Consider the following 72,089-nt stretch of genomic DNA (forward strand, 5'->3'; position numbering starts at 1 on the left):
TTTTCTGTCGAGTCTGCATTTATTTTATTTAAACTTAAAAACCAAAAATATTGTCTTTTATTTTCAAAGCTTTCTTGATTTGGCTAATCGTTAAATAGCCGCAAAACAAACTATCTCGTACTTTCGATTTTCATAGCTTAACTTAGTTTACTTTTCTTAGTTGCAAACTTAATTCTCACGTTGATACTGTCCTTGGAACGATACTTGGAATTACCATTTATATACTATTGCACGATCGGGTACACTGCCCGTTAGTGTGTAGTAATCTTTAAACCAGGCATATTTCCAGTGATAAATTATATACTAGATTTTACACATCAATGATATTATTGTGAATCGTAAATCTAGGAAATACCATCAAATTAGCTTAATGTATGAAAAAATCAATGCTAAGATAGGTAAATCGAACCCTGATTTCTTGAAAAATCTTGTTGAAACTGAAAAGAACATGCAACGTGAAGATTATGTGCTTAAGCATAGACTGGTTTATATCCAAACACTCATGCTAGAGAAATACATTTTAATGCTTGAGAATGAAGTGTTTAACAAACCTAGTTCTAGCATTACTGCAATAGATGAGGTGTTTGATAAACCAATTTTTGATGTGAAACCAATTCTACCAACTTTACCTGCATGTCTAGATGATGTTTTCCGTGAAGACCTAGCACATGAACTAACTGTCTTCTTTGAGACAGATTCTCTAGGTCAAAATTCTTTAGATGAAAAAGTAGAACCTCAGAATGAACCGAACATTGAACCTTTGATAGATTTTGAAAGTCAACTTGATCCTTTGCATGATTATTACTTGCAATTGCCTGCTGTACGTGATTTGAATGTATAGTAGCTCAACTTAAACAGGAGAATATTGACTTGCAACTTAAGTGCCAATCATTAGAACAAATGCTTGATTTGTGTGATAAATTGCCTTCACTGCCTAAGAAAGAATGTACTTATGCTTTTAAGGAGGGTGAAGTGATAGTTTCTGCTGAAGAATTATGTCTTGAGATTAAAAGCTTAAAACAAAAGATAATTTAACTGAAACAGGCTAACACACTTAAGCAAATGTCTAATGTTGCAACCAATGTGCTTGAATGTACTGGTGGGATTCCTAAGAAGGGGAAGGGAACAACAACATCTAAGGATGTAAAACCCATTACTATTCTTAAAAATCCTCTACGTTCTCAATTTGGCAATCATGGTTCGAAAGTTGTTTCTACAACTCAGTATATTGTTAAAAAGGTTCATTCTCCAAATGGTTCTGTGTTAACTGAAAAGATTCCTATGATTCCTATGACAAAAACTTCAAAAGCGAGTCTTTTAAAGAAATCAGTTAAGTCCACAACACACACAAGTTCTAAACCTGATTTAAGTGAGTATGATGCAAAAGAACGTATAATCAAATTGGAAATTCTGCAAAATCAGTCATCTCATGTGTCAACTGAAAAGTTTGGACGTCTAACTAACAAAGGTGTTTTTCGTGTCATAGGTCATAATCCAAACTTGAATTACAAATCTGTATGGGTTCCTAAGTCCACGACTAAGAAAGTAGCAACCAAACCAAAGCAATCTGCTAGTCGGCCTAGGAAATCATCTCATGTTTTTCAATTTTCATCTGTGAACAAAACATCTACTTGGAATAAATTGTGTGTTAAGACTTCTGATAACGATGTAAAGATTGATATTGCGTATGATGCTTCATGTAATGTGGTTTTAAATGATGCTTTATTGTTTAAACTGCATGATGCTTTACGTGATTATTTCATCATTGATCCAAAGTTGTTAATCCAAAGTTTATTGCTGGTACTAACCGAAAAGGACCCAAAAAACTTTGGGTACCTAAACTCTAGGAAATTCACATTTACAGGGTTTCGACGTCTGTGTTTGGTATATCGATTCTGGTTGTTCTCGACACATGACGGGCGATAAATCCTTGCTTGTCAACTTCATTGACAAATTCCTAGGAACGGTTACATTCGGAAACGATGAGATTGCAGCAATAACGGGTTACGGAGATTTTGTGCAAAATGGCATAACAATCAAATGGGCTTCATATGTTGAGGGTTTGGGTGCAGTTTATTTAGTGTGAGTCAATTCTGTGATGGAGATCTCAAAGTTTTGTTTGAACGTCGACAATGCTCGGTGCAATCCACCGAAGGTAATGATCTTCTTGTTGGTAAACGTTGTGCTTCACTATATACAATTGACCTCAATAATGCACCATCACATGAAACCATTGAAATGCCCCGTCCTAATCCATCCAGACGAAGTCCATATCGATTATAAACGATTCACAACAGTTGATTACATCGCGAGGTATTTGACCTCTATATGATACATTTTACAAACATTGCATTCAATTTTAAAAGACAATCTTTCTTTACAATGAAAATTGACGGCCTGCATACCATTTTAGAATATATTCAACTATAATTGACTTAATAATAATCTTGATGAACTCGACGACTCGAATGCAACGTCTTTTGAAATATACCATGAATGACTCCAAGTAATGTTTCTAAAATGAGCAAATGCACAGCGGAAGATTTCTTTCGTACCTGAGAATAAACATGCTTTCAAGTGTCAACCAAAAGGTTGGTGAGTTCTTTAGTTTAACATAAATAATCATTTCATAATTTTAATAGACCACAAGATTTCATATTTCCATTTCTCATAAACATACGTCCCATGCATAGAGACAAAATAATCATTCATATGGATTGAACACCTGGTAACCGACATTCACAATATGCATATAAGAATATCCCCATCATTCCGGGATCCTCCTTCGGACATGATATAAATTTCGAAGTACTAAAGCATCCGGTACTTTGGATGGGGCTTGTTGGGCCCGATAGATCTATCTTTAGAGTTCGCGTCAATTAGGGTGTCTGTTCCCTAATTCTTAGATTACCAGACTTAATAAAAAGGGGCATATTCAATTTCGATCATTCAACCATATAATGTAGTTTCGATTACTTGTGTCTATCTCGTAAAACATTTATAAAACAGCGCATGTATTCTCAGTCCCAAAAATATATATATTGCAAAAGCATTTAAAAAGGGAATAATGAAACTCACCTAATGTATTTTGTAGTAAAAATACATAGAACGACATTGAACAAGTATAGGGTTGGCCTCGGATTCACGAACCTATATCATTTGTATGTATATTAAAACATATAATTAAAATCTTAAAATTTCATTCATAAATATATAATATTTGTATATATTTTGTAGTTATATTTATACTAGATTCCATTTTAAAATATATACTAAATTTTATATCTTAAATTATATGTTGCATAGATTTATTTTGTATATGTATTTAAAGTGACTAATATATTTATTTTGATATCTATATATATTTAGTACTATATTAAAAATACTTAATTTATTGTATGTAAGTTTTTATTTATATGTAATGTTAATATGATTTATATATAGAATATTAATATATGTAAATAAGATATTTTATGTACAAGATATTTAATTGTTTTAAAAAAAATGATAGTTTTGTTAATAACATTTGTAAATACAATGATAATACTAATTTTTAATGATAATAATAAATTTAATATGATAGCTATAGTAATACTTAACTTACAATAATAATAATAATATTAATAATAATCCTAATCATAATAATACTTATATCATTAATAACGATAATGATATTACTCTTAGTTTGATTAATGATATCGATACTTCTAAATATGTTGATTTTAATAATAATGATAATATTAATAATGTTAATAATATCAATTATGATAAAAATAATGATAATCCTTTATAATACTAGTAGTAGTAATGATAACTAATAATAACAATACTAATATCAATAATAATAATATTTAATATTAATAATCATACTAATAATATGTTTTAATTAATAATACTACTAATAATAATAACAATTAAATTAATGACAATACAATTTATAATAATTAAAACAACAATAATAATAACAATGATACTAATAATAATAATAATAATAAAAGTAATAAAAATAAAATGATTAGAAAACTACCTTTAAAAGCCATTTAAAATAATAAAACTGCACCGAGTCGGGCTTGAACCCGCGACCTCCCGCACACACCCTAACACCTTGAACCATGGGGCTGCTGCCCGATTTTCTGTTTTTAAACCCTTTCATTTATTTATAACCCGTATTACTTGTTATATTAATCCTTCTCCTTCCTCAGTTCACAATCGACCCAAGCCATATACTAATCATAAATTCAAATTATATGTTGTCTGTAGATTACAAAACTGAAACCTAAATCAATTATCTGTGTTTCGAATTGATTACAACAGAACAAAAAAAAATGTTAACAGCGTTTTATGAACACGAAGGAACTCGTGGATTGATTTTGAAATCCAGAATGTTTTAGACCACTATTGCAACATAAAAAAGGTGTTAAATCCTCATTAAAAACTTTTCAAATCCCTAATTGATCTTGAAACACTAACAGATATTCGAATTTCACTAAAGAACCCAACGTTTGACTTTTTCATATTAACCTTTGACCTCAAAATTTGTACTCAATACGAAAAATTGGCATTTAAAACTTTCCAATTAGTTTGAATGAAGTGTTTCTAACAAAACAGCTTTATTAGATTTTAAGATAAAATTCGAATTCGACGTTTTGACAGAAATATAGAGGAACAGAGGGTCGTGCAGTTTTCTTTTAATTTGTTTTGTTTTAATTTATGATTTGCAGTACGTAGTATATATAATGTGATAGTATATATGATTTAACAGTTACCTTGGATCCTAATTGGTATTGAAATCGACTGGTAACCAACATCAGACAATTTGGATCCATTTTCTCTAATCAGACAAAATAAAAAAATAAAAAAATATATAAAGGACGATCAGGTTTGATTTGTATAGAGATTCTGATATGGACTGGTAGAAAGTAAATTACAAAAGGAAATTGATAGAGATATCTATCAGAATGATTCTACATCAGTTTTTATAATTAATAAATAATAATAATAATAATAATAATAATAATAATAATAATAATAATAATAATAATAATAATAATAATAATAATAATAATAATAATAATAATAATAATTAATAATAATGGTTTTAATAATAATAATAATAATAATAATAATAATATATCTTTGATAATAATAATAATAAACTGATAATAATGATATTATTACAGAAATTTGTATATGTATATGTATTTATATAATTCTTTATTTGTATAATTATATATATATATATATATATATATATATATATATATATATATATATATATATATTTGTATAATAAATATATAAAGAAACCTAAAAATAATAAAATTAATAATCATGATAATGCTAACATAATATCTAATAGTAGTACTAGTAATAATAAAAATAATGAGTTACAAGTTTCAATTTTTATATTTATTTGATGATATTAGTAATACTGCTATTAATTTTAATATTTATTTTAAATATAATAATCAAAGTAATAATAATAATAATATTACTAACTATACATTAACTTGTAAATTTTAATATTACATCTTGCTGGTTATGTAATATTATATAATTTATATCATCTAATAACTTATATTGAATATTAAATTACTATACATTTAAATATACTACAATACACTTACAATAATAATTATGTACATCAATCATACATATTTATATATAAATTTATTTTTAATGATTATCTAATGATTCTGCTTTATTATTATTATTATTATTATTTTACCTTTTTAACTCCAATAAATAAATTTTATTTTATTAATTCACAATATTATATATACTTTTAAATATATATATATATATTCATATTTTTATTTACACATAACTGTTCGTGAATCGTCGGGCATGGTCAAAGGGTAACTGATTACATGAATATAGATTTCAAAACTTTCGAGACTCAATATTATAGATTTTGCTTATCGTATCGAAATCAAATAAGATTCAGGTTTAAATTTGGTCGGAAATTCCCGGGTCATCACAGTACCTACCCGTTAAAGAAATTTCGTCCCGAAATTTGAGTGAGGTGGTCATGGCTAACACTAAAAATGTTTTCATGATGAATATGAGTTGATAAATTGAGTTTTATCATCATCGAGTAATACAGATAAAAATAATTCAATTATTCGAAGAGTACGAATGAAACTATTATGAGAGAGGTCCCAACGGCATCGTCCACCTTCGCCCAAAAACTTGCCCAAATTTTTAGCCGTTAGTAAAATAAAAAAAAATTCCAACGGCTATCCCAACGGTCACTTGTACATTATAAAAACACCAACCATATACTTCATTTTATACACTCAAACATATATTTCTTTTATATTTCCACCTTTCTCAAGATCAAAATCAAACACTCCCAAACTGCAAAATGTTAACACTTCCCCCAATGATTGTTTCATTCGATGTTCATTACGGAGGTGATTTTCGTAATCATATGAAGGAATATAAGTGGGGCGACAATATTTCGTTTGATGATATCGACATTCGTGATGTTGGTTTACAAGACTTGCTATCCTTTCTGAAGGAAAAAGTTCCGTGTGAATTCACGTCTGTGTTCTTTTATAAAGACGATTATGATGCGGATTGTAGGGCAAGTTTTCTGTGTACCGATGATCAATGGTACTTTATAAAAGATACCATTGAAGATCGCGGTAAACGCATTTCTTTGTATGCGGTTCTTGAAGATGGAGAGATGTTGGGTTATCGTTACCTCAATGAATCAGCTGAAGCAGCAGTTGAGGCATCAAGAGAAATACCGATGTCTCCAGAGTACCTCACAGATGGTGAAATGATTGGTGAATGCTACTTTGCAGATGACAATTGACGACGATGAGTAGTTTGATTGTAATCTTTTAATTTTTAATTGTCGTGATGTTTTAATTTTTAATTATTGTAATATCAGTGTTGTTGTCGAGTTTTATATCTTCCTTTATGTTTCGGAGCTATTCGTCTTTTTAATCTCCTCTCGATCTCTAGTAAAACGAGTAATGGTCTAAAATTTGTAAGTATGAAGTTTCGAATGAATTTAATGTTATAATCAAGAAAGAACGTAATAGCACAATTTGATTCGTCAAATTACCAGAATCATTGAGAATAGAGCTATCAAAAATATATTTTCTTGATATGTTCAGAAGTTAATTAGAATGAAAGAGTTATGTAACATGACACATAATGGTGGTATGATCTACTGTGAACCATCATGTCCCATTAGAACTCAGCATGACTTACTGTAATATAATCACGTTGATCAAGTGTCATTATATTATACTAACTCATGCATCAGTTCCCAACATTACTTCAATAACATTCATATTTTAAGTTCAAAAGTTTACAGAATATAGAAACTAACAGTTTCTATATGATGTAACACTGATAGCACGAAGAGATAAATGATTTCAGATAGTATTAGTTATAAAAATATATTCAGAAATATCGAGGATGTTTATAATGAAAGATACGATAATATCTTTGAATATCTAAGATCAGAGGATGATGGAGACTATTGTCCGCAAGGGTTTAGAGTAATGAGCAAAATATTCGCTAAAGACTTCAGCAGACATTGAATCATTTAGATTCTTTGAAGTCAAACTTATTCTTTGTGATTTGTCCACGGCTTCTTTCATAGTTTCGCATAATCCGCCTTTACGTACTAAATTTTCTATTGAATGTTTCCAATATAATGATACACAGGGAGCACGAGAAGGTATATAATTTCGAACGAGAATATTTATGAAAATATCCTCAGAAATATTGAAGATATTGATGATGATATTTTTGAATTTCTAAGTTCGATGGTTGATGGAGAAAGATTTTTCGCAAGATTTTAACATGACTTCGGAGCAAGATATTCTCTAAAGATTTCAACGAATCCAGAATTACCTGAATCCTTTGAATATAGGGTTTGGTCCTTGTATTTGTCCTTGGTCTCCTTCATGGGTAGCTCAATCTGTTTTTCAATACCCAATTTTCTATCGAGCGTTCCTAACACTCCTTTCTTTATCATCAAACTTTTGGCCGTTTAGACCATCTACCATTTTTCTGTTTCCTCTGCATTTAATGCTATGATATCTGAATCATCGGTTATTAATCCGAGGTGGTTTCAGAAGAATTGTGTTTTTAGATGATTAAACGCTGATGGTAATATGGTGGAATATGAAAGGTTCCCTGGTAACAATAAAAGAGCACGAGTATATATCAACGTTATAATAAGGTTATTTCGTACTAAAAGTCGAAATTGACTTGCTGGAGCTGTGACAAAATTGACTAATTTTGGAAAGGAATTGCAAAGTTATTTTTGGTAATAACAATGCCAAAAAAAAAAAAATTAACATAGATATGTGTTTAACGTTTATTCAGGTTCCGAGTGTTTTCAGGTGCATAACTATATGCATTAACCTTTTCTTCCGTAGATGAAGTGCGGTTGGTTCATCCTCTCGATTGAGGTGTTTTCAAGAATCATGAAAGGTTTGAACACAGACTAGAATTGTCAAGATACAAATGAGGTTTAAGATTAAATCAAGTGGCAACTTGAAGAATTGTTTAGTTTCATATGTTATAATCAATATTTTAATTCATTTTAATTGTCCAATGTTGATAGTCTTCAGTTGATAGTCCACAGTTAGCAATTCAATAATTCATATATAATTATATATATAATATTCAAATTAATACGTATCGTGACCCGTATACGTCTCAGACTCGATCACAACTCAAAGTATATATATTATTGTAGAATTAACCTCAACCCTGTATAGAGAACTCGATCATTACTGCATATAGAGTGTCTATGGTGATTCCAAATAATATATATAGATGCGTCGATATGATATGTCAAAACCTTGTATACGTGTCCCGATATTTAAAGTGCGAAAAATAAATACAGAAATTAAATGACAATAAATAAAATGCGTAAAGTAAATAACAGAAATTAAATGACGATAAATAAAATTACGAGAATGTAAATTGCGATAAATAAAGTGTAATCAGTTAGCTGGGAACAATTAGCTAGGAACAGTTAGCGTGGATTCTTAACAAATTTCCTCATAGTTAATTTGTTTGTTTCTAACAAATTTTATTTTGTCAAATGTTTTCTCCATTATGCCACTTGTTGGATTCTGATAGGTCAAAGTTCAAATATGAAATGGAAATGGTTATTCTGTGGTGAACGGATTTATTTATCTGTGGATGTAAGTAGGATAGTAAATGACTGTTGAATCAGCTTCGTCGAATGTACAGTGTAACTTATTAAAGTGAAATTTAAATATTCTTCAGGTATTACCTACCCGTTAAAATATTTTCACCATTAACAGTTTGTACGAAAGAATTTTTAATTACAATCTTTATGAAAATATACTTGTATATATATTTTCTTCAGATCAATCATGGATTTAATGAGTTAATATGATATTAATATCATTTGATTTACCGTTAGAACTAGAATATATAATCTCTAAAACATTGAAGATTACATAATCGTCATGTCGAACGAAGATAAATGATGTAGAACAATTTGCAGATTGATGATTATGCTCGAGGTACATAATTAGATGTTGAGGTGTATGATGTGAACTAGAGTTGTTGGTGGTACTGGTATTGATGTTGGTGCTGGTGATGTTGCTGAAGCTGGTACGTTTTGCACCATATTCTCCAAATTGATTACTAGAGCGCGAAATTCATTGACTTCTTGTATTACTCCGGGATGATTGTCGGTTGGAACGAGCAGATGAATAAAGTTTAGAATCTGGGTTATGATATAGTCGTGGCAAGATATTTGGGAAATGAGGGTGAAATGGTGTTACGAACAGGTTTGCCGGTAAGTGTTTCAGGTTCTTTACCAAAAGGTGAATTCGGTTAGTGGATGAGATCGCCTTTTGCGCGTCTCCATTGATTAAGTCTACTACGAATCCATCAGATGAATTGAGGATGACTGATTGGTTTATTCATTCTGCTGACGTTGCTTCCGGAGCTTAGATGACTATCCATTCGGAATAACTATCGGAATACCTGTCGGAATCCAAGGGACTCGAACTAGTTGAAGGATTCATCTCGTACGATCAGATGAAGAATTTTCGATAAGAAATATATTATAGGATGTAGATTAGTATCCTGCAATACATAATTTACATATGCATATGTAATACTAAAATCTCACGAGTTACGGAGGAATCTACAAAAACTGTCAGGTAAAGATAACAATAACATATACGCTAAGATTTGAATTAGCAGATACGCTAAGATATGAATTTTGTCTATACACTATTCATGCAGTCAATGCAATAAGATGTGTCTAGACTAAGAATAATAAGTAGGTAATTTACTAAGGATGATAAACAAATGATTTCTGACAAAAATGATAAGCAAAACTTTTGACAAGCAGACACGGTCGAAGTCCAGACTCACTAATGCATCCTAACGACTTATCAGTTAGACACACTAATGCAGACCCGGTTCACTAAGACAACCGTTCTGATACCAACTGAAATGCCCCGTCCTAATCCATCCAGACGAAGTCCATATCGATTATAAACGATTCACAACAGTTGATTACATCGCGAGGTATTTGACCTCTATATGATACATTTTACAAACATTGCATTCAATTTTAAAAGACAATCTTTCTTTACAATGAAAATTGACGGCCTGCATACCATTTCAGAATATATTCAACTATAATTGACTTAATAATAATCTTGATGAACTCGACGACTCGAATGCAACGTCTTTTGAAATATACCATGAATGACTCCAAGTAATGTTTCTAAAATGAGCAAATGCACAGCGGAAGATTTCTTTCGTACCTGAGAATAAACATGCTTTCAAGTGTCAACCAAAAGGTTGGTGAGTTCTTTAGTTTAACATAAATAATCATTTCATAATTTTAATAGACCACAAGATTTCATATTTCCATTTCTCATAAACATACGTCCCATGCATAGAGACAAAATAATCATTCATATCGATTGAACACCTGGTAACCGACATTCACAATATGCATATAAGAATATCCCCATCATTCCGGGATCCTCCTTCGGACATGATATAAATTTCGAAGTACTAAAGCATCCGGTACTTTGGATGGGGCTTGTTGGGCCCGATAGATCTATCTTTAGAGTTCGCGTCAATTAGGGTGTCTGTTCCCTAATTCTTAGATTACCAGACTTAATAAAAAGGGGCATATTCAATTTCGATCATTCAACCATATAATGTAGTTTCGATTACTTGTGTCTATCTCGTAAAACATTTATAAAACAGCGCATGTATTCTCAGTCCCAAAAATATATATATTGCAAAAGCATTTAAAAAGGGAATAATGAAACTCACCTAATGTATTTTGTCGTAAAAATTCATAGAACGACATTGAACAAGTATAGGGTTGGCCTCGGATTCACGAACCTATATCATTTGTATGTATATTAAAACATATAATTGAAATCTTAAAATTTCATTCATAAATATATAATATTTGTATATATTTTATAGTTATATTTATACTAGATTCCATTTTAAAATATATACTAAATTTTATATCTTAAATTATATGTTGCATAGATTTATTTTGTATATGTATTTAAAGTGACTAATATAGTTATTTTGATATCTATATATATTTAGTACTATATTAAAAATACTTAATTTATTGTATGTAAGTTTTTATTTATATGTAATGTTAATATGATTTATATATAGAATATTAATATATGTAAATAAGATATTTTATGTACAAGATATTTACTTGTTTTAAAAAAATGATAGTTTTGTTAATAACATTTGTAAATACAATGATAATACTAATTTTTAATGATAATAATAAATTTAATATGATAGCTATAGTAATACTTAACTTACAATAATAATGATAATATTAATAATAATCCTAATCATAATAATACTTATATCATTAATAACAATAATGATATTACTCTTAGTTTGATTAATGATATCGATACTTCTAAATATGTTGATTTTAATAATAATGATAATATTAATAATGTTAATAATATCAATTATGATAAAAAATAATGATAATCCTTTATAATACTAGTAGTAGTAATGATAACTAATAATAACAATACTAATATCAATAATAATAATATTTAGTATTAATAATCATACTAATAATATGTTTTAATTAATAATACTACTAATAATAATAACAATTAAATTAATGACAATACAATTTATAATAATTAAAACAACAATAATAATAACAATGATACTAATAATAATAATAATAAAAGTAATAAAAATAAAATGATTAGAAAACTACCTTTAAAAGCCATTTAAAATAATAAAACTGCACCGAGCCGAGCTTGAACCCGCGATCTCCCGCACACACCCTAACACCTTGAACCATGGGGCTGCTGCCCGATTTTCTGTTTTTAAACCCTTTCATTTATTTATAACCCGTATTACTTGTTATATTAATCCTTCTCCTTCCTCAGTTCACAATCGACCCAAGCCATATACTAATCATAAATTCAAATTATATGTTGTCTGTAGATTACAAAACTGAAACCTAAATCAATTATCTGTGTTTCGAATTGATTACAACAGAACAAAAAAAAAATGTTAACAGCGTTTTATGAACACGAAGGAACTCGTGGATTGATTTTGAAATCCAGAATGTTTTAGACCACTATTGCAACATGAAAAAGGTGTTAAATCCTCATTAAAAACTTTTCAAATCCCTAATTGATCTTGAAACACTAACAGATATTCGAATTTCACTAAAGAACCCAACGTTTGACTTTTTCATATTAACCTTTGACCTCAAAATTTGTACTCAATACAAAAAATTGGCATTTAAAACTTTCCAATTAGTTTGAATGAAGTGTTTCTAACAAAACAGCTTTATTAGATTTTAAGATAAAATTCAAATTCGACGTTTTGACAGAAATATAGAGGAACAGAGGGTCGTGCAGTTTTCTTTTAATTTGTTTTGTTTTAATTTATGATTTGCAGTACGTAGTATATATAATGTGATAGTATATATGATTTAACAGTTACCTTGGATCCTAATTGATATTGAAATCGACTGGTAACCAACATCAGACAATTTGGATCCATTTTCTCTAATCAGACAAAATAAAAAAATAAAAAAATATATAAAGGACGATCAGGTTTGATGTGTATAGAGATTCTGATATGGACTGGTAGAAAGTAAATTACAAAAGGAAATTGATAGAGATATCTATCAGAATGATTCTACATCAGTTTTTATAATTAATAAATAATAATAATAATAATTAATAATAATGGTTTTAATAATAATAATAATAATAATAATATATATCTTTGATAATAATAATAATAAACTGATAATAATGATATTATTACAGAAATTTGTATATGTATATGTATTTATATAATTCTTTATTTGTATAATTATATATATATATATATATATATATATATATATATATATATATATATATATATATATATATATTGTATAATAAATATATAAAGAAAACTAAAAATAATAAAATTAATAATCATGATAATGCTAACATAATATCTAATAGTAGTACTAGTAATAATAAAAATAATGAGTTACAAGTTTCAATTTTTATATTTATTTGATGATATTAGTAATACTGATATTAATTTTAATATTTATTTTAAATATAATAATCAAAGTAATAATAATAATAATATTACTAACTATACATTAACTTGTAAATTTTAATATTACATCTTGCTGGTTATGTAATATTATATAATTTATATCATCTAATAACTTATATTGAATATTAAATTACTATACATTTAAATATACTACAATACACTTACAATAATAATTATGTACATCAATCATACATATTTATATATAAATTTATTTTTAATGATTATCTAATGATTCTGCTTTATTATTATTATTATTTTTTTTTTTACCTTTTTAACTCCAATAAATAAATTTTATTTTATTAATTCACAATATTATATATACTTTTAAATATATATATATATATATATATATATATATATATATATATATATATATATATATTCATATTTTTATTTACACATAACTGTTCGTGAATCGTCGGGCATGGTCAAAGGGTAACTGATTACATGAATATAGATTTCAAAACTTTCGAGACTCAATATTATAGATTTTGCTTATCGTATCGAAATCAAATAAGATTCAGGTTTAAATTTGGTCGGAAATTCCCGGGTCATCACAACCATGTGTTTAGCCACTCGCTCTACCAAAGAAAATTCATGGTTATGGCATCATCGGATGTCACACCTGAATTACAAGGGTATCAATCGACTAGTCTCTAAAGATTTAGTTGATGGTATTCCAACCTTTCAATATGATAAGCATCATGTGTGTCCATCATGTACGATGGGTAAGCTGAAACGGACCAATCATCCACTTAAGCAAAACCCCAGTACTTCATCGTCTTTGCAATTATTGCATATGGACTTATGTGGACCCATGCGTATTTCTAGCCTCGGTGGCAAGAAACATGTGCTTGTCATTGTTGATGACTATACCCGGTTTACATGGATTTTTCTTTTGCGAACTAAGTCAGAAACCCCCGCCATTATCATTGAGTTCATTAAAAAGATTCAACGCTCTTTTAACAAACATGTTAAGAGCATCAGAACTGATAATGGGATGGAATTTAAGAATGACCCGCTTGATAGTTATTTGAAAGACCAAGGCATTGAACATCAGTTCTCTACTGCTCGGACCCCCCAACAAAATGGAGTAGTCGAATGACGTAATCGTACGTTGTGCGAAGCAGCACGAACGATGCTTGCCTACTCCAAATTACCTCCAAAAATGTGGGGGGAGGCCATTTCAACTGCATGCTATACCCAAAATCGTTGTATTGTAAATAAAAATTTTGATAAAACTCCATATGAGTTATTATATGGTAGACGCCCGAATGTCAAATATTTCCGTGTTTTTGGTTGTATATGCTACGTGCTTAACGATTTTGATAGCCTCGGAAAGTTTGATCCTCATGGCGATCAGGCCATATTTCTTGGTTATTCCTCGAACAAAGTTGCTTATCGTGTTTATCATAAGCGGACAAAGATGATTAAAGAGAGCATTAACGTCAAGTTTGATGAATTTTTGGGAATGGCTTTTGAACAACTCAGTTCAAAACCCGATCCTAACCTGGCTACTACTTCTTCCGCGCAAAACTCAATTTTCTCGAAGAAGGGTGTTCCTACGGTTACATCAGAGGAACTGGATATCTTGTTTGATAGTCTTTATACTCCTCAACGGGATTCAAATGTTCAAGCCGTGCCGGTTACACCATCACAGTCAACTACTGTGGAGACTCTTCAAAGTCTTTTTGATGAAGATTCAACACCAACTGATTCACCTGTTGCTTCTTCATCCTCCCTCCAACCTCTTGTTACTGATAATCTTGAACAAGATCAAGATTCATCATTTGATACAACTCCAGCTGTTTCTCCAGATACTCTATTGAATCCATCATATAATGTTACATCAGATCAAGCAGATCAAGGCTCAACGTCAACAACGGTTGATGTTCCGATGGATACAATTGATGTTCAACCTCTTCCCCACACCCGATGGACTAAAAGTCATCCAATAGATCTTATTATTGGTGAAGCATCTGCTCCAGTTTCAACTCGAAGGGCTACTCAAAATATGTGTCTATTCACAGCCTTTCTTAGTAAGATTGAACCAACAATGGTTGCTCAAGCTTTACTAGATCCATACTGGGTAGTTGCAATGCAAGACGAGATCAATCAATTTGAACGATTGAAAGTATGGCGATTAGTTCCAAGACCAACGGGTCAACGACCAATAGGGGTTAAGTGGATTTTCAAGAACAAGAAGGATTCTGATGGAATTGTGGTTCGAAATAAGGCACGTCTTATGGCCAAAGGATATCGACAACAAGAGGGCATTGATTATGACGAAACGTTTGCTCCGGTTACTAGGATTGAGGCAATTCGTCTTTTCCTTGCATTTGCTTCTCATATGAAGTTCACGGTGTTTCAAATGGATGTCAAAACTGCTTTTCTGAATGGTTATCTTCAAGAGGAAGTCTATGTTGATCAACCAGAAGGCTTTGTCGATCCCATTCATCCAAACCACGTTTACTACTTGGAGAAAGCTTTATATGTCTGAAGCAAGCACCGCGTGCATGGTACGAGACCTTAACAAAGTATTTGCTGGACAATGCCTTCTCTCGTGGAATGATTGATACAACGCTATTCATCCGTAAAAACCACGGTCACATTCTCTTGGTTCAAATTTACGTTGATGATATTATTTTTGGTTCCACGTCCCCGGCCTTATGCAAAAAATTTGGTGACCTTATGGCCAGCAAATTTGAAATGAGCATGCTTGACCAGTTAACTTTCTTCTTGGGGTTACAAGTAAAACAATTACCAAATGGGATTTTTATCAGTCAAACAAAGTATATCAATGATATGCTAAAACGTTTTAAAATGACTGCTTTAAAACCAATGACAACCCCAATGAGGACTTTACTGGATGCTGATAATAATGGGGAACCCTTTGATATTACGCTTTATCGAAGCATGGTTGGTTCTTTAATGTATCTGACTGCAAGTCGACCAGACATTACACTTGCTGTAACTGTCTGTGCCCGCTTTCAGTCCAACCCTAAGAAATCTCACTCCAAAGCGGTTGTTAGGATTTTTCAATACCTTAAAGGTACACCTAACCTTGGGATCTGGTATCCTCATGGATCCGATTTCAATCTCACTGCTTATACTGATGCGGATCATGGTGGTTGACATGTTGATAGAAAGAGCACATCTGGATCAATTCAAATGTTGGGAATAGGCTAGTTGGTTGGTCATCCAAAAAGCAGAACTGTGTGTCTTTATCAGCAGCTGAGTCTGAGTACATTGCTGCAGCTCACTGTTGTTTACAAGTTTTGTGGATGCAAACTCAACTCTTGGACTATGGCTTTAAGATTTCTAAGACCCCGATCTATTGTGATTCACAAAGTGCTATTGTAATAACAAGCAACCCGGTTCAGCATTCTAAAACTAAACACATAGATATTCGTTATCATTTCATTAAGGACCATGTAGAGAAAGGGGATGTAGAGTTATACTTTGTGCCTACTAAAGTGCAATTAGCTGACATGTTCACTAAACCTTTATATGAACTTAGGCTAAAATTCTTGATCAAAGAGATTGGCATGGTAGAGTATAATGCTTGATATTCCTTAGATCTGTTGAGACTTATTTTTGGGATCTTGTGTTTAGGGGGAGTAGATACTTTCTAGGGGGAGCAACTAAGTTTCAGTACTTTAGATAATTTTTCTTTAAGGGACTGCCTTTAGATTAATGATAACTTCCTAGATATATTTATTCAATGGTTACGCAAGGGGGAGGTAACTCATTGATATCCTATTTCAAGGGGGAGTTAATTCATTTTCTTGGGAACATAATCAAAATGCTGATTTACTTTCTTGTATATCACATTTTGAGGGGGAGAAAAATGGAGAAAATGAGAAAATTATTCAAAAATATTGTTTTTCAAAAGTGAATTCAAAATTTCTTTGTTTTTATCTGAAATAATTCACTATGGCTTGTATACATCTCAGTATGCAACCCGTGTCAACAATTGGTATCACTGAAGAATTGTACTTTGTATAAAATTCAAAGTTCTTTTAAGTACAAATCTTATTTTGAAAAATTCATAAAAATTGGAAAAGATAAAATCCAAAAAAAAAAAATATTTAAATTTTACTGAATAAATGCTATTTTTAGCATTTTACCGAGTCTGACAACCAACAGTACCGATTCGGTAAGTTCAAAGTTTTCAAAAATTGTCTCAGAATTGTTTTTCATGAAAAGATTGAAATGGATTTCAAGAGAAAAAATCAATTTGTCAAGATTTGGAGTTAAATTATTAAAGTTTTGAAAAATTGGACTGTATTCGGTATATTAGGCCCATTCTGTAAAGCCCATTCGGCATTTTACCTTCGGTATCTATAAAAGGAGAGTCAAAGTCAAACATTACTCTCTTACTGTTATTAATTACTTACCGAATCTGTTGATTATACCGAATCTGCCTAATTCTACCGAGTCCGTCATTCTGTTTCTTCAAATTCTTGGTAATTGTTCATTTTAATCAATGTTTAAGATATATAATTGTAGATCTGAGATAATTAAGTTTTTATCAACCAGAAAAGATCAAAAATAACTGGATTATGACCTTTAATTTTTGAAATCTTGTTGATTATACCGAGTCTGAGTCGATTTCAATTAATCTTTGATTAAACTCAATTGATTTGGAAAATCAACATGAAATCTTGTCTAATCTGAGTTAAATTGACTGATCTATCATTTGACCGAGCCTGATTACATGTTTAATTGCTTATTTGATGAATTCTGTATCTACCGAATGTGTTCTTATCCTGATACCGAGTTTGTTCATACAATTAACATGTTAATATACTTGTAATTGAATGGTTAATTGATCATGGTTGTGAAATTACATGATATGTGATAGAATATGCATGTTTGAGTGACTTTCGGTTAATTGTTGAAGATACCGAATCTGGTTTTCTTTCTTGATACCGAGTCTGAAATTTGGTACCTTGAAATTTTCTGATTTTTATCTTCAAACACTTAACATGTTTATTCTATATTTTTCTGATATGAAAACTCAAGCTTATTTGGTTACAGAATCTAAAGTTTTCATAAATACCGAATCTGCTTGAATTATGCTGAAAATTGACTAAGTGTTATTCTGATTCCTTGTGTTATATAATTGACTTTGCATGATGATTTTGTACTAAGATGAATATCATATGAATGTCATGGTTGTCAATTATTTGTTCATATTTGGAATAAATGATTTTTATATCTTAGAAAAGTCATAAAAATTATAAAATTTGAAAAATATAAAAAGGATTTCAAAGGAAATAAGAATAGAGAAATGTGCTTTATGATAACATTTTGTGGTCTTCTATTTCTTATGTATACAGCTAAATGGCGAATAATCACTTTATCAATTCTGAAACCAATATTCCCTGCAATTATTGGACTGCAATTCTAGAGAGGCATACTTTATGGCCTGCTCTGAGCTCCACAGTTAGTGTGCCAGAAACAGACTTGGATATTCTTAACAGATCAATCAGATTTGTGGAGGCCACACAACCAAATGCTACTAATCCACAGGGTGAACCAGCCAGATTTGAATTTAGGCTGAGGGGAGTACAAGGATTCAGGAGTATCACAAAAGCAGACTTCAGGAGGATATTCAGACTTCCTCTTGTACAGAATGCTCCTGCTTTTCCTGCCACACAGCAGATAATGTCTTCAATCTTTTCTCTTGGATATGTTGGAGTAACTAATGTTCCACCTGCTAAGTTTTAAAAGAAGTATCTGCACTCCAGGTGGTATGTGATATTCTCAATCATCAACAGATGCTTGTTGATGACAAGAAGTGGATCTGATAGCTTAACTGTGCCGATGCTCAAACTTTTCTACTCATTCACAAGAGTAGAGAATCCTGATTATGCAGAACTTATATGGGATTTGGTTCAGGCACAGGTTGAAAAGCCAAGGGGTTCATACATCCCTTGCGAAAGGTTTTTCTGTATCTTTATCCATGATGCTATAAATGCTTGCAGAAATGCAAATATATTTGTACCAGGTACACATGGATTACAGATGAAAAGGTTTGGAGAGCTGAAGATGAAAACCCCTATGGTGTCTGATAATCAATTCACTGCGCCAATTCCAAATTTGCTAGTGAGGCTAGCTGAACCCCAAGACGCTCGTATGCGTTCTTATTTTCAGGTTGTAGGAATACCTCTTCCGAACCCGGTACAACAAGAACAAGTTGAACCTGCCGTGGTTTCAGCCCCAGAGGTTGTAGAGGAACCTGTAGTTCAACTACCCGGCCCAGCTAATCCTCCACTTAGGGTGAACCTCAAACGATCTAGGGTAGCACACCAAGCTCAACCCGTGAGGATCAGGGAACCTAGTTCAACTAGGATTGAACCAACCATTTCCACAACACCCGAAGTAAGCAGTGACACTTTAGCAACAGCATCTGAATCATCTCCTGAACATTCTCCTAAGAGAACTCGATACATGCCTGATGAGATGATTCAGACTCCGCCAACCCAACGAGTAACTAGATCTAGGACTTCGGCACCCATCGTCCGCGAAACAGTTACTCCAACCATTGGTGATACGGACCAAGACCTAGAGCCAATTAGGTCACCTTCACCCATCTCCGTATCACATCCAAGAATAACAGTAAGCCCTACACTAAATGAAGCGCAAGCTTCGGTAGGCAAGAGATCTAAACGCACGGATGGTAAAAAGACCACTAAGCCCATCCAATCTAAACAGGACTTAAGAATAAATCCTACAAAGCAAGATGCTTCGGCATCTAAGGAAGTAAAGTCTTCCTCTGCAGTAAAGTCTGCGTTGACTCAATCGATTGAGGACACTCAATCATTGAAGTCCAGAACGGCCGAAGGGGAGCCGAAAAATCTTGAAAAGGCACCCTGCGTATCGGCTGGAAATCCTCCTGTGCCTCAACGTACAACAGGGTCTCGAGGTCCGGCTTATCTTGATGAGGAATATCTGTCGCGTCCCATGGAAACGAGTCAACATGACAATCCTTCGGGATATTTATCAGACTTCCAGCAGACTGTTCCCTTGGTTCATGAAAGTGATCCATTGGTTCAAACCACTTCTCTTCCAGATTCTGAATCTCAGGGTCTGGAGGAAGTGTCTTTAACTGAAATAGATGTGCCACCTCATGGTATATAAATGATTTCAGGAGTCGGGGATAGCAATATCTCTGCGAGAACTAAACAGACGGGTAGTTCTACTACTCTGTCAGAGTCCCATGAGACCAAAGTCATGGAGGCGGATGCTTCTAAAGAAACTTCGCCGGTGACAACTCCAGTTGTTACCCAACCTCCATCAGAAGGGGATATCACGAATCTGACTAGTAGTATGTATAGCCCTACATATAAGAATAATACCGCACAATCATCCTTACCTGCCCTCACGGCAACTCAAACACTTCCACCGACATCGCCTTCAACAGTTGCTGTTGATGCTGCTTTTGTTCATGGTTACACTGTTGTTTGACCAACTGGGTCACCTTCTCGAAGTTCAAATAGATATGGATTACAGTATCTCTCTGACAATGAGGTGGAGGAGCTCTATCTTGCTGAGTTTGCTAAACGAACTGATCTTGATGAAGTTCGCGAAACTATGATGATTTATCTTGAGTAAGTAAGGATAGTGTATCCTTTATCTCCATGCAAGTCACCTGGACCAATTCACATGCCTGATCATGATGATTTCGATTCCGACAATCTTCATGAGGGGGAGAATAGACAAGGTGGTTATCGGTCCAGTGTTTTTCAAAGATCAACGTATGAAGCTGGTACATCTAGTCAAAAGAAGGATAAAGATGTTGTTGATATATCTGATTCCAGTGATGAAATTGAAGAAATTCAGTGTGAAAGTTTTCTAGATGAATCGGAAAGTCAGAGAGAGGGTGACTCAGGGATGTTTATGATTATGGATTCAGCTGATCAATCAGAGAAAAAGTTAACTCAAGAGGACAATCAAAACTTTGACAACATTGAAGATATTTTGAAGGGGTCATCGAGTGTCGCCAATGAATTCAATGATCATCAATTTGTTAATTTGACATCTCCAACTGACGAATTTGGAATACACTTCGAAAAGGAGATTTTCTCTAATGGCAAAGAAGATACCACGACTCCTCCCGATTTGAATGTTCCTTTTCAAATTGCAGAGATTGTTCTTGAACGTGATGCTAATTACCAACTGAGTGAGGATGAAGAGAAAGATATTCTTCATTCACCATTCATTGAACAACAAGCATATAGAATTTATGGTGATTCTGATCTCGTCCTTTCTGCATCAATGAGTGTTCTGGGTGCATGGAAATATCATAAGAAACCAGAATATCTCAAAACTTATCTGAGTGTTCGTGACAAATTCAAATTGAAGAATGAAGAGAAACTTCAAATTCAGCAGAGTTCGGAGATTAAAAGCATAAATAAGGTTTTGATGATTAATAAGGATGGAGTGAAGATGCCATTGTTTCAAGTTACAAGAAAGGATGATGAGGATTATCAATTCTCAGAAGCGGGTTTTGATAAACTGAAGATGGATGACATTATTTTCATTTACAACTATCTGATTAACTTGAATGAATCTGCAACAATTTATCATGCTACTGAAATGAAGGCAGTCTACAGATTTATTCTTGATTCGATGAGATGGATGTCAGTTCATGATTTTCAGTTGGGGTTGGAATCTGGACACAAAAAGCTCGAAATCAAACCACCAAATCAAGTGATTGAAGAGCTAATATACATGTCCTTACTTGAAGTGAGCGACGGTCCATATGGGTTTGCATTTTTCAATTCTCACTATACAAAAATCTTCATCAGAGTCTCAGATTTCAGAAGATACTCAGACAGAACGTTGATGTATGCTTTCAAGTACATGAGATGGAGATTGATCAATAACTGCTATTCAACTGAAGATATTGAGATTGTCAAATACATTCTCACAAGATTAAAAAGTCATCTCAAAACAAGAGTGAACATATGAAGATATGAGAATCTCAAGGGTTTCAAATCCAAAGTTCACTTCAGAGGAACAAAGTTCCTTTAGATGTTTTAAATAGGATTATGTTGTAAAGTTCACATTTAACACTAAGGGGGAGATTGTTAGGACCCCGGAGTTGTATAGTGTTAATGTGAAATAAGCTTAAATGAATGTTCCTTAGAAGAGGGCTATATAAGGAACCTAAGTAGTCCTAATTAGATAGCCATTGCATTGTAACCGAGTTCTAGAAGCTGTGGAATGTAATTTTACCGATTCTCTCTAATACCGAGTCTCATTCTTACATACCGAATCTCTCTTTATCTTATCATTTCTCTCAATCTCAACATGATCTGACCTATCACAAAGTACAATCAAAGTGGTTCCAATTATTGATGAGAAACGTCTCAAAATTACAAGAGTACAAGCCGCAAAACGCAAAGTACAAGATATTAAATTATACGAAAGGACGTTCGAAAATCCAGAACCGGGACCAAAGTCAACTCTCAACGCTCGACGCAACGGACCGAAAGTTACAAATTAATTATGTATATAAATATAATATAATATATAATTAATTATATAAATTATATATTTATATTATATTTATATAATAAAATCCGTCGGCAGACTAAGATCCAAACTTGTGTGAGCTGGATTCCACTGCTCCGCACTCGCGGAGCTTATAAAGGCAACAACCACCGCACTCGCGGAGGTCAAACAGTAAACGTGGGCCTATAAAAGGCCGAGCATTCGGCCGATTTTTACACATCTTTTTCTCTTCATTCATCAACGTAAGATATATATATATATATATATATATATATATATATATATATATATATATATATATATATATATATATATATATATATATATATATTTAATTTTAATTTTAATTTTAATTTCTAATAATAAGGGTATGTTAGCGAATGTTGTAAGGGTGTAAGTCGAAATTCTGTCCGTGTAATGCTACGCTATTTTTAAGCATTGTAAGTTATGTTCAACCTTTTTACATTAATGTCTCGTAGCTAAATTATTATTATGCTTATTTAATACCGAAGTAATCATGATGTTGGGCTAAAAATATTAAAATTGGGTAATTGGGCTTTGCACCATAATTGGGGTTTGGACAAAAAAACGACACTTGTAGAAATTAGACTATGGGCTATTAATGGGCTTTATACTTATTTAACTAAATGATAGTTTGTTGATTTTAATATAAAGATTTACAATTGGACGTCCCTATAAATAACCATATACACTCGATCGGACACGATGGGCGGGATATTTATATGTACGAATAATCGTTCATTTAACCGGACACGGGAATGGATTAATAGTTAATAGATTTATTAAAACAATGGTGAAATTATGTACAAGGACACTTGGCGTAATTGTTAACAAAGTATTAAAACCTTGTTACAGTTTAAGTCACCAATTAGTTGGAATATTTGACTTCGGGTATAAGGATAATTTGACGAGGACACTCGCACTTTATATTTATGACTGATGGACTGTTATGGACAAAAACCAGACGGACATATTAAATAATCCAGGACAAAGAACAATTAACCCATGAGAATAAACTAAAATCAACACGCCAAACATCATGATTACGAAAGTTTAAATAAGCATAATTCCTTTATTTTCATATTTAATTGCACTTCTAATTATCGCACTTTTATTTATTGTCATTGTATTTAATTGCACTTTTAATTATCGTACTTTTTAATTATCGCAATTTTAATTATCGCAATTTTATTTATCGCAATTTCATTATCATTATTTACTTTATGCTTTAAATTAAGTTGTATTTATTTTTAATATTTTACATTATGTTTTAACTGCGACTAAAGTTTTAAAATCGACAAACCGGTCATTAAACGGTAAAAACCCCCTTTTATAATAATAATATTACTTATATATATTTGTATTTTTATAAATTAAAACTAATATAGCGTTAAGCTTTGTTTAAAAGATCTCCCTGTGGAACGAACCGGACTTACTAAAAACTATACTACTCTACGATTAGGTACACTGCCTATAGTGTTGTAGCAAGGTTTAGGTATATCCCATCTGTAAATAAATAATTAAAACTTGTGTAATTTGTAACGTATTTCGTAGTAAAAAATAATAGTATTTCCGTGCCCCCACGCTACGACATCAGTTACATTAGTAGTCTATTCGATGTAATTAGATCACTTTTTTTTCGTTGGATTAAACATATAGGTCATTTAGTTTCAAATTGGAACTTATGGCTTTCTATGCCGTTGTAATTCTCTCTTAGCGCCTTGCTAGGGAGCGTTTGTTTTATATAATGATTTATGGACGTTAAAGAAAAGCATATTAACGATAAATAAATGCATAAAAGACGAAAAGATAATTTTCTCAATTCAAAATTCAGTTCCTAGCTTTAATATACAACAATAAATTGTCCTCTAGTCTGACTTGAATTCATTAATAAAAATGGACACATCAATCATGAAAAATCAATATCTAACCAACGGTAATCATCTTTATTCAAATTGTTTGCATCCTAAAGATCAATATTCGATGGGGAGCTACAAACGTTTCTCCAGCCTTCATTTCAAACATCAGCAAATCTCAATGCAAATGTATATGAACAAAAATTCTCCGTCAAAGAATCATCTTGAGTGGATTCTCTACGCTCCTACCACAATAAAATCCACCATCCTCCTCCGCCCATACCCACCGCTTCCACTTCCGTTGTCGTCACAGCTAATGTTTCCATAACTGCCCATATTCAATCTTACATTTTCTGACGACTTTTTTGTTAGTTTCAAAAGTCGTGTTGATTGTATTAGACTATGTATATAGTTTGGCTCGATTGAATAGATGTGCTCGGTCCATTAGGATGAAACTCAGTAAGATATTATGCAATACATTGATAACTATTTATAAATACATGAAAACCTATTTTATTCCTAACAAACAGAGTCCATCTATACAATCGAGCTAAACCTATATACATAGTGTAATAGGTCGTTGGTGATTTTAGTGTCATCTAACAATCATTTTAGTTAGTTGCGATTTAGTTGAAAGGGGGAGTAATCTAGCTATGCTCATTAACAAGTTTGAAGTGTGTGAAGTGCACGCCTATAAAAGCTACTGGATAATGTCGCAGAAGTATCGAGGGTCAGGGGGTCACGCCCCCTTTGTGGAAAGCTTACTTATTAAAGACTCAAACACATCTATTTTATGATCCCAAAGTATGTGTTTAAACCTACAAGTAAAGTTAGGTGAAGTTTAACTGTATATTCCGCCAAAATACCAACACGAGTTTTCTTGTCACAATGAAGGGATGCACCCTTTCATTTCAACCACCAAACCGTATTATAAATTCATTTTTGGTATATTACTTTCTTAACAATATATACAGAAAACACAAACATTATCTCTAATACTCTGATTTGAATTGTTTTTGCCTACAATCTATTTGAATTTCTCATTTTATCCAAATTGAGTTTTCGTGAACCCAATACTTGTAAGGGTTGAAATTCTTAATTAGAAAGTGTTTTACGATTCAAGAAATAATTCGAATTATCATATCACAAACCAGTTTTTATAACATTCATAAATCAATTTAACTAGCTAAGAGTCTCACGAACAATTGGTATATAAAATAAGAAAAAATATCACCGTTGGTCCCCAAGCTTTGCACTAAAAATCAAGTTGGGACCGAAAGTTTAAATCAATCAAGTTTGGTCTCAAGTTTTACATTTTGATCCCGTTTGGTCCCGGGAGTTAACAACGTTAGTTTGACCTACTTAACCTTAGTCACATGAATAGCACACGATGGGCATTTTTGTCTTGTCAATTTATCCATTTTAAACCCTAACTTAGCCTCTTAAATAATACTAGGTCGGACCCTTTTAGTTCACCCCCAATCAAAACACGATGTTTTATAATAAACCCTAATTTCCAAAATACTTTCCTTCCCAATTGAAAATATCAGATTCCATGGAGTTTGAATTGTTTGCTGATATAAATTTTTGGTGACATCTGCATAAATGGTAAGTGCTAATGATGATGAAGAGGAGACTAGAATGTTGTGAACTCCTTAAATTCTTTCTAATGGTATTATTGTTACTAAATTAAAAGAAGGGGTCATTAAAAAGGGAGTGTTGGATATATTATTTGCACTTATATGGATATTTTTTTTTATTGATATCCCTCTTTGTGGTATACTATCACGTGATAAGAATCTGGAGTGCTCATGGTATATGTGAAGTCACTCGGTATTAGGCTGGTTTCTTCTTGTTGGGTTAATTAGTGTTCATAGTGTTACTTTTAGATTTTATGTGCACATTACGAACAATATTGGACCTATCAAAGTAGCAGGAAATAATAGATAAATGATAATCCTGCAGGTACATCAATGTGATTAAGTAGTTGATATGGCATCAGAAATCCCCTACGTTAGGTAAATATATGTATTTGCATTAGTTTAGCTTGTAAAATTGATATTACAATAATACATACAATCCTTAATTATAAGACCAGGTTTTCCTTTGATCAAGTGAAAACTGATATTACAATCTTTTCTTCTTGGCTTATGTTGTGTTATGATGCCATTGAATTATTGTTTAAAAATGTTGTAGAACGAATTTTATATTGATTTTTTTTGATTAAATTTTTTGATGATGAATATGGTTATAGAGTATGGAGTAAGTATTCATAAGGCATGAAATTACAAGGGATAAAAATTAGGCGTGGTAGGGTTCATTAAGTAGGTTTGTTAAGTATTAAAAGTAAACAGACGAAAAAGCCCATCAGATGGTTGTCATGTATTTCACTAAACTAGATAGTATTAACGTTCGTTAACTCTTGGGACCATACGTGTACATTGTTAAAAATTGAGGACCAACCATGATCGATTTAAACTTTTGGTCCTATCTTGATTTTTTGTACAAACTTTGTGGACCAACCATGAAATTTTTTCATAAAATAACGGTTATAGACTTTTCGGATGAAAGAAAGTTTGATCAATGATCACAACAGCGAGTTCAAGAAAATACTTTTAAATTTGAATAACATTAATGTAAAAATTGACGATGAAGATCAATCTTCAATCGTTATTTTTCTTACATATTTAGCCTCTTGAAATACAAACAATATGAACATTTGTTTTCCTACGTGTTACAAAAATAAAAAATTTCTTGTGATAACAATCTATCAGGGATTTTGTACTCCTGTTTGTCCATATAAATCGCTAGCAAGACCCGAACTGTTTAGTAACGGTGAAGGTGATCCGTATGTTTGTTGCGTTATGTTGTTCGTAACCTCATTTATAATTTCTTCACCGAATTTTTGTAACCCATCAACATTCCCATTTGAACCTTGGCCGGAATGTCCATTTGCTCCGCCAACTGTATATCGTTTTTTTTTTATTATTATTATATACAATGATTAGCAATACAGAGAATTTATTTTATTATTTTTTATAAGATATCACAAAATTTTCTAATGTGACGTTAAATTTTAAGTGTTTTAAACATCTTACAAGCTACAATTAAAATCTAACCTGTAACATTTGGTAAATTGATGTTTGACGATTTTCCTTTCTTACGTAAAACGATAAATATAGCCGCGACAATCCATGTAAGAATAAATATTGGAATTGTGGTTCCTAGTACCACTGGTAACTTGCTTTTCTTTTTGTTTTTAGTAAGGGTGGTGCTATCTGGGGATGAGCTGATCGTCCCCTGAGATGAATTGGTGGTCCCCGGAGAACTAGAGCAGGACTTACCGGATGTACACAAACCCGGATTTCCTGTAGCACTAGAAACATAGAAGAAAGAAATTACAAATAATTTTAAATGTTTATTTTTTTTTTTTTTTTAACTTTTATAGATATATATTTTTTGAGTATTAAAAATAAACCTACTTACGTTAATTTCAGTTTGTTGTTCTTTGATAATGAACTGGGTATGGCTCCAGTAAATTGGTTATCTGCTAAATTGCTACAAAATAAAATAAGATTCAACATTTAAATTAGTAGACATTTACATCTAATTATTTATATAACTAAACAATTAATTACCATAAACTTACAGTAACTGGAGATTAGGCAAAGTGCCAAGAGAACTAGGAATTGTTCCAATCAAGGTGTTATTGTGCAAATCACTGTAATTAATTAAACGATTGAAGTGTAATTAGAACAAAATTAAGCTAATTTATCAATGATTTATTGTTTTATTAGATCACTTTCTGTTGAATATTTTTAGAAATGATCAACTTTAAATCAAGTAATTTTAAAGACAGCTCATATGTTTTGGCAATGAATTTAGAAACTCGTAGTATTAATTATTAGAGTATAATAAAATGTCATATAACATAATCTTATATGATTAGAAACTCACATTGTATTAAGAGCATCCATAGAGCTAATATCTGGAAATATACCAGAAAGACCAAAGCTATCAAGATACCTACAAATACAAATTTCCATATTATGAGAAGCCATTTTTAGAAATAAATAATTATCCATGAAGAGTTTAGATCGTTTACAACGCAGTTACACGAGGCGTAGCATCGTTGCTGCAGTTGAGCCAGTCCCACGTGTACGTTGCGGGGAGACATGGGTCGCCTTTCCAATCTCCTAACACGTCGAATGTGCTTTGTAACAAACTTAAAGCTGCAACTATACGTTTATCATTTGAAAAAAGTTAATAAAAAATAACTTACAACAGCAACAATACTCAATTCAACGAATGTGAAGTCCAAAAAACGTACCGTCATTGCTATCAGTACCATCAGTCAAAACGTCACTAATGTAGAACCCCTCGATAGCGTTAATAAGAGGAGGATAATCAGATGCACTAGTTGCAACTAAAGAAATATTTGTAGCTGAATTTACAGTGATATTATAAACCGAGGTTACATTTATGGTGTCATAAGGCGGTGAAATCGAGCCTGGCAAACGAGTATTGCCAGAGCTCGATGTCTCGTAAACATCAAATGATCTTGTTTCAGTAGAATCGAGGGCTTTAACCTCGGAAAAGTACATATTCAAGTAAAATGGAAGACTCTTTGGAGTAGTTGATGCAACGAATAAGCTGTCGGTTGTGCTTGCAACTGTGATTGCGTTTTGGAAAATTCCCGATGGAGGGTTATTAGGTCCAGTCGAATCGATGAAAATTGCATCACTTGTGACATTTTCAGTTCCATCAGGCGTCGTGCCCATCCATATCCGATCATAAGGATCACTCGGGAACCTAAGAACGATAATAACCATCCTTGTTAGAAACCGAACTAAAAGGTTAGGTTTTATACGATATATATTAGGATGCAGTGAATTCGCAAACAAGTAAATAAATAAGGTTTTCCTTGTTCGGTGGGGTACCTAAGATCGAGAATAACCATCTTTTTTGGAAATTAAAAGTTAAATAAATGTGCAAATAACCAAGGTTTCCGTATTCGGGCTAACCAGAGAACAAAAATATTTTTTTAATGAGATGTGATTCTATATACTCCCTAGGTCTCAATTCCATTGTCCGCAGACGAAAAACACACTCTTTAAGAAATATTATAATTACATTATACTTTTTATTTTTACCCATTACTTTTTACTCAACTTTTTGTCTTAAATTTATACTTTAAAGATAAAAAGAACTTCACCACATCCTTGTTTTCTATTTATGAAATTGAATTATTAATTTGAGACATTAAAAAAGGAGCATTGTACAATAGATTTGAGATTGATATACGATTAAAAGTGTCTAAACGTTAGATCACATAAATGTTCTAAAGAAGTGAAAATGATTTGAATAGCATACCTTAATGTTTCACTTGCACCATAAGATAACCGACCGACTAAGAGCAAAGCGCGATTATCATCAAGTTCAGTATAAATTTCTGAATCGAGACCACTTACTTCAATAGTTGATATTATCGGGAACTGACCGGACTTTGTTTGAGCCAAGCACACGCTCACATCGTCTCCTTTTGTAACATAAGTGACTTCGTCCATTGTTAACCCGGTAGCTGAAGTCTGAACCGTTGTCCAAAAGTTCCCATCGAACTGAAGATCGAACGATGGTGGTTTTGACAATCCGTCGTAGTTTCCATAGTTGAAAATCGCGCGAACTAGTACTTTTGTACCTTGTGTGACAGGGATAGAATAACAATTCTTGTTTCTACTAGTGAAAACCCTTAAGGTGTCCATAATATCCGATATCGAGTTACTAGGTTGAACTACACGTGGAACACCGTTTGAGATGAAACTAGTATCGGGGGTCCAAACTACGCCTTTCGTATCTAATATGACGTCCGTTGCCCCACAATTTATGCTCGCAATTACTGAAACCATATTGATTGATGAACTATAAGCATGAAGTTGAATGTTCTTATTCTATGGATGTTAATTAACTATTTGAACAATTAATTATTTACTTCTGCTAGCTTGCTAATTGATTATTACTATGGAACATGCCTAACCTATATCTAACTAATCCAATTTTGCATTTCAATAACCGAAAGTACTAGTAAAATATCATGGTTTAAGTGAGCGAGTATCAGCTTGAGCTTCTCGGGTTGTTTAAAATCCAAAGAGCTCGAGTTTGAGCTCGACTCGTTTTGAGCCTAGTATAAAGCTCGAACTCTGATCAAATTATTCTTGTTTATATACATAATAATACAACTACAATAACAAAACTCAATCTCACGTGTGTGAGGTATGAGGGAGTTAAGATGTAGACATTTCTCCCCCCATCATAGAATAAAGAGAAGTCATTTCTCCACTCAGAGTGAAACAACACAAGAGTAGACAAAATCCTTCATCTCAATGTTCTATGGATAGAGAGATTGTTTCCAATTGAACCTTGGGCCAATAAGTAGGTTGAAAAAAAAAAAAGTGTGAGACACCGTGAAAAAGGTAGAATCAAATTTACATAATATAATCATAGTTATTATTATATCCTACTGTTTGGTTTAAGCTCACAAGCTTGTTTGGGTTCGATGTAAGAAGCTCGAACTCAAACTCGTTTATGAAATGAGCTCTAAAATATTTTCAAGCTCGAGCGTGAGTTTGTTTAAGCTCGGCTCAAATTGAAATTTTAATAAGTCGAGCCCGAATAGCTCATCACGAACAGCTTAGCTTATCTACACCCCTAGTAATCAATGTGGTGTGTAAATTGACGATTTTATGGGTCTTGAGCTTGAGTTCAAACCGTAGTTGATTTTATCGAGCTCAATCTAGTAAACGAGCAACTTAAAACTTGAAGATATAAGTGTTCATGAGTAGAGAAACTGAAATTACTAAACTAATACTGAGCTTGAACTTATTCCATATGAAAACTCAAATACGATCAAACTCGAATTGAGTTCGAACTCGGATGATATATACCAAACCATACATGCTACTAGAAATGGCTGGTCACTGAATCTAGTTATAATACCATAATAATTAGTGTATACATACTATTTATTAAACATTACTAGAATAAATATTTAACTATGTTTAATACAAATTACTTACTTTGGCCAGAAACGGAGAATGAAAATGTAGCTAAGAGAAGAACCAGTCGAAAGTTAAATAACTGTATGGCCATGGTGATAGTAACTAGTAAGAATTGAAGTTCATGATTAGAGTTGAAGTTGATGAAGTTTATATATAGTCGATATTTCATTCGTTGACTTTAAAATAGAAGACTTTTTAAGTGTTAGAGTTGTCAAATACAAATTATATATTGTCACTAGGCTAAAACCATGTGAATAGACAACTTATTTATTTAGCCCGATATACAAACAATGAATATTTCGTCCCTATTCTAAATATTAACACAAAAATCATTTAGTCATTCAAACATCACTAACAACATGTCATAGGTGTTCATTGAAAAGATAAAAAACAGTCACGAAATAATACATGTGAGTAAAACATTTGTAAACTCTAAGTAACTAACAAATAAAAAATTTACTCCGTACAAGTATAGATAGAGGGTCGTCTCATTAATTCTCAAAGAATTGTGCAGATATAATAAAAGCCCTTTAAACGTTAATTACTCTTTAGGTTAAAATGATTCGATCCGTACTAACACTAATTCGGTCCAACACTAATTTTTTGAATTAAATTAAATGTATTTAATTATAAAGTAATTACAAAATTTTAAGCCCTTAAAATTTTCAAGCCTTGTGCGACCACACACTTTGCATATGTCCTAAGACGCTCCTGATAGTTTACATAATTGCGTCAAGTATGATACGCTCCTGATAGTTTACGTAATTGCGTCAAGTATGATGTATATCGCAATAAAATTAGTACTGCTTACTGGTAAAATATTATCAAAAAGTTGATTTGTGTAGTAAAAAATACAGAATAAAAATAATTTTAGATAATGCTACATTATTAATTAAAATAAGCTCAAAGTGATGAAATAAACGTATATAAATTCATGATTGAAAATTTACCATAATAAGTGTAGATTTGTAAAGATGGACTTTTTAAAAGGTTGTTGTATTTAGTTTTTTATTTTATTCGAACAAGTTGAACTTGATGTGCGCCAACCTTAAATTAGTAGTTTTATTTGGTGTAATTGCGGTTAAATGACGTGGGATTATTCCGTATTTGACGATTTCTTTGTAGGCTTTAACTCGTCTACAATGTGATTGGTTCTGAGAGATACTCTATGATCTTATAGTCTTCAGTCAACGTTTACTTTTGTGGGTCAGAAATAAATACGGAAGTCGACGCCTTTACAATGCACGAAGACCGCATACAATATTCTCTAATGTGTTATGAATTTGTATCAATAAATTTTTTGTTTTTTAGCGATTACTAAATGAAGAATAAACGTAAAAAGTAAAATCAACATAAGCGAATAACATGGTTATATTCAATCATTGTAATTGATATAGTCAACAATTAACTAAAGATGTTTACTTATTATATTCAAATATAAGGTTAAAATAAGTTAAAGTTACATTATATAGAAGAATATACAAAAGTAAACAAATCAAATACAAATTCTCAGCACCGTCTCACTCTTTCAGACCATTTGTATCGGCATGAAGTAACGGAGTCACATGGCCGACTTGGAGCTCAAGAGACGCCGAAACCAGCGTAACAAGGCGTCACAAGGTGGCGTTTGGGCGGCTTCAGTCGGAAAGAAACGAAGCAAGTAACAGCCGTTTGTTACACATGGCGTATGGTGATTGGGCGTGCGTTTTTGACCGATTCTTTTAAGATGTCTGTTGTGGAGAGAAATTGAAGCTCATCTGGAGGTAGATCCAAGGCGAATTGAACATTGAGTATGGATTTATGAATAAATGTAAGTATATGTATGTATATGTATATGTATATGCGAGTGTATGTATGTATAGATTTGATTTGGGTGAAATGAGTAAACAAAGAGGTGGGTTTTCTGGTTATAAGAGAAATTATTTTTATTATATTTATACTCCATTTATTTTATTTATATTTTTGTATAACTCCATAAATTAAATGCTGTTTTATTAAAAAAAAATCCGCATATTATTTACATAAGTAAAAATAAAACAAATAAAAAAAGAAAAAGAAAAGGAAAATAAAAATAAAATGTCACCTCAGCATTCCACTAAAAGTAACACGTCATACTCATCCAAAGAGTGCAAAAAGGCAAGTGACACGAGAAAAAACGCCTTCTACCATTACAAATGGTCTCAAAGCTCAAAACCCTAAACATTTAAACTCTAAATCGTTTATGTTAAACACTATATTTAAATCCTAAATTTAAACCATAAACTCTTAAATCGAAACCCCAATTTATAAACCCTAAACAATGTTTTCATTAGTCGCTAGCCATTTTTTACTAGTTTTGGTTATCATACATCAGGTGTATGATAACCTGTGCGAAAAAGGAGTTTAATTTTTTTTTTTTTCGAACCTTAGCAATAAATAGTAATTTCAAAAATCAATAAATCTAAAATTCAAACTTTAATTTTAATGTTATAAAAAACAAATTTTCTTAACTCAAAAATTAATAAATTTTCTTATCTTCTTCCATATATATATATATATATATATATATATATATATATATATATATATATATATATATATATATATATATATTTCAAGAACCAAATGAGAATCTTTTTAGGTTGAAGAGCCCTGAGAACTAGTTGTTCTAACAAAAAAGGAGGGCGCACAAAATTGAAGTTGTTAGAACACTTTTGTTAGATGCATAGAAACCAGTTTGTTTTACATTCATGTAGAACATGATGTTCTATATAATGTTCTACATTCAATTTCTACGTTTTAGGGTTTAGATTTATGATTTAGAGTTTAGAGTTTAGATTTTTAGGATTTATGATTTAAAATTTAGGGTTTAGATTTAACGTTTAGCGTGAACGGTTTAGAATTTAGGGTTTGGGGTTTACGATTTTGGGTTTATGGATCTAAACTCAGAAACTAAACGCTAAACTCTATACTCTAAATCAGGCTAAATTAAAAAAAAAAAAAAAAAAAAAAAAAAAAAAAAAAAAAAAAAAACTTATTTCAAGTAGTTCTAACAAAAACAAAGTAGTTCAAACAAAATTGGAAGAATTCGAACATGTTCTAAAGCCTAAAATGTGAGAGTTCTCAAAGTTCTCTAATTAAAAAGGTTCTCATTGGATCCTCCCTAAAATGTATGCCCCCCTTAATTCATCTAGTTTGTTTGTGTCTGTTTTCAATCGACTATATATCTTGTGGTCTATATTTCGATCTTTATGTGGTAGTTTCCTTTTACCCATCACGTTCCTCTCCGGGTTCCATTCTCGCATCTCCCTGATACTCCACCCGGTTCAGATGAGTCGTTGGTACTCTTCTTAGTTCCTTCAACATGTGACTTTGTTTTTCTCGTTTCTCTTGGTGCTTGGATTAGCTACATTTTTATAGATTTCATTCAACTTGAGACCCATTCTGTCCTCGAGGTTCCTACCTCTTGAGGTCTCGGGTTGATCCAACTGTCTTTTAGACAAATTCTTAATTGTTTAGTTATTAAATTTTCCGTTTTCGATCGTCTTTAGTGCTTTCCAGACCGGGTGTTTCACCATTTGTTTTGGACGTTGGTGTTCGTTGAATTTGATAATTAGATGGTTGGGATTCGTGTGATTTAAGGACTTTTTTTTGTTTCGTCAGATTGTCACAGGTTCACACCATCAAATGAATGTGGCGATTTACGTTATGACTTATGATGATTCTCTCGGTTTGAATAAAGCGAATGACGTGGTTTTGTTGTTTTTAAATGTTTACATAATGATTGTTAAGGGTTGGTTAGATGCTATTTAGGTTTTAGTTTATTGAATGATTTATAGAAATTACTAATGACAACTTTGAGGTTTGTCATTAAGAGTAAATATGTGCACTAAATATAAATACTAACTTAAGATTAGTTATTTATACAAGAGTGAATGGTTATTAAAATGTATAAATAAAAATTACGTTTCAATGGATGGTTATTAAAATGTACAGATAAAAATTATATGTTTAATTTTTTAGTGACAAATTTTGAAGTTGTTACTAGAAAATGTTTTATATTATTATTTAAATAAATCGTAAGATGTTGCTAATTTAACACATATATAAATTTTAGAGATATATTTTAATTTAATTTTAAATTTAAATTCTGTTTTTTGCAAAGAAAAAAGAAAATGGATGACAAGTTCCAAGGGGACACACTTCTACAGTTCTACTACATCGTCTCATTCACCATTTAACAACTCATCGCACAAAAGTTTTCACCGGAGATCTGAAAATGGCGGCATGGATGGGGCACTTATCCAAAAGTATTAAAGAAGTTCGTCTTCTATTCTGTCAGACTTCACCTGCTAGTTCTTCCACAAGGTGAATTCTCCGTGTCATTCTTCAATCTATTATGTTTTTTAGGGTTTCCACTTTGTGCCCTAACCACATCTATTTTCCCCAAATCAATTTCTATCATCATTCACTAATTGCAGATCATTTATTGAAAAGAATTACAAGGACCTGAAGAAAGCAAACCCTAAGTTGCCGATTCTGATCCGAGAGTGCAGCGGTACCGAACCTCAGCTCTGGGCGAGATACGGTGCGATTTTAAAATAAGTGAATATATGTTTTGTTTAATTTAATTGTTGACGCTATATTATATATGCTTGTTTTGTCAATTTATGGATCTGTACATTTAAGTGTTTCTGTATGAATTTGGTTTTCAATACAGTATAATTTTTGAGTGAACATTTGATATGCAGGGACAATGTAGTTATTGAGGGTTAAGTGAATGTTAAACAATCTTATATATCTTTTAGGACCTTTAGGTAACTAGTATATGAATTTGAACACATTGATATCTGAAATCATTATGTTGCATAAGGCTTTACATGGTTTTGTAACACCTGCAAGGAACTTTCGTTTTAAATGAGTTAAGTTTGTTATGGAAACAGGTCGGTAGCTCATCTGAGATAGTAATAAATATGAAAAAATACGTTTAAGTAGAAAAACTAAGAAAAAAGGAAGTGTTAGGGGTGTAAACGAGCCGAGTCGAGCTTCGCTCGTTTAAAATTCACTGAGCTTGAACTCGAGCTCGGCCTTAGCTAGTATATAAAGCTTGAGCTTGTCTCGTTTGGTACTATGATGGAGTTGCATTTATTTAATACTAGAGTTAATTACTGTTCTGAATATTTTACTTTAACACTTTACCTTTAAAACGACTATTATTTGAAAATATTTCATAAACATCCTTGTACTTGCAAAACATAAATATTTCCTCCCAATCTTCACCAAGTACCATCTGCTCTTATATGGATTTATCAAGTAGATCGGTTGCAGATAGTTTTATCTTAAGTACATAGTTTTATAGGAATTATTACTCAAACTAACATTAATGTTTTGACATAAACTCTCAAAGTATAGTAGTAGCACAATTACTTCGCTTGCTATATACATCTGTCCATTTTAATGAAACTTGCATCATTTTCCTTTCCGAGTATTATTTATCAATCTACTAACAAACATTTGTTTTTAATGTGTTAAGTCATCTTTAAATGCTGTTTATGGTTTATATATGTTTATTATCAGTTTATCTATATATCTAACATAACTGTTGGTTTGTGTACAGACATGGGCGTTGAAAGAGGCATTCGTTTGGAAGGGATGTCCGAAACCCAGATATCTAAAGCGCTGGAGGACCTTGCTAAGGCTGGGTCGACCCGTTAATCCTAAACAGTATGTCACAGTTCTTATGCTTGTTTTTCAAAATGAATAATCCCAATGCTAATGGTTGGTGACTTGGATTTTTTAAAAATGTTTGAAGTTGAATGTCATGACATATGCACCATCTTATGCTCGTCAGTTCTGGCGAATTGTCTAATTATCCACTGTGTGTGTTTGGGGCACTTTGCGTTACCATTCTGTTTGTAAACTAGACAGTTTTGTAATACTCTCCGATTAATGGCGATTACTCCCCGATTACTCTTTTATAGGAACCGGCCGATTCGATTCCCCAAAATCTGAGTAATTAATTGGTAGTCTGTGTGTGTTTGGGGCACTTTACGTCCAGTGTTGGCATTTTGTATGTAAACTAGACATTGTTGTAAAACTCTCCGATTAATGTCGATTACTCCCCAATTACTCCTTTTTAGGAACCGAGTCACCGACCGATCCGATTTTCCGAAATCTGAATAATTAATTGGTCTACATTGGTCATTGTGTCAAAATCGGATTTAGTTTGTCAAAGTCGGATATAGTCCGTCAAAATCAAATTTTATCACTAAAAAACAGCGAAATTCTTTGATAGGATGATGAAAATCGCATGTCCCAAAAGCATATTTGGGTGGTACATCTTTGGATCCTGTATTGCTTACCTATACTGAGAAAAGTTTAACATACACACATTCTTTTATACAACTCTAATCGAAAAGGGCTTATGAAACTAATGCAAACTATACCTATAAAATATCACAGCAATGCAAACAAAGAGATGAAGTAATAAAACTTTATTATTATATTCCGATTATCAAATGTATACTGATGGCCTTGGTTGATATCATCGTAGTGAAAAGAGGTAAAAACAAATCAAATAGATTTCTCAGATTGTGTTTGTTTTGAAGCACAACTTTATGGCACTATAATTAGCAGTATTACTGAAGCTAAGAATGTGAATGATCATGAAGTAGGTAAAACAAGTTTGTGCAAAGTATGGGAAACAGGGTCCGCATTATGAATGATGAAAAGGAAAACCAGGAAAACCATCACTGAACAGCGAAAACCCAATAAACCTCCCACTATAAAACCCATCAAACGCCTTCACGCAAACTACTGCCAAATACCCAGTTCCAAAGACAATTGAAACGATTGAACTCCAAAATTTAAAAAGCCAAACAAATTTGAAATTGGAAACACAAGTCAACCCTTTCCGAAACCTCAAAAGGTTCCTCATGGACAAAACATGCCAGAGAACAATGCCATACCGAAAATGGTGACAACGACGCATCCGAACGTGGCAGTGCTACAACAAAATGACGAAAAAATAACCGGAGAAGGATAACGTGTAAAAGAAAGTCTCCAACGCCAATTAGAGACATACAAATTAAGAGGCAATCGTTAATTTATGGAGTAGTGTTTTTTGTGATTGTTAAGTTGAACTGTGTGAAGACATAGTTGCATATTAGTTATGGAGAATGATATATCCATAATATTTGATAAATTCATCGTAATGTACAATTATTTATGTAAGTACTAAGTAGTACAAAAAGTTATTTTACAATTGAGGTTAAATACAATTGGCCATTACTTGTTGATAATTTGGTAAATATTGGGAATGTTTACCTTATATTTTGTTTAACATTTTTTATTTTGAGAAATAAAAATTATGACCCGTGCTTCATGTCGATTTGAGAACCGATAAAAAGTTAAGGAAACGGCTTCCCGTTGTGTCGTAAAAGGTACGTAAAATTTACCGACTGAATTGAGACATGGAACAAACACCACCACATAATAATCACATGGCTGACCACTACTTTATTTTATTTTATGGAGTGATTTTTCATCTTTATTCATCTAACTAATTACTCCGTATTTATTTATATTTATATATATTTATTATTTATTAGTCTTCTTCATTTCTATCACGGTCTCTGCTGGCGGGTGAGGTTGCAACGACGTCGTAAAGCTTCAAATGATGAATCCTACAAATATATATCTCTTCTTTTACAACTCTATTCAAGCTTTCGGATGGTATTTCACAAACATATTCATTCATATTCATAATTAACATTAATAATAGTAATAACTACAGTAATATTTATCATTCTCTTTCTTTTACAATCATATTGTTTGAACAATTACAGGGCAATTGCTTTGTTTAGAATTTCAGTTGACTTTTTGTCTACAAAATCAGTCAACGGCGCTTACACTTCCGCCGGAGAACTGATTTGTAAGTCGCTATTTGTCTCTCTCTCACACACACACACACACACACACATTAACTCCACCTCAAAACTACCAACTAGAGCCTGCTTATCTAGAGTTGCAACGCTAGTGATGCATCTTATTTTGACACCTGAGCAGTAAATATAGAGGGTTTTTCTTTTCCCCTGCTTTCAAAACTATCTTTCCATGACATTAGTGCATCTACTTTGATAGAGAGATACGTTTTGTCTATTTAGAATCAAAATTTGAATTAATGTTAAGGACTACAACCAATTCACCTTAGCTTTTGTAAATATGTGTTTAATAATTTACTCCACCACTATTAGCAAATCGACGAAACCATGGTTGCAAACGACGTCCGTTGCAGGGGTTTTGGTGACTAGCGCGTCCCGACTCAGTCTCGGCATCTAATAAGTAAGTCAATGGTAAAAGTCGGGTCAAAGGCGGGAAAGGCCGGGTAAACACCGGTCAAACGTCAAAATTCGGTTATAGTCGGTCAAAATCCGGTCAAATTAATCAAACTTGACGTATTTTAGTGTTACCTTTTTGTATTATATTAGCGGTAATAGCGATTATAGGTACAAACTCGTCAAAGAAAGTTTTTTAGCTTTAAAGTGTATATATTATTCATATATTTAAAAGTCAACGTTAGTCAATGTCCATCTCGACCCTTTAAGGTCTCGACCGTCTCGCGCCGTTTTCAACCTTGGACGAACCCTGTCAAAAGTGACTAAATTGTACGCTAATACGTGGTAACATTTGTCAAATGAAATTTTCGCTGTATATGGTGTCAGGTGTGTAGTTGTTTACTACCTTGTTTTATAGATGCTGCATATGATGTGATACAATTTATATCATTTATTTTTTTTGAGAATTTGGATTTCACATATTAACATCTAATGGTCACATACCTAACATGATTATGTTGTGTGATGTTTTCATCTTATGATACAGGCTTGTTACAAACTCTTGGATTCATTGAAGTCATACATGGAGCATTAGGTGAGTACCAAGAAACCGAATAGGTCCTCGAACCTTGATATACATCTGGTAAATTGTTAATAAGTCTTAGAGGAGTCTACGTGACATGTGCGAAATGTGCAGCCGAACAGGTCCAAACATTTTGAAATGGCCCAAAGTTTTGTAAAACATATATAATAATCTGTTATATTATATATGTTTACACAAATTAAATCATGAAAACTCTTCTATCAAACAATTTAATCGCACAAGATTTTTTTTATTATTCTATTGACAACATTTTAATATATTATTATCTTTTATGTGTTTTAAAAGATTTAACATTTATAAGGGTCCATTTTATATGTCTCGCACCAGCACTATCTAATTAATGAGACGAATTTGATAATTAAGTCTTCATCTAAATTTTTTGTTTCCTATATTTTCCTTGTTATATTTGAGGTATCGTTCCTAGTGGATTTCTGTTTCCTCTCATGCAATGGGGAGGCAGGGCACATTTCCTGCTTGCGATTGTACGCCAAATTCATGAGGTATGTTTTGTCTTAATCTATGCATCTTGTATTGGTTTAAAGCAGATTGTTAATACTGAATTCGAACAACATAATCTATTAGAACGATAAATCAAGTAGATACGAATCTGATGAATTTTGAACATTATAACAGTTGTTTCCTCCTTATGTGTGTCACACATTTTATTATCTGTTTCATTTTTGTAGGTTCAAGAATCACAAGCCGTTTTCATTACATTTGTTGCTTGGTGTTGCATTGAGGTACATTCTATGTTCTCCATAATCATATGTTCGTGCTTTTATTTAATTATATTTAGTAAACTGAACCATCCCAATATAACCCAGTAGTTAGGGTCTTGATATCTTCACAAGAGGTCTCAGGCTCAAACCTCACTAGTAACTTGTATTCGGTGGGCCCAGGAAATGGTCGGAAACGGTCACTGATAAACTGGTTAGGCAACGTACATCTGAGTATAAATAATCGATTTCCCAAGTAGCCTGAATAGGGAAAACCTTATCCGTTTTCCCGTAAGTAAACTAGTTGAAACACACCAAAAATAATTATTTTATATTAGATGACATTTGCTGAAATAAAAGTTGACCAATTCTATAATAACAGATAATTAGGTATCCGTTCTACGCTTTGAGTTGCTTGGGTAACTGCCCCTCATTCCTTACCTACCTCAGGTTCGATAATCTTATCTGACATCAACCTATACATTTGTTCAAGTATGTACATAAAATCGCAATGGAAATGGTAGTTTAATAATCTTCATCTGATACTATGTAATGTGATTCTTACCATTGCACTAGGTACACGGCGTTCATAATCATATACCCGATTGGGGTTCTGGGTGAAAGTAAGTATTTTTCGCCTTAACTTTTGTGACAATTTTTTTAATGCTGCGTGTCATATATTAATCGTCTTCTAATTTGGTACTTTAATAGTGTGGATCATGTACCAATCACTCCCACTCATCATGGAAAAGAATCTGTATGCAGATTACTTTGCTGCCATACCTTTCAGCTACTATACATCTGTCAAGGTACATATCTTACCTTAGCTTGTTTTAATTGAGAGATTTATGTCATGTGCCACGTCACCCTTTTTATAAATTTTCTAACTGATTACCTGACACCAGTTAGACTAGTAGCTGGTTACCCCAAATGAGTTGTTTTTTTTTTTTTTTTTTTTTTTTAAGGTGATTAAACATTTGTGATGGTAAACCGTATACATGACATTTTATGGTATTTGCCTATTTGGCCAATTGCTTGTATAGCTTATGATTTTCTTATCTTCAAATTTTTTATTTTTACCAGGCGGTCCTTATCTGCTACCCATTTCTATGGTTTCAACTGTATATGTATTTGTTCAAGCAGAGGCGTTCAAAACTACGTCCGCGCAGTGAAAAGGACAAAAAGAAAAACTGAAGATTCATTTCATTTCATATCATTTCATTCTCATTTAAAAAATTGAGTTGGGAATCTGGATATTTAGACCATCATCTCCTATCAGATGATTACATATTCGAGTGATTGGAAATACTCTATTAACTATATCCTTAAATTAGATTTGGAACAGTTATCAAACAACTCAATTCTTTTATTTATTTATATAAAAGGTTATACGATAATATATATACATCATTAGAAGTAAAGTGTTCATTCAGTGAACATTTCAACAAGTTATTGTCATTTAAAACCTAGTTTAGTCAGGATCTTTGAATCATTCAGATTTCGAACCATTAGACGCTTAATCATTCTTTTTAATCAAAAGCAGCAACCTCATTGTCACATCAAATTAGGAATGCTATATATATGTAGTTAATAATAAAATTTATTCCGTTGATACATATTATACGAGACAGTTATAACTAACATTATATGATAACATTTTCCATAGTGTTGTACATACATATACTATACTAATAAACTTGATATGACATGTCTATCTAAGTGATAGCTTGAAGTATTTTATAAGGGGGTCGAATATTACATGTTTATCAATATACCAAATGATTTAGCGTACAATATAAATATTTAATACGTTGGTGATATCTCAGATAAGATAGGTATAAAATAGAAAATTGTAGCCCTTTGAATTTTTAAGTGTGTTGAGTTTTTTTTTTTTTTTTTTTTAAAGCAAGAAGGCCTTATATTAAAAACCACGAGAGTTACAAAGTTGACAACGCAACCCAATACACGAAATACACGAATAATACAAACAAATTAAAATTACAACATAATAAACCGACTAGAAAATTGCAAAGGTTGCAATTAACAAGTTGAAGAAGGACACGAAAACCAATGAAGCCAATCTATCTTGTTTCTCTTGTTACGCCGCGAAATCCACTCGAAGGAAAGGGATTGGATCTCGTTTAATAAGGATGAAGTAGTCTCAATCTTGTTCTTGAACACTTTTGCATTTCTACTTTTCCATAGTATATAACAAACTATCCAACAAACCGCTTGCCAAAATGCCTTTTTGTTATCGTAAGCAAGATTACCGAATGTACCACAAAAAATATCACTAAAACCGAAGATTGATGAGTTATACCCCCACCACCGAAGCACTTTCGACCAAATATCTTTTGCGACTTGACATGAGAATAAGATGTGTTCCACCGTCTCGATATCGTTATCACAAATTGGACACCGGGCGCTATTTAAATCTATTCCCCGTTTATCTAATTCAACTCTCACCGGTATACGACCCAGTCTCGCACGCCAAATAAACACCTCCACTTTCTTCGGCACCAAACTGTTACGTAGGGATTCCAACGGATTCGGCGACCTAACTAAAGTTGCATTATCAATTAAAGTTGAACACCGCTTAACTGTGAAAACTCCTTTCGCATCCAACACCCATTTCCACTCGTCCCTTTGATCAACAGAAAGAATAACGGGCCTAACCAGCCCAACAAGTTCTTCCAGTTCAGCTCCTGTACGGCCCAAAGGATTATACGCCCAAGACCCGAGCCCATTTCCAGCGAATTCAGCCACTTTGTCTCTGATGTTGATATTTTTGTTATTCTCGAGCCGGTACAACCTTTTGAATCTGTTTTTGAAACATAAATTCCCCACCCAAATGTCGTCCCAAAAAGAAGTGTCTTCGCCATTCCCAATTGATCGAGTAAAGGAGTTAGAGAATGGAACCCCTAACCTGTCCACATATTTTGCCCTTAAGTTTGTATTGCGTTATTATATGCTTTTATTTTTATTTAATATTTATTATTATATAATGATGTGGTTAGGACCAGTTTGTGACAAGGGTCACAGAACAGGTTTGTTTATTTAATTTGGACTCCGTTTGGGTTGCCAAATGACGTACGAAAGATATCAGATAACTGATAAATACCCGTGTGTTGCACAGTGTGGGAAATTAACCTAAATTAAGTGACTAGTGGGCTGTGTTCTTCTTCCCATTTCTAGAAAATTCCCAAACACACCCGTTCTTCATCTCCCTCACCTACTTCAAACCCTAATCCTTGATTCTTGTTTTAGAGCTCAAATTGTTCATATCTTTGTGTTCCTTGTGATTCACTGATTCTTTTAAGGTAAGAATCACAAGCTTCCATGCTTTAATCTTTGAGAAATTTAAGGTTTTGTGTTAGTTTTCATAAAAGTGTAAATTTGTGTCAAAACAAGTGATTTAAGTGTTGTTATGGTCAAATTGTTGTGGGTTTTGAGTCTATAACAAGTAGTGAACAAGTTGTGGTCGATTTTGGTGTTTAAAACGAGCTCTAGATCGAGATTTGAGGATTTCATCGTGAAGTCCGTAGCCTTTGTTCAGTTTCTGATGAAGATGAACACACTCGGCCGACTGTCGGTCTACAGTCGACCGACTGAGGGTTGAACCGGCCGATTGATGAAGACAACCGACCGACTGTTGAGTGAACCGACCGACTGAGATTTACCTTCAGCTGATTGATGTAATACCAAATGAATCGACCGACTGGGAAGGTCAGTCGACCGGTTGTGTCGACAGTCGACCGACTGTAAGAGTCAGTCGACCGACTGAGTGTCCAGGGCAGAATATTTGACCTAAGTGTTGATTTTTAGCCGTTATGCTGCCCGTTTGTATTTTGGTGTTTAGGATGTAAATTTTGAAAGTGTTAAGCAGAAAATTTTTAGAGGACAGTTTTCTGACAAAATTTTCTGTATTGTGTTATTTGGTGTTTATGGACATAAACTAACTCGTGTATATGTATTTCTCAGGAGAAAAGGAGAAAGAGAAGGTTCAGTGATTAGATAGCTGAACACCTTCTCGTTTGCTGGTATTTGGTGAGTGAGACTAACTGGAGAATATAGTATATAGAAGCATGTTATATTATGATTGCCATTCTTGTTAGATATACTTATTGTTGTGGTTAGTTAGTACTTGTGATGACTGCATGTTAGTTGATGCTTGTCTGCTGGAGCCCGGTGCGTCCCTATTGTGTGGTAGCCTCGGTAGGAGAGATAAACCTGCATGTTGGGTTCCTCTGTGGTAGCCTAGACAGCCGTGGTGTATATATATGTGAATGACGCGTCCGTCGCGTGTGGATTATGTATATACATACGGTGGTGGAGGAACTTCTGGTAAGCCCCAGTCCGATCAGCTGGTGGTTAATGGTTTGGCCGAGCCGCCAGAGTCTCTGTAGACGGCACTTGGGTAATGTTTGTATGTTAGACTATGTGACATGATTAGTATAACACTTGTGTATGCTATGGCCTGTAGTTAGTCGTACTCACTTAGCTTCGTGCTAATTCCCCTCCATCTCCTCCCTACAGGTTATTAGCTTTTGTAAATGTCGCCTTTTGGGGAGAAGACGGGCATGGCGATGTTATGTTTGACAGGGTTAACTCTGATGTGGTCTTTTGGAATATGAGCCGTGTACTTTTGATAACAGAATGTATTTACGTCTTTTCCTGTTAATATGTAATTTGTTTTAATGACACGTGACATCGGTTTGTACAATTGTTGATATCGTATTTAATTAATATTATGCTTCCGCCACGTATTTAAAAAAAAAAAATTAGCGGTGTCACAAGTTGGTATCAGAGCTGAGTTTGGCAGCATGTGCATTGTGATCTACATGTCATGTTCCCAAACTTAGAAGAGTCATGTCAAACATAACATGTTGGGGATGGGTTAAGTGAGTATTAGGACAGGATATGTGTTAGTTGTTAGTACTAACAGAATTTATACTAAGCTTTGGTGTGAGTGTTGTGGTACTGCAGCAATGACAGATAACGAAGCTAACGCTACTGGCCCTACTGCCCCTGGAACTGATACATTCAGAGCCCCTGACGAAGATGGACATGTGTCTTCAGAAGAAGAAACTTCTCAAGAAGTAATAGAACTTCAAAGTCGGTTACTAGAAGCTCAGGAGAAAATTAAGGAATTAGAACAAGAACGGGCGCAATGGAATCCTAATACCACTGCGTTGAACACAACCTTTCTTCCTAACCTTTATAATCAGGCCGGTGGCAGTTCCCAATCACAGTTTCCACAAAATACCTATCAAAACTATCAAATGCCATTTCCGTTTAACCAGACTTTTCCTAATCAAATGATGTACCCATTTCAAGTCCCTAAGACAAGAAGGAAGTGTACCTATAAACAGTTTATGGACTGAAAACCTCCTGAGTACAGCGGACACACAAACTTTACGATGACCCTCAATTGGCTAAGAGAAGTGGAGAGGGCGTTAGAAGCATGTTTTTGTGAGCCAGAATCCATGGTGTTATTTGCTAGTAGGCTTCTCAAAGGTGAAGCAATGGAATGGTGGGACTCTATCACTGCATATTTACCTAAAGAACAGATCAGTCAAATTACCTGGGAATAATTTGCTGCTAAAGTTCGTGAGCAGTATTGTTCTGAGTATGAGATGGAAAGATTGAAAACCGAGTTTCTGAGTATAAAGATGACAGAAAGTATGACGATTGATGAGGTTTTCAGAGATTTCACATCTAAGCTAAGGTTCGTTCAACAGTGGGTACCAACTGAGAAAGATAAGATTCGGCATTTTATGCGGGTGATTAAGCCAGAGTACAGAACCGTTGCGAGATTTGAAACAACCTTGGCGCAGGCTCATGAGATGGCTAAAGTTACGGAAGGTGATATAATGGCAGCAAAAAAGATAAAGTTCGAGAAGTGGATCTTTTGGGGGTAAATCAGAAGGTCAATCGGGTGGACAGTCAAGTCAGCAGTCGAGTAAGCAATCTGGTTTTCGTGGTAAAAAGTCAGGCGGGTTTAAACAGAAAAGTAAGTCTGGTATTAGTGGATCAGGTTCAAGTCAGTCTGGGTGGTATAATGTTTGTAAGTCAACCCATACCGGTCCGTGTTCTCCAATGACCAGAAGGTGTTTGAAATGTGGAGTGTTAGGTCATGAATCAACAGCTTGTTCTTTTAAGTCTAATGTTTGTTGGAGTTGCCATCAAGAGGGGCATAGATCAGCAAATTGTCCATCTGCGTCAAGATCCGATTCTGGGGCAGGGTCAGGGGCGAGGTCAGTTACTTCCGGGGGATCTTCTGCTTCTACTGCCGGGCAGAAGAGAAAGAATCCTCCAACAGCAGAGGCAAGGGCATTCCAGATGACGATAGACGCTGCAACCATTACCAATGACGTCATTACCGGTATGTTCTTGGTTAATTTCTTGCCAGCTCGTATGTTATTTGATTCTGGAGCGAATCGATCTTTTATGTCCTTAGGCTTCTATGATAAGTTGAAGTTGCCTGTTAGGATGTTAGATGAGCCTTTGGGAATAGAAGTAGCTGATGGTAAAATGGTTCCATGCACATCATCTGTGTCTGGAATTACCATCGAAATCGATGGCCATTCTTTCCCTTTAACCTGTTTGTTGATGCCTATACCTAGCTTTGATGTAGTCATAGGTATGAATTGGTTAAGAGCTAATAGGGCTAATATTAAGTGTGATAAGAATATGATTTCTTTCCGTTTGGCTGATGGATCCCGAGTGATAGCTAGGGGAGAACGCAGTGGTTTTAACTTCCCTATGGTTTCCCTAATGAAAGCTCAGAAGGCAATAACGAAAGGGTGTGATTCATTCTTAGCCTACGTGATTGATGTTAAGAAAGAGAAGAAGCAGGTGACCGATATTCCCGTTGTGTCAGAATTTCCAGAAGTATTTCCAGATGATTTACCAGGGTTACCTCCAGTACGTGAAGTAGAGTACAAAATTGATTTGGTTCCAGGTGCTACGCCAGTTGCAAAAGCTCCTTACAGATTAGCTCCATCAGAAATCCGAGAAATGATGTCTCAAATTCAGGAACTGTTAGATAAGGGGTTTATCCGACCAAGTTCTTCACCGTGGGGTGCTCCTATTTTGTTTGTGAAAAAGAAAGATGGGTCGCTTCGTATGTGTATAGATTGTTGTGACTTGAATAAGAGAACAATCAAGAATAAGTATCCGTTACCAAGAATAGATGATTTATTTGATCAGTTACAGGGTGCTTCTTACTTTTCAAAGATTGATTTGTGTTCAGGGTATCATCAGGTACGTGTTGCAGAGAACGATATACCGAAAACAGAGTTTAGAACTAGATATGGTCATTATGAGTTTTTAGTTATGCCATTTGGGTTAACAAACGCGCCAGCAGTGTTTATGGATCTCATGAACAGGGTGTGTCGTCAGTATCTTGACAAGTTTGTGATTGTCTTCATAGATGATATCTTGATATATTCGAAAACTGAGAAAGATCATGCTACACATTTAAGATTGGTATTAGAACTTCTGAAACAGGAACAGTTGTATGCTAAGTTCTCTAAGTGTGAATTTTGGTTGCGGGAAGTACAGTTTCTGGGTCATGTGCTTTGTGAACATGGTATTAAAGTAGATCAGTCTAAGATAGAGGCAGTAATGAATTGGAACTCACCGAAAACGCCGACAGAAATTAAGAGTTTTCTGGGTTTAGCAGGTTATTACCGCCGATTTATCAAAGACTTCTCTAAAATAGCAGGTCCGTTGAATAAGTTAACTAGAAAAGATGTAGCCTTTCGATAGACTGATGAACAAGAAAAGGCTTTTCAGACTCTCAAACAGTTGTTATGTCAAGCGCCGGTTTTAGCTTTACCAGAGGGAACAGAAGATTTTGTGGTCTACTGCGATGCGTCATGTGCAGGTCTGGGTTGTGTTTTGATGCAGAGAAATAAAGTTATAACGTATGCTTCACGACAGTTAAAGAATCATGAACGAAACTATCCTACTCACGATTTAGAGTTAACTGCAGTTGTGTTTGCTTTGAAGCTTTGGAGACATTATTTGTATGGTACACATTATGAAATCTATACAGATCATAAGAGTCTTCAATATATCTTTTCGTAAAAAGAATTAAATATGCGTCAACGTCGATGTTTAGAATTGATTAAAGACTACGATTGTGAGATTAAGTACCATCCGGGTAAAGCAAATGTGGTCGCAGATGCTCTGAGTCGCAAGAAAACCATAGAAAATGTTAGATTTATGAGAATTGAAATAGTTTTAGACTTGATTGATCGATTGAAAACCGTTCAGTTAGTAGCTTTGAATGACAAAAACCTAAAGACTGAACAAATGACTAAAAGAAAATTTGACCTATGCAATGATTCTAGAGGATTAAAGACCTATAAAAATCGAATTTGGGTGCCTATGCTTGGAGATTTGAGGGATTTAATCCTTACTGAAGCGCATAAATCGAGATTATCAGTGCATCCAGGTAGTACAAAGATGTATAGAGACTTGAAAACATTGTATTGGTGGCCGACAATGAAGACAGATGTTGCAGGTTTCGTTGAGAAATGTCATATTTGTGCGCAAGTTAAGGCAGAACATCAGAAATCGTATGGATCTCTAAGACAGTTAGAAATTCCTCAGTGGAAATGGGATCATATAACGATGGATTTTGTAACCAAGTTACCCCGTACCCAGAAAGGTCACGACATGATCTGGGTGATAGTGGATCGCCTGACAAAGAATGCTCACTTCTTAGCTACTCGTGAAACCGCTTCGTTAAGTGATTTGGCCGATTTATACTTAAAAGAGATCGTTAGTCGACATGGTATACCGTTGTCAATAGTTTCCGGTAGAGATACTAGGTTTGTATCGAACTTCTGGAACAGTCTACAACAGAATCTGGGTACGCGTGTGAATTTAAGTACAGCATATCATCCACAAATAGACGGTCAGAGTGAACGAACGATTCAAACGTTAGAAGACATGTTGAGAGCGTGTGTCTTAGAATATGGTGGTTCTTGGGATTCGCATCTTCCACTGATAGAGTTTGCTTACAACAATTCGTATCATTCGAGTATCGGAATGCCACTGTATGGAATGTTGTATGGTCGAAAATGCAGAACTCCTACGTGTTGGTTAGAAGCAGGTGAGAAACAATTTGCAGGTCCTGAAATTGTTCAGATAACCGCAGAAAAGGTCGAAATTGCACGTGAGAAATTGAAAGCAGCCAGAGACCGACAAAAGATGTATGCCGATCCGCGTAGACGTCCAGTAACATTTAATGTAGGTGATCGTGTATACTTAAAAGTTTCACCGTGGAAGGGAGTGATCCGATTTGGTAAATGTGGTAAACTAGCACCGAGATTTATTGGGCCATTCCCTATCAAAGATATTTTGAATGATCAAACTGTTGTTTTAGATCTTCCATCAGAGTTAGCAGGAATTCACAACACGTTCAATGTGTGTTATTTAAGGAAGTGTAAAGTAGACGATGAAAGTTTGATTCTTCCGCTGAAGGATTTGAAAGTGGATTTAAGTAAGAAATTAGTAGAAGAGCTGGTTAGAATAGTGGACAAGAAAGTCACCAAGTTAAGAAAGAAACAGATTCCAATGGTATTAGTGGAGTGGCGGCACATTTTAGGTTCTAACATGACGTGAGAAACCGAGGAGTTAATGAGGGTGCACTATCCCCATTTGTTTGACCTTGTCCAGATTCCGAGGACGGAATTTTCTTAAGGGGGTAGATTTGTAACATCCTCAATCGGGCCTAGTTGTAAGATTACTATTTTACCCTTAAGTTTGTATTGCGTTATTATATGCTTTTATTTTTATTTAATATTTATTATTATATAATGATGTGGTTAGGACCAGTTTGTGACAAGGGTCACAGAACAGGTTTGTTTATTTAATTTGGACTCTGTTTGGGTTGCCAAATGACGTACGAAAGATATCAGATAACTGATAAATACCCGTGTGTTGCACAGTGTGGGAAATTAACCTAAATTAAGTGACTAGTGGGCTGTGTTCTTCTTCCCATTTCTAGAAAATTCCCAAACACACCCGTTCTTCATCTCCCTCACCTACTTCAAACCCTAATCCTTGATTCTTGTTTTAGAGCTCAAATTGTTCATATCTTTGTGTTCCTTGTGATTCACTGATTCTTTTAAGGTAAGAATCACAAGCTTCCATGCTTTAATCTTTGAGAAATTTAAGGTTTTGTGTTAGTTTTCATAAAAGTGTAAATTTGTGTCAAAACAAGTGATTTAAGTGTTGTTATGGTCAAATTGTTGTGGTTTTGAGTCTATAACAAGTAGTGAACAAGTTGTGGTCGATTTTGGTGTTTAAAACGAGCTCTAGATCGAGATTTGAGGATTTCATCGTGAAGTCCGTAGCCTTTGTTCAGTTTCTGATGAAGATGAACACACTCGGCCGACTGTCGGTCTACAGTCGACCGACTGAGGGTTGAACCGGCCGATTGATGAAGACAACCGACCGACTGTTGAGTGAACCGACCGACTGAGATTTACCTTCGGCTGATTGATGTAATACCAAATGAATCGACCGAATGGGAAGGTCAGTCGACCGGTTGTGTCGACAGTCGACCGACTGTAAGAGTCAGTCGACCGACTGAGTGTCCAGGGCAGAATATTTTACCTAAGTGTTGATTTTTAGCCGTTATGCTGCCCGTTTGTATTTTGGTGTTTCGGATGTAAATTTTGAAAGTGTTAAGCAGAAAATTTTTAGCAGACAGTTTTCTGACAAAATTTTCTGTATTGTGTTATTTGGTGTTTATGGACATAAACTAACTCGTGTATATGTATTTCTCAGGAGAAAAGGAGAAAGAGAAGGTTCAGTGATTAGATAGCTGAACACCTTCTCGTTTGCTGGTATTTGGTGAGTGGGACTAACTGGAGAATATAGTATATAGAAGCATGTTATATTATGATTGCCATTCTTGTTAGATATACTTATTGTTGTGGTTAGTTAGTACTTGTGATGACTGCATGTTAGTTGATGCTTGTCTGCTGGAGCCCGGTGCGTCCCTATTGTGTGGTAGCTTCGGTAGGAGAGATCAACCTGCGGGTTGGGTTCCTCTGTGGTAGCCTAGACAACCGTGGTGTATATATATGTGAATGACACGTCTGTCGCGTGTGGATTATGTATATACATACGGTGGTGGAGGAACTTCTGGTAAGCCCCAGTCCGATCAGCTGGTGGTTAATGGTTTGGCCGAGCCACCAGAGTCTCTGTAGACGGCACTTGGGTGATGTTTGTATGTTAGACTATGTGACATGATTAGTATAACACTTGTGTATGCTATGGCCTGTAGTTAGTCGTACTCACTTAGCTTCGTGCTAATTCCCCTCTATCTCCTCCCTGCAGGTTATTAGCTTTTGTAAATGTCGCCTTTTAGGGAGAAGACGGGCATGACGATGTTATGTTTGACAGGGTTAACTCTGATGTGGTCTTTTGGAATATGAACCGTGTACTTTTGATAACAGAATGTATTTACGTCTTTTCCTGTTAATATGTAATTTGTTTTAATGACACGTGACATCAGTTTGTACAATTGTTGATATCGTATTTAATTAATATTATGCTTTCGCCACGTATTAAAAAAAATAAAAAATTAACGGTGTCACAATATATACAAGGTTGGATAACTCGGATCTCGGGGAGATCTAGTTTTGAAATTTTTGAGGAGATCTCGGCATCTCGGAAAAATCTCGGGGAGATCTCGGACGTTGACTTGTGTTGACTTTCTAGTTTTTTTAATATAAATATGTAAAAATATATAAATATATGTATATTTATATGGATTTTTACGAGAAAATTTGAGAAATGAGCGAAAAATTAGAAGAAAATCCGAGAAATTGCGAGAAAATCCGAGAAATTACGAGAAAATCCGAGATCTCACCGAGAAAATTCGAGAAATTATGACGTTGACCGAGATTTTAACCGTTGACCGAGAAATCTCAACGAGATGGGAAAATATTCTCGGCTGAGTTTTGAAACCTAGATCTCCCCGAGATCTCGCCGAGAAATTCCGAGATCTGCAACACTGAATATATATATATATATATATATATATATATATATATATATATATATATATATATATATATATATATATATATATATATATATATAGTCTAATAAACCTCTAAAATGATGATGTCATCATTAAGCTTAATTTTCATAATGATGATGTCATAATTATATATTAATTTAATTCAAAAAATAATACAAAATCTTTTATAAAAGGAAATATTAATCTCTCCTAAATTGTAATTTTATTTTTCTAAAAAAATTTAAAAGGCATTTATTATTATTAATTATTATTATTATTATTAAAAATGTAAATATAAATACTCAACTTTGAGCGAACTTTATGTTTGTAAATTCAACGACAAGTTTCTTAGTCGTAATCTGTGGTTCCACGGGGCAATAAACTAAATGAGTTTAACATTTACATTCAATTAATACGTAAAACATATCATTAAACTGTTTCGTTTAAACAAACTCGTGTTTCCACAGGTCATTTCACTAGTATATATATATATATATATATATATATATATATATATATATATATATATATATATATATATATAATTTGTCCTCTAAAAACTTTGTGCCTCGAATAATCGATCACTTTGTTCTCACTCCGAGCCTTTCATGAATGGGAGAAAAACTAGTTTCCGTAAAAGAAAACTTTCAAATATCAACTTCAGATTGAGTTAACGTGGAAATTCTTTTTTTTTACAAATTAATAATTCATCTTTTTTGCGCCAACTCCAACTATGATGTTTTTCAATAAAGACTTAACAGGCATATTTGAAATGTCCCGTTCTTATTGATTAAAAACGTTCCATATTAATTAATTTCATTGCGAGGTTTTGACCTCTATATGAGACGTTTTTCAAAGACTGCATTCATTTTTAAAACAAACCATAACCTTTATTTAATAAATAAAGGTTTAAAAAGCTTTACGTAGATTATCAAATAATGATAATCTAAAATATCCTGTTTACACACGACCATTACATAATGGTTTACAATACAAATATGTTACAACGAAATAAGTTTCTTGAATGCAGTTTTTACACAATATCATACAAGCATGGACTCCAAATCTCGTCCTTATTTAAGTATGCAACAGCGGAAGCTCTTAATAATCACCTGAGAATAATCATGCTTAAAACGTCAACAAAAATGTTGGTGAGTTATAGGTTTAACCTATATATTATCAAATCATAATAATAGACCACAAGATTTCATATTTCAATACACATCCCATACATAGAGATAAAAATCATTCATATGGTGAACACCTGGTAACCGACATTAACAAGATGCATATATAAGAATATCCCCATCATTCCGGGACACCATTCGGATATGATATAAATTTCGAAGTACTAAAACATCCGGTACTTTGGATGGGGTTTGTTAGGCCCAATAGATCTATCTTTAGGATTCGCGTCAATTAGGGTGTCTGTTCCCTAATTCTTAGATTACCAGACTTAATAAAAAGGGGCATATTCGATTTCGATAATTCAACCATAGAATGTAGTTTCACGTACTTGTGTCTATTTTGTAAATCATTTATAAAACCTGCATGTATTATCATCCCAAAAATATTAGATTTTAAAAGTGGGACTATAACTCACTTTCACAGATTTTTACTTCGTCGGGAAGTAAGACTTGGCCACTAGTTGATTCACGAACCTATAACAATATATACATATATATATCAAAGTATGTTCAAAATATATTTACAACACTTTTAATACATTTTGATGTTTTAAGTTTATTAAGTCAGCTGTCCTCGTTAGTAACCTACAACTAGTTGTCCACAGTTAGATGTACAGAAATAAATCGATAAATATTATCTTGAATCAATCCATGACCCAGTGTATACGTATCTCAGTATTGATCACAACTCAAACTATATATATTTTGGAATCAACCTCAACCCTGTATAGCTAACTCCAACATTCACATATAGGGTGTCTATGGTTGTTCCGAAATATATATAGATGTGTCGACATGATAGGTCAAAACATTGTATACGTGTCTATGGTATCTCAAGATTACATAATATACAATACAAGTTGATTAAGTTATGGTTGGAATAGATTTGTTACCAATTTTCACGTAGCTAAAATGAAAAAAATTATCCAATCTTGTTTTACCCATAACTTCTTCATTTTAAATCTGTTTTGAGTGACTCAAATTGCTATGGTTTTATATTGAACTCTATTTTATGAATCTAAATAGAAAAAGTATAGGTTTATAGTCAGAAAAATAAGTTATAAGTCGTTTTTGTAAAGGTAGTCATTTCAGTCGAAAGAACGACGTCTAGATGACCATTTTAGAAAACATACTTCCACTTTGATTTTAACCATGATTTTTGGATATAGTTTCATGTTCATAATAAAAATCATTTTCCCAGAATAACAAATTTTAAATCAAAGTTTATCATAGTTTTTAATTAACTAACCCAAAACAGCCCGCGGTGTTACTACGACGGCGTAAATCCGATTTTACGGTGTTTTTCGTGTTTCCAGGTTTTAAATCATTAAGTTAGCATATCATATAGATATAGAACATGTGTTTAGTTGATTTTAAAAGTCAATTTAGAAGGATTAACTTTTATTTGCGAACAAGTTTAGAATTAACTAAACTATGTTCTAGTGATTACAAGTTTAAACCTTCGAATAAGATAGCTTTATATGTATGAATCGAATGATGTTATGAACATCATTACTACCTCAAGTTCCTTGGATAAACCTACTGGAAATGAGAAAAATGGATCTAGCTTCAAAGGATCCTTGGATGGCTTGAAAGTTCTTGAAGCAGAATCATGACACGAAAACAGTTCAAGTAAGATTTTCACTTGAAATAAGATTGTTATAGTTATAGAAATTGAATTAAAGTTTGAATATGATTATTACCTTGTATTATAAATATAACCTACTGTAAGTAACAAAGGTTTCTTGATCTTGGATGATTACTTGGAATGGATTTAGAAAACTTGGAAGTAAACTTGCAATCTTGGAAGTATTCTTGATTTTATGAAACTAGAACTTTTGGAATTTATGAAGAACACTTAGAACTTGAAGATAGAACTTGAGAGAGATCAATTAGATGAAGAAAATTGAGGAATGAAAGTGTTTGTAGGTGTTTTTGGTCGTTGGTGTATGGATTAGATATAAAGGATATGTAATTTTGTTTTCATGTAAATATGTAATGAATGATTACTCATATTTTTGTAATTTTATGAGATATTTCATGCTAGTTGCCAAATGATGGTTCCCACATGTGTTAGGTGACTCACATGGGCTGCTAAGAGCTGATCATTGGAGTGTATATACCAATAGTACATACATCTAAAAGCTGTGTATTGTACGAGTACGAATACGGGTGCATACGAGTAGAATTTTTGATGAAACTGAACGAGGATGTAATTGTAAGCATTTTTGTTAAGTAGAAGTATTTTGATAAGTGTCTTGAAGTCTTTCAAAAGTGTATGAATACATATTAAAATACTACATGTATATACATTTTAACTTAGTCGTTAAGTCATCGTTAGTCGTTACATGTAAGTGTTGTTTTGAAACCTTTAGGTTAACGATCTTGTTAAATGTTGTTAACCCAATGTTTATAATATCAAAAGAGATTTTAAATTATTATATTATCATGATATTATGATGTACGAATATTTCTTAATATGATATATATATACATTAAATATCGTTACAACGATAATCGTTACATATATGTCTCGTTTCAAAATCATTAAGTTAGTAGTCTTGTTTTTACATATGTAGTTCATTGTTAATATACTTAATGATATGTTTACTTATCATAATATCATGTTAACTATATATATAACCATATATATGTCATCATATAGTTTTTACAAGTTTTAACGTTCGTGAATCACCGGTCAACTTGGGTGGTCAATTGTCTATATGAAACCTATTTCAATTAATCAAGTCTTAACAAGTTTGATTGCTTAACATGTTGGAAACACTTAATCATGTAAATAACAATTTCATTTAATATATATATAAACATGGAAAAGTTCGGGTCACTACAGTACCTACCCGTTAAATAAATTTCGTCCCGAAATTTTAAGCAGTTGGAGGTGTTGACGTATCTTCTGGAAATAAATGCGGGTATTTCTTCTTCATCTAATCTTCACGCTCTCAGGTGAACTCGGGTCCTCTACGAGCATTCCATCGAACCTTAATAATCGCTATCTTGTTTTGTTTAAGTCTCTTAACCTCACGATCCATTATTTCGACGGGTTCTTCAATGAGTTGAAGTTTTTCATTGATTTGAATTTCGTCCAACGGAATAGTGAGATCTTCTTTAGCAAAACATTTCTTCAAATTTGAGACGTGGAAAGTTTTATGTACAACCGTGAGTTGTTGAGGTAGCTCCAGTTGGTAAGCTACTGGTCCGACACGATCTATAATCTTGAATGGTCCAATGTACCTTGGATTTAGTTTCCCCCGTTTACCAAATCAAACAACGCCTTTCCAAGGTGAAACCTTAAGCATGACCATTTCTCCAATTTCAAACTCTATATCTTTTCTTTTACTGTCCGCGTAGCTCTTTTGTCGACTCTGGGCGGTTTTCAATCTTTGTTGAATTTGGATGATTTTCTCGGTAGTTTCTTGTATTATCTCCGGACCCGTAATCTGTCTATCCCCCACTTCACTCCAACAAATCGGAGACCTGCACTTTCTACCATAAAGTGCTTCAAACGGCGCCATCTCAATGCTTGAATGGTAGCTGTTGTTGTAGGAAAATTCTGCTAACGGTAGATGTCGATCCCAACTGTTTCCGAAATCAATAACACATGCTCGTAGCATGTCTTCAAGCATTTGTATCGTCCTTTCGCTCTGCCCATTAGTTTATGGATGATAGGCAGTACTCATGTCTAGACGAGTTCCCAATGCTTGCTGTAATGTCTGCCAGAATCTTGAAATAAATCTGCCATCCCTATCAGAGATAATAGAGATTGGTATTCCATGTCTGGAGATGACTTCCTTCAAATACAGTCGTGCTAACTTCTCCATCTTGTCATCTTCTCTTATTGGCAGGAAGTGTGCTGATTTGGTGAGACGATCAACTATTACCCAAATAGTATCATAACCACTTGCAGTCCTTGGCAATTTAGTGATGAAATCCATGGTAATTTTTTCCCATTTCCATTCTGGGATTTCAGGTTGTTGTAGTAGACCTGATGGTTTATGATGTTCAGCTTTGACCTTAGAACACGTCAAACATTCTCCTACATATTTAGCAATATCGGCTTTCATACCTGGCCACCAAAAAATGTTTCTTAAGATCCTTGTACATCTTCCCCGTTCCAGGATGTATTGAGTATCTGGTTTTATGAGCTTCTCTAAGTACCATTTCTCTCATATCTCCAAATTTTGGTACCCAAATTCTTTCAGCCCTATACCGGGTTCCGTCTTCCCGAATATTAAGATGCTTCTCCGATCCTTTGGGTATTTCATCCTTTAAATTTCCCTCTTTTAAAACTCCTTGTTGCGCCTCCTTTATTTGAGTAGTAAGGTTAGTGTGAATCATTATATTCATAGATTTTACTCGAATGGGTTCTCTGTCCTTTCTGCTCAAGGCGTCGGCTACCACATTTGCCTTCCCCGGTGAAATGTCCCGTTCTTATTGATTAAAAACGTTCCATATTAATTGATTTCGTTGCGAGGTTTTGACCTCTATATGAGACGTTTTTCAAAGACTGCATTCATTTTTAAACAAACCATAACCTTTATTTCATCAATAAAGGTTTAAAAAGCTTTACGTAGATTATCAAATAATGATAATCTAAAATATCCTGTTTACACACGACCATTACATAATGGTTTACAATACAAATATGTTACAACAAAATAAGTTTCTTGAATGCAGTTTTTACACAATATCATACAAGCATGGACTCCAAATCTTGTCCTTATTTAAGTATGCGACAGCGGAAGCTCTTAATATTCACCTGAGAATAAACATGCTTTAAACGTCAACAAAAATGTTGGTGAGTTATAGGTTTAACCTATATATATCAAATCGTAACAATAGACCACAAGATTTCATATTTCAATACACATCCCATACATAGAGATAAAAATCATTCATATGGTGAACACCTGGTAACCGACAATAACAAGATGCATATATAAGAATATCCCCATCATTCCGGGACACCCTTCGGATATGATATAAATTTCGAAGTACTAAAGCATCCGGTACTTTGGATGGGGTTTGTTAGGCCCAATAGATCTATCTTTAGGATTCGCGTCAATTAGGGTGTCTGTTCCCTAATTCTTAGATTACCAGACTTAATAAAAAGGGGCATATTCGATTTCGATAATTCAACCATAGAATGTAGTTTCACGTACTTGTGTCTATTTTGTAAATCATTTATAAAACCTGCATGTATTCTCATCCCAAAAATATTAGATTTTAAAAGTGGGACTATAACTCACTTTCACAGATTTTTACTTCGTCGGGAAGTAAGACTTGGCCACTGGTTGATTCACGAACCTATAAGAATATATACATATACATATATATCAAAGTATGTTCAAAATATATTTACAACACTTTTAATATATTTTGATGTTTTAAGTTTATTAAGTCAGCTGTCCTCGTTAGTAACCTACAACTAGTTGTCCATAGTTAGATGTACAGAAATAAATCGATAAATATTATCTTGAATCAATCCACGACCCAGTGTATACGTATCTCAGTATTGATCACAACTCAAACTATATATATTTTGGAATCAACCTCAACCCTGTATAGCTAACTCCAACATTCACATATAGAGTGTCTATGGTTGTTCCGAAATATATATAGATGTGTCGACATGATAGGTCGAAACATTGTATACGTGTCTATGGTATCTCAAGATTACATAATATATAATACAAGTTGATTAAGTTATGGTTGGAATAGATTTGTTACCAATTTTCACGTAGCTAAAATGAGAAAAATTATCCAATCTTGTTTTACCCATAACTTCTTCATTTTAAATCCGTTTTGAGTGAATCAAATTGCTATGGTTTCATATTGAACTCTATTTTATGAATCTAAACAAAAAAAGTATAGGTTTCTAGTCGGAAAAATAAGTTACAAGTCGTTTTTGTAAAGGTAGTCATTTCAGTCGAAAGAACGACGTCTAGATGACCATTTTAGAAAACATACTTCCACTTTGAGTTTAACCATAATTTTTGGATATAGTTTCATGTTCATAATAAAAATCATTTTCTCAGAATAACAACTTTTAAATCAAAGTTTATCATAGTTTTTAATTAACTAACCCAAAACAGCCCGCGGTGTTACTACGACGGCGTAAATCCGGTTTTACGGTGTTTTTCGTGTTTCCAGGTTTTAAATCATTAAGTTAGCATATCATATAGATATAGAACATGTGTTTAGTTGATTTTAAAAGTCAAGTTAGAAGGATTAACTTTTGTTTGCGAACAAGTTTAGAATTAACTAAACTATGTTCTAGTGATTACAAGTTTAAACCTTCGAATAAGATAGCTTTATATGTATGAATCGAATGATGTTATGAACATCATTACTACCTTAAGTTCCTTGGATGAACCTACTGGAAAAGAGAAAAATGGATCTAGCTTCAATGGATCCTTGGATGGCTCAAAGTTCTTGAAGCAAAATCATGACACGAAAACAAGTTCAAGTAAGATCATCACTTGAAATAAGATTGTTATAGTTATAGAAATTGAACCAAAGTTTGAATATGATTATTACCTTGTATTAGAATGATAACCTACTGTAAGAAACAAAGATTTCTTGAGGTTGGATGATTACCTTACAAGATTGGAAGTGAGCTAGCAAACTTGAAAGTATTCTTGATTTTATGAAACTAGAACTTTTGGAATTTATGAAGAACACTTAGAACTTGAAGATAGAACTTGAGAGAGTTCAATTAGATGAAGAAAATTGAAGAATGAAAGTGTTTGTAGGTGTTTTTGGTCGTTGGTGTATGGATTAGATATAAAGGATATGTAATTTTGTTTTCATGTAAATAAGTCATGAATGATTACTCATATTTTTGTAATCTTATGAGATATTTCATGCTAGTTGCCAAATGATGGTTCCCACATGTGTTAGGTGACTCACATGGGCTGCTAAGAGCTGATCATTGGAGTGTATATACCAATAGTACATACATCTAAAAGCTGTGTATTGTACGAGTACGAATACGGGTGCATACGAGTAGAATTGTTGATGAAACTGAACGAGAATGTAATTGTAAGCATTTTTGTTAAGTAGAAGTATTTTGATAAGTGTATTGAAGTCTTTCAAAAGTGTATAAATACATATTAAAACACTACATGTATATACATTTTAACTGAGTCGTTAAGTCATCGTTAGTCGTTACATGTAAGTGTTGTTTTGAAACCTTTAGGTTAACGATCTTGTTAAATGTTGTTAACCCAATGTTTATAATATCAAAAGAGATTTTAAATTATTATATTATCATGATATTATGATGTACGAATATCTCTTAATATGATATATATACATTAAATGTTGTTACAACGATAAACGTTACATATATGTCTCGTTTCAAAATCATTAAGTTAGTAGTCTTGTTTTTACATATGTAGTTCATTGTTAATATAATTAATGATATGTTTACTTATCATAATATCATGTTAACTATATATATAACCATATATATGTCATCATATAGTTTTTTTTTTACAAGTTTTTAACGTTCGTGAATCACCGGTCAACTTGGGTGGTGAATTGTCTATATGAAACCTATTTCAATTAATCAAGTCTTAACAAGTTTGATTGCTTAACATGTTGGAAACATTTAATCATGTAAACATCAATCTCAATTAATATATATAAACATGGAAAAGTTCGGGTCACTACAGTACCTACCCGTTAAATAAATTTCGTCCCGAAATTTTAAGTTGTTGAAGGTGTTGACGAATCTTCTGGAAATAGATGCGGGTATTTCTTCTTCATCTGATCTTCACGCTCCCAGGTGAACTCGGGTCCTCTACGAGCATTCCATCGAACCTTAACAATTGGTATCTTGTTTTGCTTAAGTCTTTTAACCTCACGATCCATTATTTCGACGGGTTCTTCGATGAATTGGAGTTTTTCGTTGATTTGGATTTCATCTAACGGAATAGTGAGATCTTCTTTAGCAAAACATTTCTTCAAATTCGAGACGTGGAAAGTGTTATGTACAGCCGCGAGTTGTTGAGGTAACTCAAGTCGGTAAGCTACTGGTCCGACACGATCAATAATCTTGAATGGTCCAATATACCTTGGATTTAATTTCCCTCGTTTACCAAATCGAACAACGCCTTTCCAAGGTGAAACTTTAAGCATGACCATCTCTCCAATTTCAAATTCTATATCTTTTCTTTTAATGTCAGCGTAGCTCTTTTGTCGACATTGGGCGGTTTTCAACCGTTGTTGAATTTGGATGATCTTCTCGGTAGTTTCTTGTATAATCTCCGGACCCGTAATCTGTCTATCCCCCACCTCACTCCAACAAATCGGAGACCTGCACTTTCTACCATAAAGTGCTTCAAACGGTGCCATCTCAATGCTTGAATGGTAGCTGTTGTTGTAGGAAAATTCTGCTAACGGTAGATGTCGATCCCAACTGTTTCCGAAATCAATAACACATGCTCGTAGCATGTCTTCAAGCGTTTGTATCGTCCTTTCGCTCTGCCCATCAGTTTGTGGATGATAGGCAGTACTCATGTCTAGACGAGTTCCTAATGCTTGCTGTAATGTCTGCCAGAATCTTGAAATAAATCTGCCATCCCTATCAGAGATAATAGAGATTGGTATTCCATGTCTGGAGACGACTTCCTTCAAATACAGTCGTGCTAACTTCTCCATCTTGTCATCTTCTCTTATTGGTAGGAAGTGTGCTGATTTGGTGAGACGATCAACTATTACCCAAATAGTATCAAAACCACTTGCAGTCCTTGGCAATTTAGTGATGAAATCCATGGTAATGTTTTCCCATTTCCATTCCGGGATTTCGGGTTGTTGAAGTAGATCTGATGGTTTCTGATGCTCAGCTTTGACCTTAGAACACGTCAAACATTCTCCTACGTATTTAGCAACATCGGCTTTCATACCCGGCCACCAAAAATGTTTCTTGAGATCCTTGTACATCTTCCCCGTTCCAGGATGTATTGAGTATCTGGTTTTATGAGCTTCTCTAAGTACCATTTCTCTCATATCTCCAAATTTTGGTACCCAAATCCTTTCAGCCCTATACCGGGTTCCGTCTTCCCGAATATTAAGATGCTTCTCCGATCCTTTGGGTATTTCATCCTTTAAATTTCCCTCTTTTAAAACTCCTTGTTGCGCCTCCTTTATTTGAGTAGTAATGTTATTATGAATCATTATATTCATAGATTTTACTCGAATGGGTTCTCTATCCTTCCTGCTCAAGGCATCGGCTACCACATTTGCCTTCCCCGGGTGGTAACGAATCTCAAAATCGTAATCATTCAATAATTCAATCCACCTACGCTGCCTCATATTCAGTTGTTTCTGATTAAATATGTGTTGAAGACTTTTGTGGTCGGTATATATAATACTTTTGACCCCATATAAGTAGTGCCTCCAAGTCTTTAATGCAAAAACAACCGCGCCTAATTCCAAATCATGCGTCGTATAATTTTGTTCGTGAATCTTCAATTGTCTAGACGCATAAGCAATCACCTTCGTTCGTTGCATTAATACACAACCGAGACCTTGCTTTGATGCGTCACAATAAATCACAAAATCATCATTCCCTTCAGGCAATGATAATATAGGTGCCGTAGTTAGCTTTTTCTTCAATAACTGAAACGCTTTCTCTTGTTCATCATTCCATTCAAATTTCTTCCCTTTATGCGTTAATGCAGTCAAGGGTTTTGCTATTCTGGAAAAGTCTTGGATGAACCTTCTGTAGTAACCAGCTAGTCCTAAAAACTGGCGTATGTGTTTCGGAGTTTTCGGGGTTTCCCACTTTTCAACAGTTTCTATCTTTGCCGGATCCACCTTAATACCTTCTTTGTTCACTATGTGACCGAGGAATTGAACTTCTTCCAACCAAAATGCACACTTTGAAAACTTAGCGTACAATTCTTCCTTCCTCAATACTTCTAACACCTTTCTCAAATGTTCACCGTGTTCTTGGTCATTCTTTGAGTAAATAAGTATGTCATCAATGAAAACAATGACAAACTTGTCAAGGTATGGTCCACACACTCGGTTCATAAGGTCCATGAACACAGCTGGTGCATTAGTTAAACCAAACGGCATGACCATAAACTCGTAATGACCGTAACGTGTTCTGAAAGCAGTCTTTGGAATATCATCTTCTTTCACCCGCATTTGATGATACCCGGAACGTAAGTCAATCTTTGAATAAACAGACGAGCCTTGTAGTTGATCAAATAAGTCGTCGATTCTCGGTAGTGGGTAGCGGTTCTTGATGGTAAGTTTGTTCAACTCTCGGTAGTCGATACACAACCTGAATGTACCATCTTTCTTCTTGACAAACAAAACAGGAGCTCCCCACGGTGATGTGCTTGGTCGAATGAAACCACGCTCTAAAAGTTCTTGTAATTGGCTTTGCAGTTCTTTCATCTCGCTGGGTGCGAGTCTGTAAGGAGCACGAGCTATTGGTGCAGCTCCTGGTACAAGATCTATTTGAAATTCAACGGATCGATGTGGGGGTAATCCCGGTAATTCTTTCGGAAATACATCGGGAAATTCTTTTGCAATGGGAACATTATTGATGCTCTTTTCTTCAGTTTGTACTTTCTCGACGTGTGCTAGAACAGCATAGCAACCTTTTCTTATTAGTTTTTGTGCCTTCAAATTACTAATAAGATGTAGCTTCGTGTTGCCCTTTTCTCCGTACACCATTAAGGGTTTTCCTTTTTCTCGTATAATGCGAATTGCATTTTTGTAACAAACGATCTCCGCTTTCACTTCTTTCAACCAGTCCATACCGATTATCACATCAAAACTCCCTAACTCTACTGGTATCAAATCAATCTTAAATGTTTCGCTAACCAGTTTAATTTCTCGATTCCGACATATATTATCTGCTGAAATTAATTTACCATTTGCTAATTCGAGTAAAAATTTACTATCCAAAGGCGTCAATGGACAACTTAATTTAGCACAAAAATCTCTACTCATATAGCTTCTATCCGCACCCGAATCAAATAAAACGTAAGCAGATTTATTGTCAATAAGAAACGTACCCGTAACAAGCTCCGGGTCTTCCTGTGCCTCTACCGCATTAATATTGAAAACTCTTCCACGGCCTTGTCCATTCGTGTTCTCCTGGTTCGGGCAATTTCTAATAATGTGGCCTGGTTTTCCACATTTATAACAAACTACATTGGCATAACTTGCTCCGACACTACTTGCTCCGCCATTACTCGTTCCGACACCATTTGTTCCTTTCGTTCTATTAACCCCTGGTCCGTAGACCTCACACTTCGCCGCGCTATGACCATTTCTTTTACACTTGTTGCAAAATTTGGTGCAGAACCCCGAGTGATTCTTTTCACACCTTTGGCATAGTTGCTTCTGATTGTTGTTGTTGTTGCAGTTATTATTGTTGTTGGGATGATTGTTGTAGTTGCTGTTGTTGTTGTTGTTGTTGTTGTTGTTGGGCCGTTTGTTGTAGTTACGATTGATGTTGCGATTGTTGGGATAATTGTTGCGATTATTGTTGTAATTGCTGTTGTTGTTGTATTGGTGATTCTTATCACCGTTTTCCTCCCACTTTCTTTTGACTTGCTTCACATTGGCCTCTTCAGCAGTCTGTTCTTTAATTCTTTCTTCAATCTGGTTCACTAGTTTGTGAGCCATTCTACATGCCTGTTGTATGGAGGCGGGCTCGTGTGAACTTATATCTTCTTGGATTCTTTCCGGTAATCCTTTCACAAACGCGTCGATCTTCTCTTCCTCATCTTCGAATGCTCCCGGACACAATAGGCACAATTCTGTGAATCGTCTTTCGTACGTGGTAATATCAAATCCTTGGGTTCGTAACCCTCTAAGTTCTGTCTTGTGCTTATTGACCTCAGTTCTGGGACGGTACTTCTCGTTCATCAAGTGCTTGAATGCTGACCACGGTAGTGCGTACGCATCATCTTGTCCCACTTGCTCTAGATAGGTATTCCACCATGTTAACGCAGAACCTGTGAAGGTATGCGTAGCGTACTTCACTTTGTCCTCTTCAGTACACTTACTTATGGCAAACACCGATTCAACCTTCTCGGTCCACCGTTTCAATCCGATCGGTCCTTCGGTTCCATCAAATTCCAAAGGTTTGCAGGCAGTGAATTCTTTGTAGGTGCATCCTACACGATTTCCTGTACTGCTAGATCCAAGGTTATTGTTGGTATGTAGCGCAGCCTGTACTGCGGCTATGTTTGAAGCTAGAAAAGTACGGAATTCCTCTTCATTCATATTCACGGTGTGTCGAGTAGTCGGTGCCATTTCCTTCAAAATAGTTAAATGGAACAAGTTAATCATACAGAATATTAAGAGTAGTTAATAGTATTTCGTAGCATAATATGAACTCATTTATAAAAGCTTTTTCTTCATATTAGCGTTTTATAAGTTTAAATTCGGGTAGTACCTACCCGTTAAGTTCATACTTAGTAGCTAATATACAATTCAACTACTACAATTCTATATGAAAAACTGATTATAATAATATTTCGCGTTCAAACTTTTATACAATATTTTACAAACTTACAATACCGCTTATTTTACATAAAGCATGAAATATAGCACACAATAACTTTGATACAAGATAGTTGTGAAGACAATTCTAGCTAGTACACAAGTCGTTCAGCAAAGGCAATAAAGACACGTAATTCATACGTCCAGAAACAAGTCATGCATTCTGGTTTTACTAGGACTACTTCCCATCCTTGGTCTTGTGCAACATAACCGTTATGGCCGTTGATAAGACAGCGTGTTGTAACGTCATCAAAGGGACGAGGGTTACGTAATGTCCAACAGTCCCGTAATAATCTAAAAACCTCATTTCTTACCCCAATTACCGACTCCGTCACTTGTGGAAACGTTTTGTTTAATAGTTGTAGCCCGATGTTCTTGTTCTCACTTTGGTGAGAAGCGAACATTACTAATCCGTAAGCATAACATGCTTCTTTATGTTGCATGTTAGCCGCTTTTTCTAAATCACGAAGTCCAATATTCGGATATATTGAGTCAAAATAATTTCTTAACCCGTTGCGTAAAATAGCATTTGGGTTCCCCGCAATATATGCGTCAAAGTAAACACATCGTAACTTATGGGTTTCCCAATGTGATATCCCCCATCTTTCAAACGAAAGTCTCTTATAAACCAAGACATTCTTGGAACGTTCTTCGAATGTCTTACAAACTGATCTCGCCTTAAATAGTTGTGCCGAAGAATTCTGGCCGACTCTAGACAAGATTTCATCAATCATGTCTCCGGGTAGGTCTCTTAAAATATTGGGTTGTCTATCCATTTTGTGTTTTTAAACTGTAAAATAGACAAGAGTTAGATTCATAAAAAAAATACTTATTAATACAAGCAATTTTTACATATATCATAAAGCATAAGAACACTATATTCCATATATTACACCACACGAATACAACTATCTTATTCCGACTCGCTCGTTTCTTCTTCTTCGGTTTTGGTTCATTTTGCCAAGTTTCTAGGGATATATGATGTTCCCCTAATACGAGCCGTCGTTGTCCACATTGGTTTAGAAAAACCTGGTGGTTTAGAGGTTCCCGGGTCATTGTTACAACTTAAGGACTTCGGGGGTTGACGATACATATAAAGTTCATCGGGGTTGGAATTAGATTTCTCTATTTTTATGCCCTTTCCCTTATTATTTTCTTTTGCATTTTTAAATTCAGTTGGGGTAATTTCTATAACATCATCGGAATTCTCGTCGGAATCCGATTCATCGGAGAATTGGTAATCCTCCCAATATTTTGCTTCCTTGGCGGAAACACCATTGACCATAATTAACTTTGGTCGGTTGGTTGAGGATTTTCTTTTACTTAACCGTTTTATTATTTCCCCCACCGGTTCTATTTCTTCATCCGGTTCCGATTCTTCTTCCGGTTCCGATTCTTCTTCCGGTTCCGACTCTTCTTCCGGTTCCTCTTCGGGAACTTGTGAATCAGTCCACAAATCATTCCAATTTACATTTGACTCTTCATTATTATTAGGTGAGTCAATGGGACTTGTTCTAGAGGTAGACATCTATCACATAATATCAAACACGTTAAGAGATTAATATATCACATATAATTCATATGTTAAAAATATATAGTTTCCAACAAAAATGTTAAGCAATCATTTTTAAAGAAAACACGGTCGAAGTCCAGACTCACTAATGCATCCTAACAAACTCGATAAGACACACTAATGCAAATTTTCTGGTTCTCTAAGACCAACGCTCGGATACCAACTGAAATGTCCCGTTCTTATTGATTAAAAACGTTCCATATTAATTGATTTCGTTGCGAGGTTTTGACCTCTATATGAGACGTTTTTCAAAGACTGCATTCATTTTTAAACAAACCATAACCTTTATTTCATCAATAAAGGTTTAAAAAGCTTTACGTAGATTATCAAATAATGATAATCTAAAATATCCTGTTTACACACGACCATTACATAATGGTTTACAATACAAATATGTTACAACAAAATAAGTTTCTTGAATGCAGTTTTTACACAATATCATACAAGCATGGACTCCAAATCTTGTCCTTATTTAAGTATGCGACAGCGGAAGCTCTTAATATTCACCTGAGAATAAACATGCTTTAAACGTCAACAAAAATGTTGGTGAGTTATAGGTTTAACCTATATATATCAAATCGTAACAATAGACCACAAGATTTCATATTTCAATACACATCCCATACATAGAGATAAAAATCATTCATATGGTGAACACCTGGTAACCGACAATAACAAGATGCATATATAAGAATATCCCCATCATTCCGGGACACCCTTCGGATATGATATAAATTTCGAAGTACTAAAGCATCCGGTACTTTGGATGGGGTTTGTTAGGCCCAATAGATCTATCTTTAGGATTCGCGTCAATTAGGGTGTCTGTTCCCTAATTCTTAGATTACCAGACTTAATAAAAAGGGGCATATTCGATTTCGATAATTCAACCATAGAATGTAGTTTCACGTACTTGTGTCTATTTTGTAAATCATTTATAAAACCTGCATGTATTCTCATCCCAAAAATATTAGATTTTAAAAGTGGGACTATAACTCACTTTCACAGATTTTTACTTCGTCGGGAAGTAAGACTTGGCCACTGGTTGATTCACGAACCTATAACAATATATACATATACATATATATCAAAGTATGTTCAAAATATATTTACAACACTTTTAATATATTTTGATGTTTTAAGTTTATTAAGTCAGCTGTCCTCGTTAGTAACCTACAACTAGTTGTCCATAGTTAGATGTACAGAAATAAATCGATAAATATTATCTTGAATCAATCCACGACCCAGTGTATACGTATCTCAGTATTGATCACAACTCAAACTATATATATTTTGGAATCAACCTCAACCCTGTATAGCTAACTCCAACATTCACATATAGAGTGTCTATGGTTGTTCCGAAATATATATAGATGTGTCGACATGATAGGTCGAAACATTGTATACGTGTCTATGGTATCTCAAGATTACATAATATATAATACAAGTTGATTAAGTTATGGTTGGAATAGATTTGTTACCAATTTTCACGTAGCTAAAATGAGAAAAATTATCCAATCTTGTTTTACCCATAACTTCTTCATTTTAAATCCGTTTTGAGTGAATCAAATTGCTATGGTTTCATATTGAACTCTATTTTATGAATCTAAACAAAAAAAGTATAGGTTTCTAGTCGGAAAAATAAGTTACAAGTCGTTTTTGTAAAGGTAGTCATTTCAGTCGAAAGAACGACGTCTAGATGACCATTTTAGAAAACATACTTCCACTTTGAGTTTAACCATAATTTTTGGATATAGTTTCATGTTCATAATAAAAATCATTTTCTCAGAATAACAACTTTTAAATCAAAGTTTATCATAGTTTTTAATTAACTAACCCAAAACAGCCCGCGGTGTTACTACGACGGCGTAAATCCGGTTTTACGGTGTTTTTCGTGTTTCCAGGTTTTAAATCATTAAGTTAGCATATCATATAGATATAGAACATGTGTTTAGTTGATTTTAAAAGTCAAGTTAGAAGGATTAACTTTTGTTTGCGAACAAGTTTAGAATTAACTAAACTATGTTCTAGTGATTACAAGTTTAAACCTTCGAATAAGATAGCTTTATATGTATGAATTGAATGATGTTATGAACATCATTACTACCTTAAGTTCCTTGGATGAACCTACTGGAAAAGAGAAAAATGGATCTAGCTTCAATGGATCCTTGGATGGCTCAAAGTTCTTGAAGCAAAATCATGACACGAAAACAAGTTCAAGTAAGATCATCACTTGAAATAAGATTGTTATAGTTATAGAAATTGAACCAAAGTTTGAATATGATTATTACCTTGTATTAGAATGATAACCTACTGTAAGAAACAAAGATTTCTTGAGGTTGGATGATCACCTTACAAGATTGGAAGTGAGCTAGCAAACTTGAAAGTATTCTTGATTTTATGAAACTAGAACTTTTGGAATTTATGAAGAACACTTAGAACTTGAAGATAGAACTTGAGAGAGTTCAATTAGATGAAGAAAATTGAAGAATGAAAGTGTTTGTAGGTGTTTTTGGTCGTTGGTGTATGGATTAGATATAAAGGATATGTAATTTTGTTTTCATGTAAATAAGTCATGAATGATTACTCATATTTTTGTAATCTTATGAGATATTTCATGCTAGTTGCCAAATGATGGTTCCCACATGTGTTAGGTGACTCACATGGGCTGCTAAGAGCTGATCATTGGAGTGTATATACCAATAGTACATACATCTAAAAGCTGTGTATTGTACGAGTACGAATACGGGTGCATACGAGTAGAATTGTTGATGAAACTGAACGAGAATGTAATTGTAAGCATTTTTGTTAAGTAGAAGTATTTTGATAAGTGTATTGAAGTCTTTCAAAAGTATATAAATACATATTAAAACACTACATGTATATACATTTTAACTGAGTCGTTAAGTCATCGTTAGTCGTTACATGTAAGTGTTGTTTTGAAACCTTTAGGTTAACGATCTTGTTAAATGTTGTTAACCCAATGTTTATAATATCAAAA

At 33.7% G+C, this 72,089-nt stretch overlaps 4 protein-coding genes across 4 annotated transcripts; 2 read left to right on the top strand and 2 right to left on the bottom strand.

Annotated features, from left to right (window-relative positions):
• Positions 1–27,801: 27,801 nt before the first annotated feature.
• LOC139902307 (uncharacterized protein At1g24485-like) lies at positions 27,802–32,183 on the bottom strand. Its single transcript, XM_071884947.1, has 9 exons — positions 32,105–32,183; positions 30,405–30,927; positions 29,362–29,843; positions 29,137–29,269; positions 28,989–29,057; positions 28,681–28,752; positions 28,518–28,589; positions 28,151–28,407; positions 27,802–27,995 (listed from the first exon to the last, which is right to left on the bottom strand). The coding sequence occupies exons 1-9, from the start codon at positions 32,175–32,177 to the stop codon at positions 27,802–27,804; spliced, it is 1,875 nt and encodes a 624-aa protein (XP_071741048.1). The 5' UTR covers positions 32,178–32,183.
• Positions 32,184–36,236: 4,053 nt separating this feature from the next.
• Positions 36,237–38,043, top strand: LOC139898966 (NADH dehydrogenase [ubiquinone] 1 alpha subcomplex subunit 2-like). The gene is made up of 3 exons (XM_071881767.1): positions 36,237–36,433; positions 36,547–36,653; positions 37,683–38,043. Exons 1-3 carry the CDS (start codon positions 36,345–36,347, stop codon positions 37,778–37,780), a joined length of 294 nt encoding a protein of 97 aa, XP_071737868.1. The 5' UTR covers positions 36,237–36,344; the 3' UTR covers positions 37,781–38,043.
• A 1,619-nt stretch (positions 38,044–39,662) lies between these two features.
• LOC139898967 (uncharacterized) lies at positions 39,663–43,102 on the top strand. The gene is made up of 9 exons (XM_071881768.1): positions 39,663–39,799; positions 39,913–39,998; positions 40,949–40,996; positions 41,417–41,505; positions 41,692–41,745; positions 42,104–42,171; positions 42,298–42,344; positions 42,433–42,530; positions 42,805–43,102. Exons 1-9 carry the CDS (start codon positions 39,741–39,743, stop codon positions 42,913–42,915), a joined length of 660 nt encoding a protein of 219 aa, XP_071737869.1. The 5' UTR covers positions 39,663–39,740; the 3' UTR covers positions 42,916–43,102.
• Positions 43,103–43,761: 659 nt separating this feature from the next.
• Positions 43,762–44,657, bottom strand: LOC139902308 (uncharacterized). The gene is made up of 2 exons (XM_071884948.1): positions 44,648–44,657; positions 43,762–44,594 (listed from the first exon to the last, which is right to left on the bottom strand). The coding sequence occupies exons 1-2, from the start codon at positions 44,655–44,657 to the stop codon at positions 43,762–43,764; spliced, it is 843 nt and encodes a 280-aa protein (XP_071741049.1).
• Positions 44,658–72,089: the final 27,432 nt, after the last annotated feature.

The sequence above is a fragment of the Rutidosis leptorrhynchoides genome, chromosome 3, assembly GCF_046630445.1.
Source record: "Rutidosis leptorrhynchoides isolate AG116_Rl617_1_P2 chromosome 3, CSIRO_AGI_Rlap_v1, whole genome shotgun sequence".
Taxonomy (NCBI): Eukaryota; Viridiplantae; Streptophyta; class Magnoliopsida; order Asterales; family Asteraceae; genus Rutidosis; species Rutidosis leptorrhynchoides.

Excerpts from the sequence above, each read along its gene's own strand:
- LOC139902307 (XM_071884947.1), bottom strand. The coding sequence starts at position 32,177 with ATGGCCATACAGTTATTTAACTTTCGACTGGTTCTTCTCTTAGCTACA. Across the intron at positions 29,058-29,136 it reads ACGCCTCGTGTAACTGCGTT|GTATCTTGATAGCTTTGGTC; the intron begins GTAAACGATCTA and ends TTGTATTTGTAG. Across the intron at positions 28,408-28,517 it reads AACAACAAACTGAAATTAAC|TGCTACAGGAAATCCGGGTT; the intron begins GTAAGTAGGTTT and ends CTATGTTTCTAG.
- LOC139898966 (XM_071881767.1), top strand. The coding sequence starts at position 36,345 with ATGGCGGCATGGATGGGGCACTTATCCAAAAGTATTAAAGAAGTTCGT. Across the intron at positions 36,434-36,546 it reads CCTGCTAGTTCTTCCACAAG|ATCATTTATTGAAAAGAATT; the intron begins GTGAATTCTCCG and ends CACTAATTGCAG. Across the intron at positions 36,654-37,682 it reads TCAGCTCTGGGCGAGATACG|ACATGGGCGTTGAAAGAGGC; the intron begins GTGCGATTTTAA and ends GTTTGTGTACAG.
- LOC139898967 (XM_071881768.1), top strand. The coding sequence starts at position 39,741 with ATGATGAATCCTACAAATATATATCTCTTCTTTTACAACTCTATTCAA. Across the intron at positions 40,997-41,416 it reads AGTCATACATGGAGCATTAG|GTATCGTTCCTAGTGGATTT; the intron begins GTGAGTACCAAG and ends GTTATATTTGAG. Across the intron at positions 42,172-42,297 it reads TCATTCCTTACCTACCTCAG|GTACACGGCGTTCATAATCA; the intron begins GTTCGATAATCT and ends CCATTGCACTAG.